This window comes from Schistocerca piceifrons, chromosome X (genome assembly GCF_021461385.2).
Source record: "Schistocerca piceifrons isolate TAMUIC-IGC-003096 chromosome X, iqSchPice1.1, whole genome shotgun sequence".
Lineage (NCBI taxonomy): Eukaryota > Metazoa > Arthropoda > Insecta > Orthoptera > Acrididae > Schistocerca > Schistocerca piceifrons.
The window spans coordinates 272,166,192-272,238,280 of NC_060149.1; positions in this window are offsets into that span (position 1 = coordinate 272,166,192).

Here is a 72,089-nt window from a genome sequence, read left to right on the forward strand (position 1 = left end):
GTTATATTTCTTATACCATCGAGACTACTTGAAGACGAAACTACAATGGATTGCGAGAGAAAAGTTACGTAGATCTTAACAGAATTAATAGTTGTTATCCCACTGATATTTAAACAATACTGTTTTCGCTTTTATGCTCCACTTGTTTACAATTCTGAAGAATTGCAGAACAAACGAATTCGTTGCTGAAACGAGGTTATTGATTTAATTTTTACAAAGCAATAATTTTAGTAGCATAGAAACTAGCCGAAGGGCAATATTCGAAGGTGGGTATTAAAATTTTTGACTACTCTTTGTTTACCTTGTTCTCGGATTATACTCGACAGACGCCACTATTAGGTGCAACACTGGTCCATACTGCACAAGGCATTCCCAGAATGACGATGAGTTAGAACGTTTCCTGGACAGCCAAAATGCTGAGTCTACAAAGAAAGTCTCCGCCCAGTCATCTATAGTTGGAAAAAATGTCTCACAGAGTTTCATGATCGGAGCTTCATTGTTTCGAGGTGCTGAAAAGATCTTTATGACTGTTCCTCGTAATAATAAACAACAGTGAATACTGGATGCAAAATGACAACTGCAGCTGTTGCAGCTACCAGTCTCATTTGTAGTGCTTGACAATTCTATGATTATCGCAACCACATTGCTCAGCTTGAGGACTGTAATTTAATTAATCTATAAAGTTTCCATTTGAGGACGCTGCTGTGGCGTATATGCAACGTAGTGTGACTCCGATGCTGGTATATAAGCACCGACTTGTTGGTAAGGGATTAGCGTGGCTTTCGTGTCTTTCAGACGTGCGTGCGGCATATGCGGAAACGTGGTCTATGGCGACGTTAGTACCAAATGCGTCCAAATAGGATCAACGTGCTGTTATTCTTTTCCTGGCTGCCGACGGACAAACAGCGATGGATATCCACCGGAAAATGAAGAATGTGTATGGAACAGCATGTATGTTGTAAACCACCGTTGTAGAACGGTGCGCCAAGTTCCGTGCTGGTCGCAGTTCGATAGAAGATGCGGGTCGATCTGGGAGACAAGCGTCATCCATTTCTCCATCACTGAGGAGCGATACTGCACAGGGCTGGAGAAATTACGGCGTGCAATTAAGGCGAATCGTCCGGGAAAATTGTGACAAGGGGTGATGCTGCTTCACGATAACGCACGTCACCATATCGAAAATTTTGTACACAGAAGTGCCAGACAATCGAGCATCCGCCCTATAGTCCGGATCTCTCGCCATACGTTTATGACGCCTTCGGTACCTTGGAAAAGGCGTTGAAGGGTTGTCGATACCTGTTGGACGAGGCAGACAGTTCATCACACCGAACGACACGTTTTACCAAAAGCGTGTCTTCAACCTAGTACCACTGTAGGATGATCGTCTCAATACTCGCGGCGATTTTGCCTGACTGGCATACCGGTTCCGGACCACACGGCCTTCGAAATTACTTTCGTCAGCAGAAATTTAGTTAATTGGACAGAATTTCTTGACGTATCGAAAAGGGAGTACTCTTGCCATCTGACTTCTTTTACAGTCCACTGACTTGTGAGAATTGAAAACTATTGCTATGCAGCCGTACGTCGTGTATGACGTCTTCACCTGAAATGTATCTAATTGAATTAGGCGATGTCGAGATGTCGAGATGTGAGATTAAGGCACTGAACACGTATTTGGGAGAAGTGAAATTTAAATCCAGGTCGAGCGAAAAGCCTATCGCTGATTCCTGTATCCGATCGAACTACTTCCCTATATCTAATGGCTCAATGAAAATTGTGCTCAAGGGATCTCCTCACACTAGGAAGAAGTTCTCACAGCAGACTCATGTTACGAGAGTAGTGATCTACTTGAATAATGACGTGTTTCTAGTGACTTATGTTGGGCATCTGCGCTTCAGTTTAAACAAGTTTCTCACGAAACACTCCTTGATTTATTCAAACTCTCGGCCTTGGTACGATCTTCACATATTTGAAGTTCAGTATGGGGTTCCGATTTTTGACAGAAGTGATTTTCATCCTGTAATTTTGACCGTCTACTTTCTCTCGATTTAATATTCGTGTTTTATGAACCAAGTGAATATGCATAGTAGTATAGCACCAGAGTCTTTCCATACAGAACTCAGATTTATACAGAATCATATCATCCTTATTCTGCTTTCCTGTAGTTTCCCTTAACTACTTCAGTGAGAAATTAAAATGGTAAATTCAGCGCTGACACATCCTGATTATACCGAGAGAGGGGGCGCATTCGGGAGGAGCGAATGCAAACACCTTTCCAGTCTCACAGATTAAGATTTTCCGGAGCTTCCGTAAATTCCGTCAGATAAATACTCTGATGGTTCCTTTCTTAAGGACACGGTGGCTTTCATTGCCCGTCGTTTATCTAATTCGAGCTCGTGCTTCATCGTTATTGCCTTGAATTAGAGAAAAACTACTGCATCGCTGTCCAAGACTTTCAGCTGCTGAAGTACATTTGCATCAAAAAAAGTATGGTGCCGCGCCTAATGCTACGGCTGGCAATGCTCTCCCTTTTTAGTTTTCACCTAATCACACTGACCTACACGGAAAGACTTCGTAGTTGTGGTCGAACGCAGACTTGATTTTGAGCTTTCCCATATTCTGAAAATAGCGGTCGGATCCTGTATGGCTAGAACATCCGACTGGACACCGTATTCAGGCTACAGCCTGTGCACCCTCAACTGAAAAAAAATTTCTTACGCCCTGACTCTTAGCCACACTTATCAATACTGTGTCAGTATTTTGCTTGTAGTGGTCTAATGGATTTTTTATTTAATTTATTTATCTAACCTGATCTGATTAGGGCTATCAGGCCCTCTCTTACCTCGAGCCAGGTTTTCACAAGTAGTACATCGTAGTTACCTAAGAAATAACAATTTTAATACGACATACACACAAACGGAAAAAAATTACTACGCCCTTTTAGAGGTTTATAATTCCTTCAAGATTTATTGTTGCAACAGTGCATATGGAGTACATGAAATGATTGCATTTACAGATCAATAACACAAACAGTCCCTAGGTACCAGGTATCGATCCACGATAAAAAGCCCGTATTAGTGCGTGGTGTAGCCTCCACAGAGGGGAATGCAGACGCTAACTCGGGCATCCAGTTGATCGTACAGATGGCAGTTACAGTTCTGGGATACGTTATGACATATCTTCTCGACCTATTTATGTAGTTGTGTAAGAGTAGTTGGTTGACAAGTCACACGAGTCACTTCTGGCCCCACTATATCCCACTCGTGCACGATTGGATACGAGCTGGGAGATCGTGCTGGCCAGGGAAGCTGCTGCACGTCTTGCAGAGCACGTTGCGTTTAACGGGCGGTGTGTGGGCGAGCATTATCCTGTTGGAACAACACATCATCTTCTTCTTGCAAGACTGGCAAAAAAACGAGTCTAACGATATTCTGCACATACAGAGCTCTGGATAGCGTTCCCCTCCGGAAACACAAAACGTGAACGAGAGCGATAGATATAGCACATAGCACCCCAGACCATAAGGCCTGGGTTGGGGCTAGTGTGTCTTGCACGAAATCACTCTACGAGACAGCGCTCACCAGATCGGCTAACGACCATCACGTGCGTGCAGACAGAGTCTACTTTCATCGCTAAAGATCGCGGCGCGCCATTCCATCTTCCAAGTGACCATCTGATGGTACCAGTCTAACCGTGCACACAGATGCTGCGGCTCGAGTGGAAGACGGACTAGAGAAGGAGGAGAGATAAGTGTTTAACGTCTCGTCAATAACTAGGTCATTAGATACGAAGCACAAGCGCGAATTAGGGAGGGATGGAGAAGGAAAGCGGCCGTGCCCTCTCGCAGGAACCATCCCGACATTTGCCTTAAGCGATGAAGGGAAATCACGGAAAACTTAAATCAGGATGGCTGGACGCGGGTTTGAACCGTCTTCCTCCCGAATGCGAGTCCTGTGTTCTAACCACTGCGGTAGCCGTCTCGGAGACGGGCAAGAAGTATGCGTGCTTTTAGTCCTACTGCTATACAGAGTTCGTGTTGACACGTCTGGGCGCACAAGCACTCTCATCTGTGCTGTGGTAGCTGTACGATCTGCCACTGCTGCCATTACAACACGGCGAACCTCGCGGGCGTCTGTTCTGTGTGGAAGTCCAGAACCTCGTCTAAGGGTGTCAATATGTTCACATGACCAGTGATACCAGCATCATTGCAAAACTGACGCAGCACGTTCAGCTAGCGTGGCAGTTTTACGAAAGGACGACCCCGCCTCTCGGAAGGCCACGATCTGGGACTTTGAAACCCTCACAGTTGGCTGTATTAAGAACGAGTGTTTTTCCGTGGCATGGTTCCCTGCTTGCTTCCCACGTTCGCATCATACTGAGCCTTCTGGCTGTGAGCATTCCCTATTAAAGGGTAGACACAGATGGCACTCTTCTAGCTATGCCACTACGCTATCTGTTGGTGGATCCAAATGGTTCAAATGGCTCTAAGCACTATGGCACTTAACATCTGAGGTCATCAGTCCCCTAGACTTAAACCTAACGAACCTAAGGACTTCACACACATCCATGCCCGAGGTAGGATTCGAACCTGCGACCGTAGCAGCAGCGCAGTTCCGGACTGAAGCGCCTAGAACCGCTCGGCCACAGCGGCCGGCTGTTGGTGGACAATGTTGAAACCATTATCAGTACATCTACTATCCCTCAGATGACATATGTCGTCATCACATCAAAATCGACATCGTCTTTCCACATGTACTAATTTTTTCCGGTGTTGTAGTATTAAAATGATTTGAGAGCCTATAGTAGCAATGTGAGTATACAGGGCGTAAATTTTATGTTGACAAACCAGAATAACTCGAAAAACAAGCTTCACACGAAAAAATGTGTAGAATACAAAGTTGATTATTTTCAAGGGGGACATCTGCTGGTGCTAAAATTAGCCCGCCACCCCAGCCCCCTGGGGGTGGGGCGGGAGGCAACTTTAAAATTTCAAATGGGAACCACGATTTTTTATTGCAGAATCAGACTGTACATAAAAAACTACGTACATTTTGTTTTAAAAATTTGTTTTGATTCTTGGTAGTTGGTGCTGTAATTCAAGAGAATCCATGTTCTCATTTTTGCGTGGAAAATGGTTACGGATAAATAAAAAATGCTTATTTACTTCGTAAATTTTGATTCGTTAAAACTAAAACTCTCCCTCTATCCCCATAGGGTGGGGTTTGAGAGAGAAGAATTAGAGTTTTACAAACGTTTACCACGAAACAATCAAAACTTATTTGAATCTACGGCAAAAATTAATATGTGGGACAACATCTGTAAAACTCTAACTTCTCTCTCGCAAACCCCATGTTATGGGGAGAGAGGGAGAGTTTTTGTTTTAGAGAATCAAAATTTACGTAGTAAATGAGTATATTTTATTTATCCGTAACCATTTTCCACGCAAAACTGAGAACATGGGTTCTATTGAATTACAGCGCCAAATACCAAGAATCAAGACAAATGTTTAAGACAAAGTGTATGTAGTTTTCTATGTAGAATCGGATTCTGCAATAAAAAAGGGGGATTCCCATTTGAAATTTTAAAGTTGCCTCCCACCTCACACCCAGGGGGCTGGGGTGGCGGGCTAATTTTAGCACTATCAGATGTCCCCTCGAAAATAATCAACTTCGATTGTATACATTTTTTCGTGTGAAGCTATGACGTCACTAATAATAATAATAATAATAATAATAATAATAATAATAATAAAATGAAAACAACAACACTAACGATAATGGCAGATATTAAATGATTTTATGGGTCTACAAAATGGATGTTTTCTGATATATCCAGTTTTTCGGAAAGGAAATTTAAGGACACCACCCCAGCTAAGTATATTGGGAAACGAGGAAGATCTGGTTGGAAACAGGGATTTATCAAGGGTAACGAGTGCTTACAGATATCAGATTAGATTAGATTCAGTTTTCATTCCACACACCCAAAAATGAAGTGGTTCTCGTGGGTGTGGAACAAGTCAGAAGGTATAATATAAAAAACATAGAACTGAATATAATACTCACTACCCTGGTCAACTGTCAGGATATAGTCAAAACATGTGAATACAACACAGTAAACTGGAACTGCTAATATTTACAGAATTAATACACTGTCAGAACGAAACATAGTTATGCCCTTTTAATAAATTCATCACAAATAAAATACCTAATTTTGACTGCTGTGACCAAGTGCTGTCAGAACTGAAATCTAAGAGTCAATTTTACTTAAGTTGGTCTAACAGTCCCATTTAAGATATTCATCTATAGAACAGAAGGAGTTGCAGATCAAAAAGTCTTTCAAACTCTGTTTAAACTGTGCTTTATCTGAAAACAAGTTTTTAATGGTTGCTGGTAATTTATGGAAAATATGTGTTCCTGAATATTATACTATGTATTGAGCTATTGGTTGGAAATAGAGATATATTACTTGCAACAAATTTCATTAAGGAATAAATATACTGAGAAGCAGTGGCTAGAATACAAAGTTCCTTGAACAGGTTTCTACATGATGTTCTTCAATTTACATCACAAATGAGTCTTATTACACGCTTTTGCACGCTGAAAACTGTTGCTCGGTTTGACAAGTTGCCCCAGAATATGATCCCTTATGACATAATAGAATGAAAGTAAGCAAAGTATGTAAGTTGTTTTATATTTATACCTCCTACGTCTGAAATCATTCTTACTGCAAATACAGACTTGTTTAAGTGCTTTGGCAGTTCTGTGTTATGCCCTTCCCAACTGATTTTATTATTGAGTTGTAATCCCAGACATTTAATGCTCTCAATCTCTTCGATCTGCATGTCTTCATACGTTATACACATGCTGGAAGGAAATCTCTTACAGGTTCTTTACTTCATACAGTGGGTCTTTTTAAAGGTAATGACAGTGAATTAACTTTAAACCATTTATTTATGTCAGTGAAATTCTGAGTAGCAGCAATTTCTAAATCTGTACGTGACTTGCTACTTATTGCAATGTTTGTATCATCTGTAAACAAAACAGATGTAGCATCTGGCAATGTAACAGACGAAAGGTCATTAATGTACACAAGAAGAAGCAATGGACCCAAGATGGAACGTTGAAGAACACCACATGTAATTAATTCCCAATCAGATGAAGATTGACTGCTTACTGCACAGGTATTTCGCAATAACGTCCTTTATTTCCTGTCAGTTCGATAAGACTCAAACCATTTAGCAGCACTGCCAGTGACACCACAATATTCTAATTTAGGTAATAGACTGCTGTGATTCACACAGCCAAAGGCTTTTGATAGGTCACAGAAAGTGCCAGTAGCCTCCGATTAATTATCTGATGAATTAAGTATATTCGCACTGTGCGTGTGAATAGCTTTTTCTACATCAGAACCCTTCAGAAACCCAAACTGTGACTTGGACAATATATGACTTGCATTCAGATGCTTAAGAAGACGTTTGAACACAAACTTTTCAAATATTTTTGAAAAATCTGGCAAAATTGAAATTGATCTATAATTTGATGGTATCTCCTTATCCCTCTTCCTATTAAGAGGCTTAACTTCAGCGTATTTTAGCCAGTCTGGAAACGTTCCGCTGATAAGAGAGTGGTTACACAAATAACTTAAGAGAGAATTCAACTTGCATGAGCACTCTTTCATTAACTTCGTTAATATGTTATCATAACCAGTAGAATACTTAGATTTTATGAATTTTATGATGGATGCAACTTCTTTGGGAGACGTAAGTGCCATTTCCATTTTACTGAAGTTATTTGTAAAGACTGGTCTCAGATACTCAATCGCACAATTTACCAAATCTGATAACCCCAAGCTGCCTGCAACAGAAACTTATTTACTATTGAAAGTTACTTATTTAGGAGGTTTACAACACTGCGCGCACTTGTTACCAACGTTTCATTTATTTTTAGAGCTATATGTTTCTCTACCTTTTTGGCCCCACCTGTTTCTGTCTTCTCTATATTCCGTACAGTTTTTATTCCAATATAATTATCGTTTTCTCTTAATGAAACTGCTTAGCTTTTTGAATTACTTGCGACTATATTTTGCAGAATTCTTTGTAATGCATGACAATGCTAACTTCAGTGCTGTTCCTAGATAGTAGATGCAGTCTCCTGCTTGTTGCACATGATATGTTTATTCCTCGTATAATCCATGGTTTATTTTTAGACTTCTGTTTGATTTGAGTTGCCTAAAGGCGAAAACAATTTTAGAAAGTGAAAGTAACTTTATTAAAGAATGCTTTGCATTTTCCATTTGAGTTAGAAGTATTGTCAACATCTATCTAGTTCATGTCTTTGAGCAATCTTCTAAAATTCTCAATTTTTAACTGGTTTATTGACATTCTGTGCTCAGATTTAATATATTTTTTATCCCGACAAGTTTCAACATTTAGAACAAGATGCTGTATGTCGTGATAAGATGTCAATTTGCTATTGGTTTTGTGCTATGACTTTTTTCCTAGATTTGTGTGCAAAGATATTATCAATAGTAGTCTCACAGCATTAACATGCCTTGGTTGCAAAGTTTACAGTAAGAACCAAATTGAATGACAGTGTTACTGACTTCAATAATTGTTCAGTGACAGAGCTTGTCAATAAATCCACATTAAAATCAGCAGCAACTACTATTTCCTCGATTTTTGCTGTGAGATGGGACAACAGAGCTTCCAGTTTTTTTTATGAAGAGACTAAAGTTTAATGCAGGTGCTCTGCATATACATACTATTACACTGGAGTGCCAGAGGAGGTAGTATAGGCATTCACAGAGTTATGTAAACAGGCAGAATACGGCGCTGCGGCCGGCAACGCCTTTATAACACAAGTGTGTGGTGCAGTTTTTAAATGGGTCACTGCTGCTACAATGGCAGGTTATCAAGATTCAGTGAGTTTGAACTTGGTGTCATAGTCGGCGCACGAGCGGTGGGACTCAGCATCTCCGAGGTTGCGATGAAGTGAGTATTTTCCCGTACGACCATTTCACGAGTGAACCGTGAATACAAGGCATCCAGTAAAACATTAAATCTCCGACATCGCTGCGGCCACAAAAAGATCCTGCAAGAACGGGACCAACGACGAATGAAGAGAATCGTGCAACGTGACAGAAGTGCAACCCTTCCACAAAATGTTGAAGATTTAAATGCTGAGCCACCAAAACGTGTCAGCGTGCGAACCATTCAACGAAACATTATCGAGACGGGCTTTCGGAGCCGAAGGCCCACTCATGTACACTTGCTAACTACACGACACAAAGCTACACTTCAACACCGACATTGGACTGTTGATGACTGTAAACATGTTGCCTTGTCGGACGAGTCTCATTTCAAATTGTATCGAGCGGATGGACGTATACGGGTATGGTGCCAACTTTATGAATCCATGGACCCGCATGTCAGCAGGGGACTGTTCAAGCTGGTGGAGGCTCTATAATGGTGTGGGGCGTGTGCAGTTCGAGTGACACGGGACCCTCGATACGTCTAGATATGACTCTGACAGGTGACACGTACATAAGCATCCTGTATGATCACCTGCATCCATTCATGTCCATTGTGCATTCCGACTGCCTTGGGCAATTCCAGCAGGACAATGCGACACCCCACACGTCCAGAATTGGTACAGAGTGGCTCCAGGAATACTCTTCTGAGTTTAAACATTTCCGCTGGCCCCAAAAGTCCCCTGACATGAACATTACTGAGCATATATGGGATGCCTTCCAACGTGCTCTCTTGTACTCTTACGGATATAAGGACAGCCCTGCGGGATTCACGGTGTCAGTTCCCTCCAGCACTACTTCATACATTATTCAACTCCATGCCACGTCGTGTTGCGTCACTTCTGCGTACTCGCAGGGGCCCTTCACGATATTAGGCAGATGTAGGGTTTCTTTGGCTCTTCAGTGTATAAAGGATTATTATGAAATACTACTTCTGTTGCAGAAGCTTCTAAGAGCTGCCCTGAGCAAAATTTATTAGAATCAATATCCTTCAAATCAAAACAATTTCTGATAAGTGTGACTCCTCCTTTTCCCATATTTTTTCTACAGAAGTAAGAAGCTATCTTGAATCCTGTAACATTTAACATATCTGCACCAGTGGTCGCATGATGTTCAGAGAGGTAGATTATATCAACTGGTTTGCTCAACTCTAATTCTTCAACACAAGAAGCAACTCATTAAGCTTATCCCCTTAGTCCTTGGATATTCTGATACAATAAGGATATTATTGCTTTAGTAGATATCACTATCTAACTTCCTAAGCTGGAGATGTTATTCACTTCTCTAATATAATACGGGAGGTCATTCCAGAGTCGGGTTCCTGCTACTGAGAAGGACTTCGAGAAAGTGGCTGTACGATGGCGTGCAGCAGGAAGGATTTTACACTGATGGGAACGGGTGTTTCTGGCATGTTGTTCAGACAAGAGCGTTAAGGCCGAGGAGAGATATCTACATCTGTATTCTACGAACCACTGTGAAGTGTATGACAGAGGGTACATCACACTTTACCTGTTATCAGGGCTTTTTTCCTTTCCATTCATGTATGGAAAAAATTATTCTTTAAATGCCTCAATGCGTGGCGTAGTTAGCCTACTTTTTTCCTCACGAGCTCTGTGGGAGCGATATGTAGGGGTTATATGATGGACTTCGTACGTTGACGAGACAACAGAGAAGACACAGGATATGGGAATTTCTGCACATGTCTGCACGCAGATGGGATAGCTGTGCACATGACGGAGAAATATGATCAAAGAGTCGAACACAGACATTTATAACTAGTTCCAAACGTCGTGAGGCTGCTTGAAAAAGATCTTGCAGTATAAAACCACTGTAATCAATGATTTGGATTGTATGTGATTGTACTAGTTTCTCTTTCAGGTCACGAGAGAAGAGCTTTTTAAATTTTTGTAGGGCATGGAGAGATACTGATGCCTTCTTGCGCATTGCAGTTACGCCCTCAGTCCTGTTTAGATTTTCCTCTATTATTACTCCCAGACTCTTTGCTGAAGGAGAAAGGATAAAGATGGTAGAGATTCCCGATATTTCGTGGTAATATGCCTAGACTGACCAAAGAATACCACTTGGGTTTTGAATGGGTTGAGCTCTAAAGTAAGTATGAATTTCGGAAAGGTTTGGAGATTACCCACAGCACGGCACGTTACCTAACAGATACAAAGGTGGAGCTGACTCTAGTGAAAAGCCTCGCTCAAAGAGTGCAAGCCTTCGGACATGGCGTAGCCGTTCTTGGGCGAATTGAGAGTAAGTTGCGGTGCATGCCACAGTAAGCAAGAGACTGAGTTTTCTCGCTGCTAGCTCCGAAGCCTTCCCCGGATAGAGTTGTAGCGTTGGAGGCCTTGTTTTCAAGGAGTAATGAATTCCCCTTATGCAAGAGTAACTAACTTGGCCGACAGAACGCTGCAGGAAATTACATTTTAAATTGTTAAGCACACCGCCGAAGAAAGTCTCAAGAGACAGTTAGTTCTGAGGTGTAAAAACAAATGGGAAATGCATCGCCGGTGACTTTGAGAAAATTACCCACTCGAGATTTACACGAAGCGACGTGTCACACAATCGACAAACATGTACGCAAGAGTCGTGCAAAACTGATCGCGGTACATGTCCTCGCTTCGCTCGCGCTGCAGTCCATACTTCAACTGTTTGTTCGTCATCGCGAACGAGAACATAGACTGTGCCCAGTTTTGCACGACTCGTGATAACATCTTTTTCGATTAGGTGCCCTGGATGTAATTTGAATGCCATATGACATTTACTAATAAACTGGTCCATTTGCAAGTGCTTATATAAACGTAATTGGTCAATGGTTGTTTAAACAAACACTGTTTTTTGCAAATATACCGTGTCAGAGGAAATAATATCAGTTTTCAAGATATTTCTAATGACTGCAGAAACAAATCTGAAAAAATAATAGATCTGATAATTTAGGTCATGACCTTTCCATCGAGAGTATTTAAAGATAGAGAATTTCGATTATGCGATAACTCACACAAATCTGAAGGCTGTAAATTCAACTAAATATTTAGGGATTACAGTTACAAATAATCTAAACTGAAACTATCACATAGATAATGTTGTGGGTAGAGCAAACCAAGACTGCGATTCACTGGCAGAACACTTACAAGGTGCAACAGGTCTACTAAAGACACTACTTACACCACTCTTGTCCACTCTATTCTGGAGTACTGCTGTGCAGTGTGGGATCCGCATCAGGTGGGGCTGACGGATGACATCGAAGAAGTACAAAGAAGGGCAGCTTATTTTGTATTATCGCGAAACAGGGAAAATAATGTCACAGACATAATACGTGAATTGGGAGTGGCAATCATTAAAACAAAGGCGTTTTTCATTGTGACGGGATCTTCTTATTAAATTTCAATCACCAGTTTTCACCTCCGATTGCGAAAACATTTTGTAGGCACCCACCTACATATGGGAGAAATAAGGGCTCGCACAGAAAAATTTAAATGTTCGTATATTGTAACCTCCCCACAAAAATTTAAAAGAATGACAATATTATTTAAGAATGCTAATGGACATTGCGCTAAGTGTAACCTTTCCACTGTAATTTTGAAAGAAATGAAATATAAAATGAATAGGAGCCAAACGTAACCTCCCTAGCAATTAAATTTAATGACAATAAAAGTGAGAATCGCAATCTGACTCAAATATAAGTTCTTCACAAAAAAAAATTAAGGTCTATTCAGTGATAAGAAAATTCAATTAAACCGAAATATCGGTCTTTGGCCCTGTGCAAAAATCAGAATTAAATTCTTACCTCATTGTAACACCTAGTCAAATTTCTGCTCTTATTCTTACGCACGGCTTGGAGGAACTGCATTGCAAATAATAATATTCCTTTTTTTTGTGATCTTACTGAAATTTTTCTTTAAGGGAAGTGGAACGAAATAGTTACTTCAATTAAATAAAAATTTTATGTAAAATTGCTTTTGAAATCAAAATTATTATTGGGGCACTTGTTGGAAATTAATTACAATAAATAAACTTTACATTATCTGATGATTACGTTAATTAACAATATACCTCATTCAGCCTCTTGACCAGAATGCCGACAGCCTACATCACACAACCGCACTGGGCTGCTACCACTGACCGACCGCTCTGCATGACGACTACTAGCGAACTCCACGCAACTGAACAGAGCTACAGACTCGCAACGACTACTGACAGAGTACTACTCGTAACACTCGCGCGGTCAAGCGCATACTCTCTGGTCAGAGACGCTGCAATGCCTCGCCATCGCTGCTACGTTACATACGTGTTTCAATATGTGATTAAAAAAATATGATACTGCCTTGATCAATCACAAATTATTCTTATTTAACACTCAGACATGTTTCGGTGAAGACTGTCAGCGGTTTCATTTATTTTCAGTAAAATAATATGTAAAAATTTTGCGTGATAATATACAATGTTCTGGAATTATGGTATTTACTGTCATGGAATTATCAACAAAATGTATGCCTCAGTATTGAATACTGATGTCATTTGCAATACAGCTGATATTTTGCTTCAGTTGGTCGTCTGCAGTTAATAGGGATTTCTCATAACTTTATTACAGCCATTTACGGAAGTGATAGGCCAAACGCCAGCTTAGTCGTATCTTAGTGTAAGTATATCATCTTAATTTTGCGCGACGATTTTGCGAGTCTGTGGCATCTTTGAACTTAAAGCACCAGTGAGCGATGGTCGAGGACTCGGAGGCCGGTAAACGAACCGTTCCCCGATTTAGGTGGCTTCCTGCATTCATTCCTTCTATCCTAACAATCCTGCACATAAAGGCTCCGAATAGTGAATACATCTGAAAAAATTGGTCAGATGCGAGTAGGACTCGCGCACTGTGGATTCCGTACAAACTTAATTATGTATACAGACAGTTCATCCATTTCGGGAATCGAGAATCTCGATCGTTTTTGCCTGTTATCGACATTGATACTTGGAAGATATCGGTCCCAGAGATTCTTAGATTTTCGAGGAAGTTTTAATTTCAAACGTGAAGTCATGCAGGAGGCAGTCCACCATTATTGTAACAACAATTAGTTCTCCATTGAGTTTCACTGGTTTACAATGGTAAAAGACAAACATTAGACGAGGAATAACTTTATTTTTCATACGACTCTCTTCGGAATTTATCCATTTTCAGCTGTCCTGGAGAGATTACTGCACCCAGACATGACGTTTCATGTTGTATGTGACACAAAACATTCGCAGACTATGTATGAAGCCTTCATGGGCTGTCAGCCGAGTAGCGTCGTCGTCTCGTAGCAACGTTTCGATGGAATGCGTCTTCATCTTCAGGCGAAGATAATGGAGACGCATTCCATCGAAACGTTGCTACGAGACGACGACGCTACTCGGCTGACAACCCGTGAAGACTTCATACATGAAATTCGCCGAGAAACCCTGCACACACATTCGCAGACTAGTCTACGTAGCTTTTGGTTGCACGAAAGGAGCAATACAACTCGACGTACCAATACACGCGTTATTGTACATTAGTCACCTCAAAGCAATAGTAAATAATTTCGAAACCACTGACTGATTAGTCTCCGGGAACTCTCCTAACATTGCACCGTGTCCTCAACTTTCAATCCTACGCCTCCAAATGTCGCGCCATTGTTATAAGAATACGCTTCAGAACGCAGCATCACAAAGCTCAGCAACATGCAAAGACTATAAAAGCACGGAATGATCGTTTTGTAGAAACAGGTTGTGTGGCACATTGAGAGAAAGGTCTAGGCCGCCCACGGTATGTGCTGACATGCTGGGACACTAGATCTTTTACTACCGTATGGCACTACCGAACGTATACATACATACTATATTTACAGGTTAATGATAAATCTGGAATCAGTTCGCAGAACTGGTGACACTTCCTGAACGTCTTTCCGACTTTTTTTAAAAAAAACATGGAGTGGTAAGCTCTTCATATATGCCTGCTTTGCTTCCAGTCAAGAAAAACGCAATTATTCAAAACGTGGTCACATCTCCGTTGTTCCTTTCGGATGTCGTTGAGCCTCGATCATTGGTGACGGGGGGAGATTAAGCAATGCAACATTCGACGTTGGATTTTTAATTGCGTGGGCGTTCTGGAGTGGACGTTCATTCTAGTGTCGTTTCCTCTACGCCGCCAGGAGACCATAGACCTAAGTATGTAACATAAATTTCAACTTGAAACGCTATATCTACGTGCAGTAATCGCTCCTGGATATCTCATGATGGATAAATTCCGAAATGAAACAAATACTAACAAAGAGATAGAGGGGCTGGCCAGTACTTACCTCAGCTCAGTACAGCCGATAGATACACATAAAACAGAACTGAAAATTTACATTCCTAGCTTTCGGAACTTTGTTCCTTCATCAGGGAGGAGAGAGGGGAAAAAAGGGAAGAAGGGAAAGTGGATTCAGTTACTCACAACCCAGGTTATGAAGCAACAGGGAAAGGTAAACAGGGAGGGTAGCAAGGATGGAGGCATGGTTGTCAGAGGGAAGCCAAAGATATTCTACTGTAAGTACTGTGCCAGCTTCAAACCAAAGAGGATGCATACAGAAGTAAAGAGGTATATAGTATAAAGATAAACACAACTATGTAGGATGAAAAGATGCGTGAATGGCTAAAGAGGAAAGGGAAAGAGGAGAAGACTGAAGAGTGAATGGGAGTGAGGTGGTTTAACGTAGGTTCAGTCCAGGGGGATGGCGGGATGAAAGGATGTGTTGGAGTGCAAGTTCCCATCTCCGCAGTTCAGAGGGACTGGTGTTGGGTGGGAGAAGCCAAATGGCACATACGGTGTAGCAGGTTCCTAGGTCCCTAGAATTATGCTGGAGGGCATGCTCCGCTACTGGGTATTGGGCATCTCCTAGGCGGACAGTTCGTCTGTGTCCGTTCATGCGCTCAGCCAGTTTGGTTGTTGTCATGCCGATGTAAAAGGCTATGCAGTGCAGGCATGTCAGTTGATAAATGACATGTGTGGTTTCACACGTAGCCCTGCCTTGAATTGTGTATGTTTTACCAGTAGTGGGGCTGGAGTAGGTGGTTGTGGGGGGATGCATGGGGCAGGTTTTGCAGCGGGGTCGGTTACAGGGGTAGGAACCGCTGGGTAGAGAAGGTAGTCTGGGAATATTGTAGGGTTTAACAAGGATGTTACGGAGGTTAGGGGGGCGACGAAAGGCAACTCTGGGTGGTGTGGGGAGAATTTTGTCAAGGGATGATCTCATTTCAGGGGTTGACTTGAGAAAGTCATATCCCTGGCGGAGTAATTTGTTGATGTTTTCGAGGCCAGGATAATATTGGGTGACAAGGGGGATGCTTCTGTGTGGTCTGGGGGTAGGAACATTGTTGTTGGACGGGGAGGAATGTATTGCTCGGGATATCTGTTTGTGGACAAGGTCTGCAGGATAGTTGCGGGAGAGGAAAGCACTGGTCAGGTTATTGGTGTAGTTGTTGAGGGATTCATCACTGGAGCAGATACGTTTGCCACGAATACCTAGGCTGTAGGGAAGGGAGCGTTTGATGTGGAAAGGGTGGCAGCTATCAAAGTGAAGGTACTGTTGTTTGTTTGTGGGTTTGATATGGACAGAGGTGTGGATGTGAGCTTCAACAAGATGAAGGTCAACATCCAGGAAGGTGGCTTGGGTTTTGGAGAAGGACCAGGTGAAATTCAGATTCGAAAAGGAGTTGAGGTTATGGAGGAAATTAAGGAGTGTTTCTTCACCATGAGTCCAGACCACAAAGATGTCATCTATAAACCTATACCAGGCCAGGGGAAGCAGCTGTTGTGTCTTCAGGAAAGCCTCCTCCATGCGGCCCATGAAGAGGTTGGCATAGGAGGGAGCCATCCTGGTTCCCATGGCCGTTCCCCTGATTTGTTTGTAGGTCTGGCCTTCAAAAGTGAAGTAATTATGGGTGAGGATGAAGTTGGTAAGTGTGATAAGGAACGAGGTTTTTGGAAGATCTTCGGGTGGGCGTTGGGAGAGGTAGTGCTCAAGGGCAGAGAGACCATGGGTATGTGGGATGTTTGTGTAAAGGGATGTAGCATCTATAGTGACAAGAAAGGTTTCAGGTGGGAGAGGAGTGGGAATGGATTTGAGGCGTTCTAGGAAGTGGTTTGTGTCTTTGACGTAGGGTGGGAGTCTGCGGGTGATAGGTTGTAGGTGCTGATCTACCAGAGCTGAGATACGTTCGGTTGGGGATCTGAAGCCTGCTACAATGGGACGGCCAGGATGGTTCTCTTTGTGGATTTTGGGTAATAGGTAGAAGGTAGGGGTACGTGGCTCAGGTGGAGTGAGTAAGTCTATGGAAGCCGTTGTGAGGCCTTGTGAGGGACCTTGGGTTTTTAGGATTTTTTGCAGCTCAGTCTGGATGGAGGGAATGGGATCCTGGGTGACAGCTTTGTAGGTTGAGGTGTCAGAGAGTTGACGCAGTCCTTCTGCCACATACTCCACACGGTCAAGTACGACAGTTGTGGAGCCTCTATCCGCCGGGAGGATGACAATAGAGCGGTCTATTTTCAGCTCCTTAATGGCACGGGATTCAGCTGGGGTGATGTTGGGGGTTGTCGGGATGTTCTTCAAGAAGGACTGGGAGGCAACACTGAATGTGAGGAATTCCTGAAATGTCTGCAAGGGATGGTTTTGGGGGAGGGGAGGAGGATCCCTTTGAGAAGGCAGTCGGAACTGTTCTAGACAGGGTTCAACACTGGGTCTAGTACTTGGGGGCTGTGTTTGGGTAGTGAAGTGATATTTCCAGTTGAGGTTCCGGGTGAATGAGAGGAGATCTTTAACCAGGGCAGTGTGGTTGAATTTAGGTGTGGGGCTAAAGGTTAAGCCTTTTGATAGAACAGATGTCTCTGGAGGAGAGAGGGATCTGGATGAGAGGTTTAGGACTGAATTGGGACTGGTGATATGTGGCATTTGACTGTGGTTATAGTTGAGATTTGGCCTGTGTGGGGTATGTGCTGGTATGGGGAGATTGAGTAGGGTGGCTAGGCTAGGTTTGTTGGCTATGAGGGGGGTTTGTTGAAGGTTCTGTTGTGGTTGGTGTTTGTGAGGGATAGGGAGAGGGACCCCACTTCTTAGGTGTTGCACTAGCACTGTGGATAGTTTTTTCAGGTGGTGTGTGGCATGGAACTCAAGTTTGCAGCTGGCTTCTAGGATGATGTTCCTCAGTGTGTTCTCCAAGCAAGGGTTTGAGAGGTGGAGGACTTTGAAGAGAGATAGGAGCTGTTGGGAGTGGTGGTTGCATGAAGTAGTGTAGAGATTCAGGACAAGTTGGGTAAGGGCTAAGCATTGAAGGTTCTGGAAGTCCAGGAGAGACTGGTGGAAGGAAGAATTGCACCCGGAGATGGGAACTTTTAAGGTAAGCCCTTTAGGGGTAATTCCAAAGGTTAAACAGGACTGGAGGAAAAGTATGTGGGATTGCAGTTTGGCTACGGTGAATGCATGTTTCCGGAATGAATGTAAATAATGTGGTATAGGATTAGGGTACATAGTGGGTAACTGGTGGGTAGGGAAATTAAATAACTAAAGTTGAAATAGTAATCATAAGAAGGAGTAAAACACGGAGGGAAGGACGAGAAGGAAAGAAATAGTGTTGGTAATGTTCAATACCAAAGGAAGACCACTAAATAAGAAAAATACGGAAAAAGTTGACCAGACCAAGCAAGTATGTCCAGATTAGGGGAAAAAGAACACACGTAGCTCAAAAACTGAGATAGCGAGTGGCGAAAAAAGATCGCGCGTGCCGCAAAAGCGATCGCGCGTGCCGCAAAAGCGATCGCGCGTGCCGCAAAAAAGATCGCGCGTGCCGCACAAAAGATCGCGGGTGGGGCAGAAATGTCCCAAAAAATTTTTCTTGTGGCAGAGAAAGATAGCCAATGGCACAAAAATATCGCCAGCAACAAGAAATCGACGTAAATGGATGATACTGGTAGGTGTGGAAGAGATTGTTGGCAGTGATTGTTGGCTGGGAAACAGCGAATAACGAACGTTAAAACTATGGAATGTTGAATAAATAAATCAATAAATAAAAAAGAGAAGAGGACTATAAACGGAACAAGATAATAGGAGGAAGATGAAACTAGCACAGTTGGTGACGAAAATATTTATTTATGTATATATAAAACACTGAAGAAGAGAAAGTGTTAAGATGACAGACGTAAGTGATAGCTAACAAAAGGGACAAAACAATGAAGGATGTGGACCATATAGGTGATCTAAATGATTAATGGAAAATCTCATATAAGATGTGAAACAAATACTAACAAAGAGATAGAGGGGCTGGCCAGTACTTACCTCAGCTCAGTACAGCCGATAGATACACATAAAACAGAACTGAAAATTTACATTCCTAGCTTTCGGAACTTTGTTCCTTCATCAGGGAGGAGAGAGGGGAAAAAAGGGAAGAAGGGAAAGTGGATTCAGTTACTCACAACCCAGGTTATGAAGCAACAGGGAAAGGTAAACAGGGAGGGTAGCAAGGATGGAGGCATGGTTGTCAGAGGGAAGCCAAAGATATTCTACTGTAAGTACTGTGCCAGCTTCAAACCAAAGAGGATGCATACAGAAGTAAAGAGGTATATAGTATAAAGATAAACACAACTATGTAGGATGAAAAGATGCGTGAATGGCTAAAGAGGAAAGGGAAAGAGGAGAAGACTGAAGAGTGAGTGGGAGTGAGGTGGTTTGACGTAGGTTAGCTATCACTTACGTCTGTCATCTTAACACTTTCTCTTCTTCAGTGTTTTATATATACATAAATAAATATTTTCGTCACCAACTGTGCTAGTTTCATCTTCCTCCTATTATCTTGTTCCGTTTATAGTCCTCTTCTCTTTTTTATTTATTGATTTATTTATTCAACATTCCATAGTTTTAACGTTCGTTATTCGCTGTTTCCCAGCCAACAATCACTGCCAACAATCTCTTCCACACCTACCAGTATCATCCATTTACGTCGATTTCTTGTTGCTGGCGATATTTTTGTGCCATTGGCTATCTTTCTCTGCCACAAGAAAAATTTTTTGGGACATTTCTGCCCCACCCGCGATCTTTTGTGCGGCACGCGCGATCTTTTTTGCGGCACGCGCGATCGCTTTTGCGGCACGCGCAATCGCTTTTGCGGCACGCGCGATCTTTTTTCGCCACTCGCTATCTCAGTTTTTGAGCTACGTGTGTTCTTTTTCCCCTAATCTGGACATACTTGCTTGGTCTGGTCAACTTTTTCCGTATTTTTCTTATTTAGTGGTCTTCCTTTGGTATTGAACATTACCAATACAATTTCTTTCCTTCTCGTCCTTCCCTCCGTGTTTTACTCCTTCTTATGATTACTATTTCAACTTTAGTTATTTAATTTCCCTACCCACCAGTTACCCACTATGTACCCTAATCCTATACCACATTATTTACATTCATTCCGGAAACATGCATTCACCGTAGCCAAACTGCAATCCCACATACTTTTCCTCCAGTCCTGTTTAACCTTTGGAATTACCCCTAAAGGGCTTACCTTAAAAGTTCCCATCTCCGGGTGCAATTCTTCCTTCCACCAGTCTCTCCTGGACTTCCAGAACCTTCAATCCTTAGCCCTTACCCAACTTGTCCTGAATCTCTACACTACTTCATGCAACCACCACTCCCAACAGCTCCTATCTCTCTTCAAAGTCCTCCACCTCTCAAACCCTTGCTTGGAGAACACACTGAGGAACATCATCCTAGAAGCCAGCTGCAAACTTGAGTTCCATGCCACACACCACCTGAAAAAACTATCCACAGTGCTAGTGCAACACCTAAGAAGTGGGGTCCCTCTCCCTATCCCTCACAAACACCAACCACAACAGAACCTTCAACAAACCCCCCTCATAGCCAACAAACCTAGCCTAGCCACCCTACTCAATCTCCCCATACCAGCACATACCCCACACAGGCCAAATCTCAACTATAACCACAGTCAAATGCCACATATCACCAGTCCCAATTCAGTCCTAAACCTCTCATCCAGATCCCTCTCTCCTCCAGAGACATCTGTTCTATCAAAAGGCTTAACCTTTAGCCCCACACCTAAATTCAACCACACTGCCCTGGTTAAAGTTCTCCTCTCATTCACCCGGAACCTCAACTGGAAATATCACTTCACTACCCAAACACAGCCCCCAAGTACTAGACCCAGTGTTGAACCCTGTCTAGAACAGTTCCGACTGCCTTCTCAAAGGGATCCTCCTCCCCTCCCCCAAAACCATCCCTTGCAGACATTTCAGGAATTCCTCACATTCAGTGTTGCCTCCCAGTCCTTCTTGAAGAACATCCCGACAACCCCCAACATCACCCCAGCTGAATCCCGTGCCATTAAGGAGCTGAAAATAGACCGCTCTATTGTCATCCTCCCGGCGGATAGAGGCTCCACAACTGTCGTACTTGACCGTGTGGAGTATGTGGCAGAAGGACTGCGTCAACTCTCTGACACCTCAACCTACAAAGCTGTCACCCAGGATCCCATTCCCTCCATCCAGACTGAGCTGCAAAAAATCCTAAAAACCCAAGGTCCCTCACAAGGCCTCACAACGGCTTCCATAGACTTACTCACTCCACCTGAGCCACGTACCCCTACCTTCTACCTATTACCCAAAATCCACAAAGAGAACCATCCTGGCCGTCCCATTGTAGCAGGCTTCAGATCCCCAACCGAACGTATCTCAGCTCTGGTAGATCAGCACCTACAACCTATCACCCGCAGACTCCCACCCTACGTCAAAGACACAAACCACTTCCTAGAACGCCTCAAATCCATTCCCACTCCTCTCCCACCTGAAACCTTTCTTGTCACTATAGATGCTACATCCCTTTACACAAACATCCCACATACCCATGGTCTCTCTGCCCTTGAGCACTACCTCTCCCAACGCCCACCCGAAGATCTTCCAAAAACCTCGTTCCTTATCACACTTACCAACTTCATCCTCACCCATAATTACTTCACTTTTGAAGGCCAGACCTACAAACAAATCAGGGGAACGGCCATGGGAACCAGGATGGCTCCCTCCTATGCCAACCTCTTCATGGGCCGCATGGAGGAGGCTTTCCTGAAGACACAACAGCTGCTTCCCCTGGCCTGGTATAGGTTTATAGATGACATCTTTGTGGTCTGGACTCATGGTGAAGAAACACTCCTTAATTTCCTCCATAACCTCAACTCCTTTTCGAATCTGAATTTCACCTGGTCCTTCTCCAAAACCCAAGCCACCTTCCTGGATGTTGACCTTCATCTTGTTGAAGCTCACATCCACACCTCTGTCCATATCAAACCCACAAACAAACAACAGTACCTTCACTTTGATAGCTGCCACCCTTTCCACATCAAACGCTCCCTTCCCTACAGCCTAGGTATTCGTGGCAAACGTATCTGCTCCAGTGATGAATCCCTCAACAACTACACCAATAACCTGACCAGTGCTTTCCTCTCCCGCAACTATCCTGCAGACCTTGTCCACAAACAGATATCCCGAGCAATACATTCCTCCCCGTCCAACAACAATGTTCCTACCCCCAGGCCACACAGAAGCATCCCCCTTGTCACCCAATATTATCCTGGCCTCGAAAACATCAACAAATTACTCCGCCAGGGATATGACTTTCTCAAGCCAACCCCTGAAATGAGATCATCCCTTGACAAAATTCTCCCCACACCACCCAGAGTTGCCTTTCGTCGCCCCCCTAACCTCCGTAACATCCTTGTTAAACCCTACAATATTCCCAGACTACCTTCTCTACCCAGCGGTTCCTACCCCTGTAACCGACTCCGCTGCAAAACCTGCCCCATGCATCCCCCCACAACCACCTAGTCCAGCCCCGCTACTGGTAAAACATACACAATTCAAGGCAGGGCTACGTGTGAAACCACACATGTCATTTATCAACTGACATGCCTGCACTGCACAGCCTTTTACATCGGCATGACAACAACCAAACTGGCTGAGCGCATGAACGGACACAGACGAACTGTCCGCCTAGGAGATGCCCAATACCCAGTAGCGGAGCATGCCCTCCAGCATAATTCTAGGGACCTAGGAACCTGCTACACCGTATGTGCCATTTGGCTTCTCCCACCCAACACCAGTCCCTCTGAACTGCGGAGATGGGAACTTGCACTCCAACACATCCTTTCATCCCGCCATCCCCCTGGACTGAACCTACGTTAAACCACCTCACTCCCATTCACTCTTCAGTCTTCTCCTCTTTCCTTTTCCTCTTTAGCCATTCACGCATCTTTTCATCCTACATAGTTGTGTTTATCTTTATACTATATACCTCTTTACTTCTGTATGCATCCTCTTTGGTTTGAAGCTGGCACAGTACTTACAGTAGAATATCTTTGGCTTCCCTCTGACAACCATGCCTCCATCCTTGCTACCCTCCCTGTTTACCTTTCCCTGTTGCTTCATAACCTGGGTTGTGAGTAACTGAATCCACTTTCCCTTCTTCCCTTTTTTCCCCTCTCTCCTCCCTGATGAAGGAACAAAGTTCCGGAAGCTAGGAATGTAAATTTTCAGTTCTGTTTTATGTGTATCTATCGGCTGTACTGAGCTGAGGTAAGTACTGGCCAGCCCCTCTATCTCTTTGTTAGTATTTGTTTCACATCTTATATGAGAATCATTTAACTTCAGAAATGAGTCATATGAGCAATAAAGTCATTCCTTACCTGACGTCTGTCTTTTACCATTGCAATTCAGTCAGCCTGAATGCAGAACTACTGGCTGTTTTAATTTCACGATTGACGTAGAACAACAACTGACAAAAGTATTTTTTCCTGCGATATAATTACAAATTTAAGTTTTCGAGTGTTTTACTTTGGTTGTACTGTAAAACCTTGCTTCTTGCCAAATTTCATGATTCTAGGCCAACGGTAAGTACCCTTTAGGTTCTGAGAGTGAGTTTGCGAGTATCAAAATCGGTAACATAAATGGCCGTAGCTTTTGGTTGCATTGACTTTGAAGCTTCAGTTTTTTTTACACCGACAGGGGCTCATAGACCTCAGTATATGGCATAAATTTCAACTCGATATCTCTATCCGTTTCGGATGGCAGGACACATTTGAAGCATCGAGGGATTACCGGTTTAGTACTGGAGGGAAACCTGGTGGGGGTGGGGGGGGGGGGATGGTAGAGGGAGACCAAGTACTCTGATTCAGAGGGATGTAGGTTGCAGTAGTTAATCGGGGATGAAGAGGCTTGGACAGGATAGAGTAGCATGGGGAGCTGCTTCAAACCAGTCTTTTGACTGAAGACCACAAAAACAATAACGTCTACCCGTTCCTGAGAATAAGGGTTTTTAACAGTCAGACAGACAGACGAACAGCAAAGAGATCCCATAACGGTTTCGTTTTTACTGATTGTGACACAGAACCATAATAATAACAGCAAATGCTTGTTCCGTTGCTACATAAGTATAGTTTAGCTGGCCTGACGGCCGTTCATGTGACCGAAATATTTAAACTCAGGACTTTGGAAGATCCTAATTGTAGACCCCACAGCTAACGAAAGTTATAAGTGCATATGAGATATGCAGGAACACTCCGGTGGCTTGGATATTATGATCAAACATTTGATTCCTACAGCAATATGGCTAAACTGCTTATGTTTTTTCACCCAAAGTTGATACGTTCTCTAGCCTATTTAAACTATGTTTGTTGCGTCCTGCCTAACCAATGTCAGTTTCTCTTCAAGTAACTGAACTTCCAGACAAAGACAAATGTGACTGACCATGGCAACTTTGTAAAGGGAACAAACAAAATACAAGGATGTGTAATTTTACCATTTTGAACGACACGACCATCGATCTAGTGTGACACGAAACGTAAATCATCCTAACAGGCAACACGTCTACATTGATCCACGGTCCAATCTTAATGATCTCATGCCCACTGCAATCGTAACTGACGATGTCGTTTTGTCACCATGGGAACACTTACACGTCGGTTGCTGCGGAGCCCCATTTTCCAAAAATGTGCACTGAACGGTGTGTTCAGAAACACTAGTTCCTGCACAAACATTATAATCTGTCGCTATCTCTGCCACAGAACGCCGCTTACCATAATTTACGAAGCGGGCAAACCACGACATCCCCGTCCCGTAATAAGGCATGGAAGTGCAACACCTTGGCGCCTACTCTTTGTTCCAGCACCCTTCAGCAATATTCCGTAGATGCTGACGACAGCAGCGCGCGAACAGACGACCACCTTTGATGTTTCCAGGATGCTCGTTCCCAGTCGCCGTCCCATAACAAGCTGCTTTATGTCGAAGTCTCTTATCGCAGTGGATTTTCCCGTTTCGACTCATATCGTCGCTGTAATTATTCGCGATTCATCACTGGTCCGTTTATACAGATGTCACAGAAATGTTGCGACAGACTTCGAGGGGTTGTAGAGAATGTCGTGAGAAAAAATCGAGAATACTAACCCATGTTCAGAAACGTTATCCAACGAAGCTATCTAGCGTCGATGTTATAGAAGCCGGCGCCTGTCAGTAGGCTACCCCTTCAGCAGCAAACGCTGACGGACCGTAGGCGGAACATCTCGCAATATTGTTTTCAATGATCGCGATTGACTGCCAAGACCGCCAGTGGAGAAAATGCAGCTAGCTGCTGCGTAAACAGGACTTGACTGTTATGAATGCGATGGTCTGTTGCCTCGGTGGACGACAGTTTCGGACACAGGTTTCCATTTACGTACCGAAAAGCACTGGAGATTTTAGAGCGTTCCAGGAGGAAAATAAACTGTCGATGGGCACCCGTGTATGGAACTGTCATCTACAGCCCGTCAGCATACAGTCACGTTTACTGCTGAAAGGGTGGCCTAGTGGTAGGCGCTGGTGCCTATAACTTTGCTGCTCTGTTGTGTCGTTGGATGACGTTTCTGGATGTGTCTTCCTATCCTCGTTTTTATTCCTCAAGACACCTTCTATAGCCCCTCCAAGATCATCGCAAAATTTCTGGGTCACCCCTGTATATTTTCCTTACCACGTCATGTGATGGTGACACCACAAGGCAGAATGGTATGCAGCGGTCTTAACGCTTTGGCTCATCAGTGTAGTTACATAGTGATCTCGATTAAAAGCGTTTTTTCTGTCTATGGGGAGGAGAGACTCAGAGCATTAGCTGTGAAGGCAAGGTTCCACGATCACTCAAACCTAAACACATTAATTCCAACAGAATTTGTTCACTTTACTCAAATACAGCCAGGTGGCTAGTAGCGAAGAAGATTTGATGGATCTGTTGAATGGAATAAACAGTTCAATAAGTATAGAATCTCGATTTAAAGTACACCGAAGAAAGACGAAAGTAATGTGAAGTAGCAAAAATGAGAGCAGCGAGAAACTTAACATCAGAATTGTGTATCGCTAAGTAGAAAAAGTTAAGGAATTCTTCTGCTTAGGCATCAAAATGAAGCATAGTGGGCACGGCAAAAGACATAAAAAGAAACTAGCACTAGCAGAAAGGATATTTCTGACCAAGAGAAGTCTACTAGTATCAAACATAGGCCTTAATTTGAGGAAGGAATTTATGATAATGTAAATATAGAGCACAGCACTGTGTAGTAGTGAAACATGGACAGTGGGAAAATCAGAACAGAAGTGAATCGAAGCACTTGAGATGTGGTTCTACAGGATAACATTGAAAATTAGGTGAACTGATTAGGTAGGTGCTAAGAAGGTTCTTCGTAGAATCGACGAGGAGAGGAATGCGGAGGAAACACTGACAAGAAGAAGGGATAGGATGATACTACATCTGTTAAGATATTAGGGAAAATTTCCATGGTACTAGCGGAAGCTGCAGATGATAAAAACCGTAGAGGAAGACAGCAATTGGAATACATCCAGCAAATAATTGAAGACTTCGGTTTCAATTGACTCTCTGAGATGAAAATATTGACATGGCAGAGGAATTCGTGGCGAGCCTCATCAAGCGAGTAAGAAGACTAATGTAATTAATAAAATAAATAGTAAGTTGCGCTTTGACCTAATACAATGCTGCCACCGTTATGTCAAGCTCTATTACGTCAGACCGTATCTACGTCCCTCCAGAGATCCCATCGACATCGGCCATAGTGTCGTAATCGCTGCTTCGGGCTCACTCTACGCAGTTGAATCATGTCAATTCTGACCCTCAGAGAGGGAGAACTGTCCCGTGCCCTTTACCACGCACCGAAACACACACATTCACTACGTGAAAGCCCACCTTTAGCCAGTCAGTACTGCTTTTGAGGACTGATAGACATTTTTCAGAAATTAACATACTGTTGGTGCTAGTCCCCTCTTCCGGAAATTAAATATCTCTGCTTTGTGCTGTCTCTTGGCTGGATTTCTACTGATTGTTATTTATTCCACAGTGTCATCATAAGCTTCGTGAGAAATGCTCTGATATTGAGTCCAGCATAGAAACTTCGCCAAAATCGTTCAGCTTGCTCAGAGAAATGTAAAATTGCAACCTTTACCTAAAACTAGAACGTCTAATCATTTATTCATTTACATTGCAACAGTTACAGTTCTGTATTGTTATAATGATAGTCTTTGGCATAATATCAATATAATATAATCTATGGTGTCAAAGATTATAAAAGTAATCAGATTTTAGTCATTGAAGTTATAAATATTAAAGAGGCAACAACTACATTCCCACCAAACCATCTGTTTTCCGACGCTTCTTACTCACTACGGTGTATCAGTAAAAGTTATCCTAGCACACTTTCGTTCACTGGAAGCACATTTTAAGTCATCAAAAAATTTCACACGTCCTCTTCGTTTATATGTCTGGTCCATATTATTCGTACTTATTTTAGTACCAATTTTCATCGAAATGGGTCTCTTTTCGTTGTATGTATTTTATTTTCATCCTAATCTGTACGCTTTAATTACCTGAAAAAGTCCTTGTATGACAAGGTATCCGCTGAGACTAATGGAAAACAAACATTTCAAGACAAATGGTGTGACTGATTTCTATTTTTCTCCAGAATTGTTCTTTATTTCGTTTAACTGATACTATATGGATGACTGCTGACAGACCAGTTTGCGCCGAGAATCGGTGTCTAGAGGAAATAAAGACGTGTCCAGAAACGTGAACAACTGCAGTTGCTTCTTTGTTCAATTCACTTGGGCCCTAGTCCACTGCCACGTAAAACCTGAACACATCATTGTAAAGTATTAATATAAATAAAGTTATCATTTTATATGTGATAATATGAATGTAGTATACAGTAACATAGAAACATATAGCCGTAATTCAAATATCGCTGATATATGGTGCAGTTGTGACACATCATCGATATTGCACAGTATATAGTATACAAAACTCACAAGTACACTACCCAAAGAAACTAATTTTATTCACAGTATATAGTATACAAAACTCACAAGTACACTACCCAAAGAAACTAGTTTTATTATACAAATAGGTATTTACAGGACTAATAATTAGGTTTTTTTAAGTGTGTTGTTTTTTCTACAGCCACGTAAGATCTATACATAGCTTAGATTAGATCATGGCTGGGTATTGTATCAAAACAACGTAAAATTTGCAACTAACCTAGTAGTAGTAGTAGTAGTAGTAGTAGTAGTAGAAGTTGTTGTTGTTGTTTTGTAGACTAACAAACATTAACACTCATAGCACGCTAACAATTAACACCAACGTAGATTAGATTATATCAGAGTAGATCTGCATGGACTGAACAAATCGAGTTTTCCCGAGGAGAAAGGTTCATGTGTATAATACTAATACGGGTAGCATGAGAAGGGGGCGCTGTACTTAAAGTTCAATAGCAATTTCTGTTCCCTGGGTTGTGTAGGTGTAGGGATATTTATATCTACTATTCTCTATCTTCAGTTTGTTCTTTTCTCAAAAAATGCGATAAATTTATAATTTCATCCTTCCAAACACATGTATTTTTCTTTTAAGGATATGTAAGTAAGTAAAAGATGATATCAAAGAGCAGACGAATGAACTACATGCAGCACCATCTCTACATGGTGCGCCGGCCGGGGTGGCCGAGCGGTTCTAGGCGCTACAATCTGGAACAGCGCGACCGCTACGGTCGCAGGTTCGAATCCTGCCTCGGGCATGGGTGTGTGTGATGTCCTTAGGTTAGTTAGGTTTAAGTAGTTCTAAGTTCTAGGGGACTGATGACCTCAGAAGCATAATGCTCAGAGCCATTTGAACCATTCTACATGGTGCTGCACGGGCAACAGTGTCCGCGACCTAAACTGCGTAACACAATTGTGCTCTGCGATGGGTGCTATCTAAGAGGTCTGTGCGGAGCACTGCAGCCTGCATAAAGCAATAAGATGGCAGACCCTACCAATCATAACGCAGTTTGTCTGCCTAAACTTACAACCCTCCAAGCCTTTACTCGCCATCGGTCTACAATAGCCGCCGCCAGTGAGATGCGAAGTATATCCATCTTAGTTAGCGTTCCTTTCGGGTTTCCCACAGTGGACACATTCAGCCATGAGCTCCCCATAACTGCTGAATGAATTCGTAATTTTGACTTTCGTGTCATAATACCACCTTCGTGAAGATGTTTGAAAACTGTGTCAGTCGGCTCATAGTAAGCACAACATCCGCGAGGAACATATTTTGTCCTGCCGTTTTTTCGAGCTCTCGCACGTTTATAGCGCTTTTATAACACCAGTCGGCCTCCGCTGTTAACTCTGCGAATCATTTTGCGCTAAATGGAAGTTTTCCCACAGCTCACAGGCTACCGAGGGACGAACGACGAACAAGATGTAGCTCCAAGTTTCATTTCCATTTATTCAAAGCTTGTAATTGTAAGTCACTGCAGGCAATAAGAAATATGATTTATGTTGTAAATTTTGAATGTTTTAATTCATCATCGCATTAAAAAAACAGTCGAACACGGCTGATTCGTTACCCTAAGTCGAGGACTTGCAAAGGCGTAATACCGCAGCACGTATTTTTGGCGGATATCTACTTTATAGATATGCCCTCAAAGCTTGTTCAGAGATGTTTGGTGAGTGGTTTGATGTGAATAATGCATGGTCTCTAGGGGTTTGACACATATTTGTTTTCTTAAAAACTTACCTGAGCAGCTATAGCACTCCCAAATTTTCAGAGGATTCCTATGTTGTAGCAAGTATACATGAGTTAGAGTTTACAGATTAGTTCTTATAGGAATTTGTCGAAAATAGACGTTTTCTTACTTTCATGTTTTGTACCTACTACCATCGAACCACGCAAACAATTGATGAATACCAAAACATGAAAAGTTTCAAATCCAGTGAAGAAGACTAAGAACAAGAAAGGATAAATTGCCACCGATATTCAGGCTATCTTTTGTACTTTAAGTGATTTCTGCTGTACCCTTTGTATTTTGCCCATTGATACACTACCTGAAGAAAAACTACCATAACTGGACACAAATACTGATTAAATAGCAGAAGTAATTAACACAGAGGCAGAAACCGCGTAATGTAACACTAAGAACAAGAAGGCACCTCTAAGAATAAAAAAATGCGGAAAATAGGGGGAAAATATATGTTACAAACTATAATAAAACTCATAAACGGATGCATTGATTCTGGGATTGTACCAAATGTTTGGAAAATTGCCGAAGTGGCAGTATTGTTCAAGAAGCTGAAAAGAGAGAAGCTTGAGATTATTGTCGTTCTGTAAGCCTTCCAGCACATTTTTACTGGCTTCTGATTAAAGTAATAAACAAACGATACCTGAAGTACTATACTTATGACATCCAGTCGAACAAGCAGACTTTAGTAAAAGTTTCTCAACTGTTAACCATATCCAGACCATTCACTTCTCCTTGAAAAGATAACAGAATACATCAACATACATTCAGTGCTAACTCACTATCGCAAAGCGTTTGATTCAGTGGCAATGAGGGTGGTCACGAAAGCCCTTAGGAATACCAATGTCAATCAGAAGAACGACAACGATAACGGCATGGACTGCCGGTGAATGACGTTGCTCTATGTTCAGCGATGATTCCCAGTTCTTTCCTACCCTGGATGACCATTTGAAACTGAGCACGAAAACATCTACCTTGGTCATAAAATTCCGTTTCGTGAAGCCAACAAAAATGCAGAAATTTCATGTATAATAGGTTTGAGTTGGGTAGCATTTGAACAAGTGCAGTTCATCCCGACAGACAAATATGTTCGGATGAACCAAAGAACGTGAAGACCTAGCAATCGACAAAATTCAAGTAGTCACAGTGGAGACATGACAGAAGTAACAACTATCATTCAAGAACCGAAAGTTGGCTTTGCAGCAGTTAGTTTGTAAATGAATATGTGATAGTTCTAAATCCACACATCCAACCATTTAAAACTGAGCACGAAAACGTCTACCCTGGTTATAAAATTCCGTTTCGTGAAGCCAACAAAAATGATGATATTTCGTGAAAAACAGGTTTGAGTTGGGTAGCATTTGAAAAAGTGCAGTTGATCCCGACAGACAAGTATGTTCGGATGAACCAAAGAACGGAAATGTCCTGTGTCTAACGGTAACGAAATTCGGTACAGAAATACTGACTCCGACACAGGCGAGTGCTCATAAATTACTGACTACACCAAGCGCAACGGGAAGACGGAAGTTGGGCATCAGCCTCAGAGACAAGTTCAAGAACAAGGTCATCAGGAGAGACAGAGAGACTGAAACGGTAACGGGCTGGCCGCACAGTGAACCAAGACCCCAACAGATGGAGTAGTGAGATGGCGCATTGGAGACCTTAGGGACACAAAAAAAGATAAAGCATTGGTATACCCCAGAAGAGATGGTTCGATGATACCATGAGGACTGGTGAAATATTATGGTAGCTCACGGCACTTAACCGAGTGAGATGGAAGACTATGAAAGAGACCTTCATTCAGCAATGGATGAATTATAGCTGTAGAATAAGAAGAAGATGGCACAGAAGAAACAATACCAACAAGAGATAGGACGTTCAGCAGTGGGCGAAAACCCACATGTGACACTTTGTCAAGTCTATCAACAAATACACTATACGATTTTGTTGTTACGCACCACAAACTTTATGATGGACAGAGTCATGACATCTCCAACATAACCATACATATATTCTCCTGCCATTCCAGGAAGATGTCGCCACAGACACTCGCAGTCGTAAGTGGCTTCAGACTAGCAGCTGCCGGACGAGAGAACTGCCGTCCCATGCGTAGGCTGCCGTTTACAGAGCAACACAAACGGCTGAGTTTGGAGCGGAGCCGTGACCGGGAAGCATGGACTGCCGGTGAATGACGTTGCTCTGTGTTCAACGAGATTCACGGTTTTTTATTACCCTGGATGAGCATAGTCGACGAGTGTGGCGGCTGCCTGAGGACTGATCCCATTCTTCCAATATTTTGGAGAGGCTCAGTGATGTTACTCCTGGCGTCACGGTGTGGGGAGCCATCGAATATGACTTCACGTCAGGACTGGTAGTGATTGAGGGAACTATGAGCTCACAACGTTACATCACGGACATTCTGCATCCTCATGACCGTTTTACCCCTCATACTAAAAGAATCGTGGTGTCATTTTTTTACATGACAATGCTCGTCCACACGTGGTGCACTGTCTATGAACCATCTGCACGCTGTTGACGGAAATTCACGGACATATGTTATTTCGATACTGGGAAGGCTGCTAACAAGGGAACCTCCCCATCGCACACCGCTCAGATTTAGTTATAAGTTGGCACAGTGGACAGGCCTTGATAAACTGAACACAGATCAATTGAGAAAACAGGAAGAAGTTGTGTGGAACTGTGAAAAAATAAGCAAAATATACAAACTGAGTAGTCCATGGGCCACATAAGCAACATCATGGACGAAGTGTGCTTGGAAGCGCCGTGGTCCCGTGGTAGCGTGAGCAGCTGCTAAGCGAAAGATCCTTGGTTCAAGTCTTCCCTCGACTGAAAATTTTACTTTCTTTATTTATGCATAGTTATTATCTGTCCGTTCGTTCATTGACATCTCTGTTCACTGTAATAAGTTTAGTGTCTGTGTTTTGCGACCGCACTGCAAAACCGTGCGATTAGTAGACGAAAGGACGTGCCTCTCCAATGGGAACAGAAAACATTTGATCGTAAGGTCATAGGTCAACCGATTCCTCCACAGGAAAACACATCTGATATATTCTATACGACACTGGTGACGGCATGTGCGTCACATGACAGGAATATGTTGTCGACCCACCTAACTTGTACACTTGGCGAATGGATAAAAAGATTCTTCTACCTTGCCCGATTTAGATTTTCATGTGGATGTGGTAATCACTCCCAAAAAGTGATGAAACCACGAGACCACGGCGCTCCTGCGTTCCTACTGTCCTTATTGTTGCTTATCTTCCCTTGAACTACTCACTTTGTATATTTTGCTTATTTTTTCACAGTTCTACACAACTTCTTCCTGTTTTCTCAATTGATCTGTGTTCAGTTTTTCAAGGCCTATCCACTGTGCCAACTTATAACTAAATCTGAGGGGGGTGCGATGGGGAGGTTCCCTTGTAAGAGTCGGGGCTTGGCACGAGCATCTCGGAAACGTCGAAGCTTGTCGCCTGTTCGCTCAATTCTGTCGTGATCTTCGATGGAATATGGTTGAAGGACGGTGAAAAAATGAGTAGGTGACAAGGTGTTAGACGTTCATGCCTCATCACAGAACGGCAAGGTCGGTGGTTTGTCTGCTCTGTAGAGCATGGTAGGCGGGTATCTGTGGCAGAACTGACAACATTGGTGTAGAATCAAGTGTTTCTAAACAGTCGGTTCAGGGCACATTGTTGAATATAGGGCTCCACAGCAACCGACCCTAAGAGTTCCCATGTTGATACAATGACGTCATCAATTACGATTGCAGTGGACATGGTATCATTGGACTGGACTGTGAATCAATGAAGACGTGTCACATATTCGGATAATTCACATCTCTTGTTACACGAGGTGTGCCCATGTCCATATCCGCCATCATACAGACGAACGGCTGCTGGGTCACGGACGCAGGCCGGTGGGGGCAGTATCACGTTGTTTGGGACATTCACCTGGGCTTCCATGGAACCTACGGTAGCAATCGAAGCCACCTTAACAGCTACGGAGTATGTTAATGTTATTGCTCATCACTTACATCTCTTCATGGTTGACGCCTTCCCCCAAAGGATCTGGCATCTTCCAGGAAGATAACTGTCTGTGTCACAAGGCTAGTGTCGTGTTACAGTAGTTTGAGGAGCTTGATAGTGAACTCACGTTGCTGTCTTAGCAACCAAATTCGCCTTACCTGAACCCAATTAAACACATCTGGGCGCTGTCGTCAACGCTATCACCATCTCTGCGCTCGCAAACCACTGGCTCATTCTTTACGTGAATTACGTGACCTGTGCGTAGACATCTACCTCCGGAAACCTACCAAGAACTTGTGGAATCCATGCCCGTCTATTAAACAGCTGGTCATAAAGTTTTGGATCATTATTTGAAGTAGAGTTAACAAGTGATGTGTATTTTTCGGTCCTGCGGTCGGATCCTGGGTTTTCTGTAAGCAGTTATACGGCACCATGAATCTAATTTGCGGTGCACGAGTAGGCACCTATTAACCCTGCCTCATATTTTGTGATGGAAGTTATACTAGTCGACCGTGAAAACTTTCAGATTATGTCGTGTAGGTGGACACATGAGTTTAGAGTAATAGACGTGCAGTTGCTTTGTGTGTGTTAGGGATATCATCTTTCTTTAAGGTCGTACTACCGTAACTATTATTAAATATAGGTATGACGGTTTGGATCGTTATATCAAGAGCAAAAGAGAAATCTTTATTCAACTGAATAACGCTCATCCATATCGAGCGAGTCTAGTGTCCCAGCGCTTCTGGAAAACGATATTCCGTAGGTGAAGTGGTCAGGTACTTCCTGGACTTCATTTCTATCAGTAAACATAATATGATAATATGACGACGTGCGGCTTACCTTGATCTCCAACAGTCATTACATTTAAAATACAATTGCAATAGGACGGCCATAAATGGTGATATAGAAGTCGAGGAGACGGAAGGAAGGGGTGGTTTTGAGTACAATGATCGCCTGGGTCTTGGAAGGATTGACAATGAGCAACCATCTACTGCCTCAATGTAGAACCAATTTATCCTAGAAAAATATTAGTTCCAATTTGGGGCACCAGGTGGAAATCTAGCACTGTACAGCATCTCGTCAACGTCTCCATTACTCTTATTGACGAAAATGGGTTAGTGGCACTTAACAATAAAATCATCATGATACCTGTTTGACCCTTTCTGCCCAAATATCGTTCATAATCCATTACATATGGAAACAATTCTGTATATCTTGCATTCCAACGCCAGATTTTCACCTGCTGGTCGATATTGGAACTAACTTTCATCTACATCTACATCTACATGGATACTCTGCAAATCACAGTTAAGTGCCTGGTAGAGGCTTCATCAAACAATCTTCACAATAATTCTCTATTATCACACTCTCGATCAGCTCGCGGAAAAAAAAGCTCTATCTTTCCGCACGAGCTCTGATTTCCCTTATTTTATTATGATAATCGTTTCTCTCTATATAGGTTAGTGTCAACAAAATATTTTCGCATTCGGAGGAGAAAGTTGGTGACTGAAATTTCGTGAGAAAGTTCCGCCGCAACGAAAAACGCCTTTCTTTTAATGATGTCCAGCCCAATCCTGCATCATTTCAGTGACACTCTCTCCCATATTTCGCGATAATACAAAACTTGCTGCTCTTCTTTGAATTTTTTCGATGTACTCCGTCAGTCCTATATGGTAAGCATCCCACACCGCGCAGCAATATTCTAAAAGAGGACGGACAAGCGTAGTGTAAGAAGTCTCCTTAGTAGATCTGTTGCATCTTCTAAGCGTTCTGCCAATAAAACGCAGTCTTTCGTTCGCCTTCTCACAACATTTTCTGTACGTTCTCTCCAATTTAAGTTGTTCGTAATTGTAATTTATAGGTATTTAATTGAACTTACGGCCTTTAGATTCGATTGATTCTTCGTGTAAAAGAAGTATTTACCACTCATGCGGATTAACCTCACACTTTTCACTAATGACAGTTAACTGCTAATTTGCGCACCATACAGATATCTTTTCTAAACCGTTTTGCAATTGATTTTGATCTTTTGATCACTTTACTAGACGATAAACGACAGCATCATCTGCAAACAACCTAAGACGGCTGCTGAGATTGTCTTTTAATCTTTCCCGTAGATAAGGAACAGCAGAGAGCCCGTAACACTACCTTAGAGAACGGCAGAAACCACATCTGTTTTACTGGATGACTTTCCGTCAGTTACTAGAAACTGTGACCTCTCTGTCAGGAAATCCCGAATCCAGTTACGTAACTGAGACTGTATTCCATAAGCATGCGATTTCATTAAAAGCCACTTGTGAGGTACGGTGTCAAATGCCTTCAGGAAATCTAGAAATATGGAATCAATTAGAAATTCCTTGTCGATAGGACTCAACACTTCGTGTGACTAAAGAGGTAAATGTGTTTCACTAGAACGATATTTTCTAAATCCGTGTTGACTGTGTGTCAATAGACCGTTCTCTTCGGGGTAATATTCGAACACAATATATGTTCCAAAATCCTGCTACATGTCGTCATTGATGATGTTATTGTTGTTGTGGTCTTCAGTCCGAAGATGCAGCTCTCCATGCTACCCTATCCTGTGTAAGCCTCTTCATCTCCGAGTAACAACTGGAACCTAAGGCCTTCTGAATCTGCCTACAGTATTCATATGTTGGTCTCCCTCTACAATTTTTATTTTCCACTCTTTTCTCCAATACTAAATTGATGATCCCTTTGTGTCCCAGAACGTGTCTTACCAACCGATCCTTCCTTCTAGTCAGCTTATGCCACAAATTTCTTTTCTCCCCAATTCCCTTCGGTCCCTCCTCATTAGTTACTGATCTAATCATCTAATATTCAGTATTCTTCTGTAGCACCACATTTACATTTCGAAAGCGTCTATTCTCTTCTTGTCTAAACTGTTTATCGTCCACGTTTCACTTCCGTACATGGCTACACTCCATGCAAATACTTTCAGAAAAGACTTCCTGACACTTAAATCTGTACTTAATGTTAACAATTTTCTCTTCTTCAGAAACGGTTTTCTTGCCATTGCCAGTCTATATTTTATATCCAGTCTACTTTGACCATCATCAGTTATTTTGCTGCCCAAATAGCAAAACTCATCTACTACTTTAAGTGTCTCATTTCCAAACTTAATTCTCTTAACATTACCTTATTTAATTCGACTGCATTAAATTACCCTCGCTTTGCTTTTCTTGATGTTCATCTTATATCCTCCTTTAAAAACACACTCTATTCTATTCAACTGCTCTTCCAAGTCCTTCTCTGTCTCTGGCAGAATTACAATGTCCTCTACAAATCTCAAAGTTTTTATTTCTTCTCCCTGGACTTTAATTCTTACTCCAAATTTTTCTTTTGTTTCCTCTACTGCTTGCTCAATATGTAGATTGAATAACATCGGGGATAAGCTACAAGCGTGTCAATGATGGTTCTCTTTTCTCCAAAGGTCTCTTTAATTTTCGTTTAGGTGGCATCTGTCTTTCTCCTAGTGATATATGCTTCTAAATCCTTACATTTGTCCTCTATCCATTCCTGTTTAGCCATTTTCCACTTTCTGTCAAGCTCATTGTCTAGACGTTTGCATTCCCATGGACAATGCCGTTGGTGGGGAGGAATGCGTGCCTCAGTGATACAGATAGCCGTAGCGTAGGTACAACCACAACGGAGGGATATCTGTTGAGAGGCCAGACAAACATGTAGTTCCTGAAGAGGGACAGCAGCCTTTTAAGTAGTGGCACGGGCAACAGTCTCGATGATTGACTAATCTGGCCTTGCAACATCAACTAAAACGCCTTTGCTGTGCTGGTACTGCGAATGGCTGAAAGCTAGGAGAAACTACAGCCATAATTTTTCCCGAGAACATGCAGCACTACTTGAAACATTCCAGAGGTAAAATAGTCCCCAATTCGGATCTCCGGGCGGGGACTACTCAGGAGGATGACATTATCATGAGAAATAAAACTGGCGTTCTACGGATCAGAGCGTGGAATGTTAGATCCCTTAATTGGGCAGGTACGTTAGAAAATTTAAAAAGGTAAATGGACAGATTAAAGTTAGATATAGTGGCAGTTAGTGAAGTTCGGTAGTAGTAGGAACAGGACGTCTGGTCAGGTGAGTACAGGTTTATACATACAAAGTCAAACAGGGGAAATTAGATTTAATAATGAATAAAAAAAATGGGATGGTGGATAAATTACTATGAACAGCATACTTAACGCATTATTGTAGCCAAGATAAACACGAAGCCCACACCCACCACAGTAGTGCAAGTTTATATCCCAATTAGTTCCACAGATGATGAAGAGACTGAAGAAATATATGATGAGATAAAAGAATTGTTCAGATAGTTAAGGAAGACGAAAATTTAATAGTCATGGGGGACTGGAATTCGGTAGTAGGGAAAGGTACAGAATGGAAAGGAGTAGCTGAATATGGACTGGGGGGAAAGGAATGAAAGAGGAAGCCACTAGGTAGAGTTTTGCACTGAGCATAATTTAATCATAGCTAACACCTGGTTTAAGAATCGTGGAAGAAGGTTGTGTATGTGGAAGAGAAGTGGAGACACCAGAAGGTTTCAGGTTGATTATATAATGGTAAGATAGAGTTTTCTGAACCAAATTTTAAACTGTAAGACTTTCCAGGGACAGATAGGGACTCTAATCACAATTTATTAGTTATGAACTGCACATTAAAACTAAAGAAACTGCTAAAAGGTAAGAAATTAAAGAGATGAGACCTGAATAAACTGAAAGAACCAGAGGTTGTAAAGAGTTTCAGAGGGAGCATTAGGGAACGATTGAGAAATACAGTGGAAAGGAATACAGTAGAAGAAGAATGGGTGGCTTTGAAAGATGAAATAATGAAGGCAGCAGAGGTTCAAGTAGGTAAGAAGACGAGAGCTTGTAGAAATCCTTAGATAACATAAGGGATACTGAATCTAGTTGATGAAACGAGAAAATATAAAAATGCAGTAACTGAAGCAGGCAAAAGGTGATACGAACATTAATGATATTGGCCTACAATTTTGTGGATTACTCCTATTGCCTTTCTTGAACATTGGTGTGACCTGTGTAACTTTCCAATCGTTGGGTACTGATCTTTTGTCGAGCGAGCGGTTGTGTATGATTGTTGAGTATGGAGATATCCAATCAGCATACTCCTAAAGGAACCTAACAGGTATACAGTCTGGACCGAAAAACTTGATTTAAGTTGCTTCACTACTCCGAGGATATCTACTTCTAAGTTACTCATGTTGGCAGCTGTTCTTGATTAGAATTTTGGAATATTCACTTCGTTTTCTTTGGTGAAGGAATTTCGGAAGGCTGTGTTTACTAACTCTGCTTTAGCAACACTTCGATAGTATTTCCATTGCTATCGCGCAGAGAAGGTATTGATTGTGTCTTGCCGCTAGAATACTTTACATATGACCAGAATTTCTTCGGATTTTCTGCCAGGTTTCGAGACGAAATATCGCTGTGGAAACTATTATAAGTAGCTCGAATTGAAGTCAGGACTAAATTTCGTGCTTCTGTAAAAGATCAGCAATCTTGAGGATTTTGTGCTCGTTTAAATTTGTGATTTTTTCGTTGTTTCTTCAACAGTGTTCTGACCTGTTTTGTGTGCCACGGGGGATCAGCTACGTCGTTTGTTAATTTATTTGGTATAAATCTGTCAATTGCTGTCGATATTATTTCTTTTAATTCAAGCCACATCTGCTCTATACTTACTTTGTTAATTAGGAAGGAGTGGAGACTGTCTCCCAGGAAGACGTCAAGTGTACTTTTGTAGGCTTTTTTGATTAGATACATTTTTCGTTTATCTTTGGAGGATTTGGGAGTTACAGTATTCGGTCTCACTACGACAACCCTGTGATCACTAATCCCTGTATCCGTTTTGATGCTCTTATTAGCTTGTGATTATTTGTTGGTAAGAGATTAAGTGTGTTTCACAACAGTAAACTATTCGAGGGGGCTCATGAACTAACTGCTCGAAATAATTTTCAGAGAATGCGTTTAGCACCAAAGAAAAAAACTCAAATGCGTGTGAAATCTTATGGGACTTAACTGCTAAGGTCATCAGTCCCGAAGCTTACACACTACTTAACCTAAATTATCCTAAGGACAAACACACACACCCATGCCCGAGGGAGGACTCGAACCTCCGCTGGGACCAGCCGCACAGTCCCATGACTGCAGCGCCTTAGACGGCTCGGCTAATCCCTCGCGGCGTTTAGCACAATTTCGGATGATGTTGTATTCGTGCCTCCGTATTTAAACATGTATTTTCGCCAGCATATCGAGGGTAAATTGAAGTCATCACCAACTATAATTGTATGTGTCGGCTATGTGTCTGAAATTAGACTCAAGTTTTCTTTGAACCTTTCAGTAATTGTATCATCTGAGTTAAGAGGTCGATAAAAGGTTCCAACTATTATTTTATTCCGGGTTGCCAAGACTGACCTCTACCCATACTAACTCACAGGAACTATCTACTTCAATTTCGTTTGAAGATAAACTGCTTCTAACAGCAACAAACACGCCACCGTCAATTGTATTTAGTTTATCCTTTCTGAACACTGTTAGGTACTTTGCAAAAATTTGAGCGGAACTTATCTCCGGCTTTAGCCAGCTTTCAGTGCCTATAACTATTTGAGCATCAGTGCTTTCTATCAGCGCTTAGAGCTCTGGTACTTTCCCAACACAGCTACGACATTTTACTACTGTTATATATCAATGGCTCCTGGCTCTACCTTCTTCCTGTGTTCGACCTGCACCCTATGAGACTGAAGCCCTTTCTGTGTTTCCTCGAGACCCTCTAACCTAAAAAACCACCCAGTCCACGCCACACAGCATAAATTGGTTCTGCATTAACATATTACAATATCTATTTAAGTTTCGGTGCCATACGATAATTACCACCCGCATTGGACCTCTGTGAGTAGCCGAACATTAGTTCTAAACAACCAGCACAATAAAATTTAAGTACAATAAGTACAATTGACAAAAAAATTAGTTATCCACAGGAGGCAGCACGCTAACGACGTGTAGCACCACCTCTAGCCTTCGTAATGTCCTCAGATCGACGAAGAAGAGTCTACAATTTCCTTTAGGTTCGCCGTATCCAGCTGAAGCCACTCATTCATGATTAGATCGCTAAGAGCTACCAGACTGCAGGGATATTTATTTATACGTTTCATCCACTGATCCAGATAGTTCCAAATTTACCCATGGAATTAAGATCAGATGATTTAGCGAGTCAGTCGAAGTGCGATAGGGTGACAAAGATTTCATCAAACTAGGAACTCGTGAACTTGGCTGTTGTCATCATGGAATGTGGCAGTGTCCACAATATACTCATCACGAAGATTTTAAATTGCGAACATTTTAGGTTAGACTTCACTCTCACTGTAATTGACATCGAATGAAACAAGTTTACTGTTATCAGTCACTGTTTACTTATCTCCTCGACGCGTTTCTAAGGTTTAAACCTCCATCATCACGTGGATTTACATTTTTTGGTAAACATATGTGTGTGTTGTGTTACAATTTTTGGAGGTACTTGTAGCACTATCTCCAGTGGTTACAGGTCTCTTTCACTGCCGTAAACAAAAAAAATATGACACTTTACATGTAACGTGTGACGGCATTGAAAGGAGACAGTGATACAAGTTCCTCCAAAAATCCCAACACAACACACACATATGTCATACTAATAAATGGCCGGCCGCGGTGGTCTAGCGGTTCTAGGCGCTCAGTCCGGAACCGCGCGACTGCTACGGTCGCAGATTCGAATCCTGCCTCGGGCATGGATGTGTGTGATGTCCTTAGGTTAGTTAGGTTTAAGTAGTTCTAAATTCTAGTGGACTGATGACCACAGATGTTAAGTCCCATAGTGCTCAGAGCCATTTGAACCATTTGAACTAATAAATGTAATCCTAGCTGATGGTGGAGGTTTAAATCTTCGAAACGCGTCGTGGAGATAAATGAGTAGTGACTGGTAACAGTAAACCTGTTTCTTTCGACATCATGAAGAGGAACAAGAAAGGGCAACAGTTCGTCACAGAGACTTGAAACAGGTATCCTGGTACACATCCACGGTACCCTGAAAGGGTTAATGGTTTCACTGGGCCGTCACTGCACTCGACACCTTGCACCATTTTTTTTTTTTAAAGGGAAAATGGCGAGTCTTTGGTCAACATTATACGCCTCCAGTCACTGATGGTCAGTTTGTGTGTTGTTTGATCCACAGAATATGTTCAGCATTATGTGCCACTGTGAGCAATCGACTTTTATGAGGTACTCGACTCAGAGTGTTCATTGTTTGAAGTTCTAGGCGCAAATTCGCTCTGAAACTTGTTGAGAAGGACCAGTATTCACTGACAGCAGCAATTCCCGTCGAATTTGAAACCGACTGTCATTGACAATACGTGAAACTCCTCTTCTGACCCCGACATTTGTTTTTACGTCGTGTCACATGGCCACGACTGTTACACCATTACTGGTACTCGAGTTGAACAAAATGGTTCAAATGGCTCTGAGCACTATGGGACTTAACATCTATGGTCATCAGTCCCCTAGAACTTAGAACTACTTAAACCTAACTAACCCAAGGAGATCACACAACACCCAGTCATCACGAGGCAGAGAAAATCCCTGACCCCGTCGGGAATCGAACCCGGGAACCCGGGCGCGGGAAGTGAGAACGCTACCGCACGACCACGAGCTGCGGACTCGAGTTGAACACTCCGCGTATCTACACTATACGACAACTGCCGTTCTAAGAAGTGAAGCTGTTGCTGCAATTCGTGTACAACTGCTTAACTGCTTCACTTTTGAATCCTTATTCTATACTGTAAGAACGGTCTGTTGATGTTCATGACGCTGTAGAAGTCATTTTTACTTCTTATTTGCGCAAAGGTTTTAGTTTTGCGTGATCTAACCTGACTGAAAAATGATTGAAAAAGGAAATGCCAGTGAAAGGATCTGTGAGATGCAATAACTATTCTTGAGCACCGAATCCCTTAGTCTCTACGTCAAAGTCTACCTTTATCTGCCTTGTACTCTTTAATTGGTGTTTACCGGAGAGTGCCGGTAATATACTCTGTTTTATCTGCATGATGGCGGCGAGCTTTGGTTTAGTATGTCACTCCTTTTATGGTGACGTCACTGTAAATTTTCGTTGCAGTAAGCTTTGTTGGAATATGCTTAAATTAGAGAAGGATCCAAAAATTAGTTGTTTTTTCAGATGAATATTATTATTGCTCTCTTTCCTTCTCAGCACTGTACAGTTACATTAATGTGAGCGTTATCAAAAGCCTGAATAAACATCTTTTGCAGCACGGACCGCGGCGACGCGTACGGGGAGAGTCAGAGAGGTCTGGAAGGTACCAACAGGGAGGTGCAGCTATGCCGACTCCAACGCCGTGGCCAGCTGCGCCAGGTTTCTCGGTTGAGCATCCATTACTCGAACAGCACGATCGTGGTGGTTCCACATATTGTCGGTTGGGTTCAAATCCGGGGGCTCTGGGGACCAGGGGAGTACAGTAAAGTTATCCTGGTGCTCTTCAGGCCAGCACATACAGTACGAGCTCTGTGACACCTTGCATTGTCCTGCTGGTAAATGCCACTGCGCCGAGGACAACCAAGCTACATTTAAGTAGTATTGTGTTTTCCTCAACTGGTACGTGGATCCTCGCCTCATTTGCCTCCTCCTTCTCCTCCCCCACCTACCCTACTGGTGGGAATTTCGAATTTTGGCGTGCATTTCGAATGTTGGTGGGAATTTCTTTGTCAAAGGGCTGTGCTGATGTCCCACCTCACCCTCCCTCGCCCCCCCCCCCCCCCACCCGGATATTGGTGGTAAATTAAAAATGGCCCTTTCCGAGACTCGAACCCTGGCCCTTCCGAACGGAAAGCCCAAGTGCAAACCCCAGCACATGGAATCGTCCAGATGCAGGAGTGGGTGGTTATGTTAGTGTACTTTATTTATTTTGGTTGGGAAACTGATGGCTCTCGATCTTCCACCATAATCGAGTCCATCAACATGAGGTGGCAAATATGAGGTAGCCAAGGAGGTGGAAACGCGGGTTCTACTATGCCTAGACTGCTTGGTAGCTACAACAGGAAAACACAATTACCAGGAGTACAAAATAAGAAATCATTTATTACTTAACTTTGCTGTAGTCCATGATCAGTTGGTTGACAATTATAGAAGACGCGACTAGACTAAGTACTCCGTCTTCAGGCCACGAGTGACCTACCGGTACCATCCGACCGCCGTGTCGTCCACAGTGGAGGATGCGGATAGGAGGGGTGTGGGGTCAGCACACCGTTCTCCCGGTCGTAAGATGGTATTCTTGACCGAAGCCGCTACTATTCGGTCGAGTAGCTCCTAAATTGGCATCACGAGGCTGAGTGCACCCCGAAAAACGGCAACAGCGCATGGCGGCCTGGATGGTCACCCATCCAAGTGCCGACCACGCCCGATAGCGCTTAACTTCGGTGATCTCACGGGAAGAGGTGTAGCCATTGCGGCAAGGCTGTTGGCCCCGGACTAGACTAAGCGTTTGTAGAATGACGTAATTTACAAGTCACAAATCTTGCAGCGACGAATTAATCTCTCGTAATCTTGAATGTGGAGTACGGTGAATTTTGAAGACTAACTTGGAACGGAGCTACGAAGACTCGATGGCAGCAGCGACTGAGCTGCAAACGGTGACTAACATCGGCGCTGGCTGACCACTAAGCGCGGCTACGAACTGTAGACTGGCACGACTGCACTACTCTCCTGCTGCACATGAAGTGGCCTAGCGGCGCCTCGCGGCGAGCATAAGTACTGCGACTGGCTGTGTACTCTTTGGCTAACACAGCCGTTCTTCTGTTCTGTTTATCAATATAATCGCATCCGGCGGATCAATCTCTCAGGCGGCGGTGTGATCGTATGACTGACGACATCACAGAAACTCAAGTAAACATCGGTTCTAATTACGTAATTAATCATAAAGATAGGTCCTAATTATACAACTACATGCACAGCGCTACATAATAAGCACCTAAAAGCACAATACAGCTCCGAAATTGACGATGTCATAAAACTGGTGTCATCCTGCTGGGAAAAAATTTCACAATACCGCTCGAAACTAATGGCAGACGTACTCAGACTCTGCCCTTCACCTACAAGCTGGCGGGAAAAATGAAGGAATCGAAGGTATTAACTTTTTTTGTGAGAAATATGTTCCATTGGCGAGATTCTGGTGTTGGACAGAGAGAAATTTAATGAGTGTATTGCTTGTCAGCACACAGCTGAGGACTGTATCTATCGCTGTTTGACGTCAGAGTTCCCTACAGACGCTTCGTGTTGCATTATTCGACAATCACCACGCAACCCAGGCGCTGGAAGTTCAGGAAGGTCAATGCACGCTACCATAACTGTTGGCAAATACTTCACTGTTCTAATGACACATCGACATTGTCGTGAAAAAACCTGCACTCGTAAACAAAGATTTATAATGCGACACACGTACTGCGAGTTGGGATGAATCATCGTAATAACACAACTACCCCAAAAACTGACCCCAGAGATTGCATCAGGAGACAAGGGCGGAAGTTGCAGCTGTGTCCTACTCGATGGGCGGTCAGAAACTAACCATCTTAAAGGCAGTCTTACATTCATTCTCCCCCCCCTCACCACCACAACTCATCCCACCCTCTCGTCACCGTAGGTAGGAATAGAGGCCTGCTTTACCTTGTCGCTGATGGTCCACAAAGACATCCTTCCGGTGGCATTCATGTACTGCCTCTAGTCTGCGGAAATCAGTCAGAGACAGAAAAAAGACAAGAACAGGTCGCTTCATATAGATTAAAAAAAGGGGGTCGCTACGTTTTCAAATACCTAGGTTTAAAGATTAAGGACAGTCTTGATCGCAACTTTTTATTTTTATTGGAGTGACCGGTTTAGATTCTATTTAAGAACTAAAGTGAGCGTCATTTATGTTGGCGGCCGAGTTTAGGTTCGTTCTGCGCATCTGACGTCACAAAACACAGTCAGCCAATGAACAGAGAATGACGTTGCCAGATCTCGACTGCAGAGCAGAGCATGGACGAGTGTCTTCACTTTTAGAAACGTTCAGTCATAAATAAAGTAATAGAACAAAAGCAATGTCTTGATAGCAGTCATTCTTTTATAGAAAATTTGGAAAAAGCATTCTTTATACCAGTTGCTTCATATTCTATTAATTAATTAAACCAAACAAGCAATAAGACTCCTAATTCAGACGATAGCAAGGAAAGGTGTTTGTATCACTGTCACGAACAGCTTTTTTGCAATAAAGAACAGCGGTAAGTGTTTATTTCCTATTGTACTTTGACGAAGCGTGAGTAATTCATAGTCACACCAACAGTGTTTGTCAGTATTTTGCGTGACGTGCTATAGTCCTCATGGCGTTATGTAGTTAGACGAGGTGCGTTAGGGGAACGGTTAAGGTGTTGGGCTACTACTCAAAAGGTTTTAAGTTTAAACCTTGTGCGGTGCTTAATATTTTCATTATTTAAAAACAATATCGAAGTGCCTTATTTCACGAATTATATTCGTTTTAATGCAATTTTTTGAAATTTCTATTGCTTTGTCTCTTCCTTAACCTTTTCGCTGTTGCAGACACGTGCTCGCCGCATTCCGCACTGTGCGCGATTTTGTCATCACTGCACTGCTCGCCTGTGCAGACACATGGTGTTCCCACTGCTTTGACACACTTATCATTCGGTTTCACAAAAATTATTTGGCCCAAAAATTTTATTTTTACACGTCTTCTTGACTGATACCTTCCCCCCATAAATGACTTAATTTTGTTTCGATGTTCAACGCAGTTATTATGCAGCATTAAATGTAGTAAACCATTGCACGAAATTTTGAAGAGTTTGCAGAGGTAGAAGTCCATAGAGTATACTTTCCGTATGGTCGATTTTAGTTGCCACAATGTTGAGAATGAAATGTGGACAAGATATCTAAATTTCATATAAAATTTACCATATAACAATATCTCATTTAATTTAAGTACGACGTAGGTGTCGTATGTAATATTGAGAAATAATCCGTCTTTCGCGACTGTAATAAAAGTATTATTTACACTGGACGCGTTTGGCTTTATTTTAAAGCACTTCTATCAAGGAAAGGTATGGCACATACACAATGGTACTCATGTTCTCTTTCTTGTTTTTGTTCCACAGTCGCAGTTTTACCAATGGTACTGAAATATATTCCTCTTCTGCAACTGTAATAAGAGGCTTATTTAGACCAGACGCGTTTCTCTCTTTTGAAGCATCTTCAGTGGACAGTATTTTGTCTCCTCCATTGTCAAGTCACCTTTCGTAGTTTTGTGCTGCGGTAACACAATATTCAACGTTTGTGTTGGCAGATCAGTGTTTTAGCAAATAAATGATGTTTGTGTGTGCCACACACAAAAATTATATTTGACATAGCTCAGAGCACTTCACTGATAGACGGTATATTTAAGTCCTAATGTTTTTCTAAGTCCACAGTTTTGTTTAATGTATTTTGTCTACTTCCTTTTGATTGAAGTGCTTTAAAATAAAGCCAAACGTGCTCAGTGTAAATAAAACTTTCGTTACAGTCGTGAAAGACGGAATATTTCTCAATATTACATACGACACCTATGTGGTCCTTAAATGAGTTATTGTTATACAGTAAATTTTATATGAAATTTAGGTATCTTGTCCACATTTCATTCTCAACATTGTGGCAACTAAAATCGACCATGCGGAAAGTATACTCTATGGACTTCTACCTCTGCAAACTCTTCAAAATTTCGTGCAATGGTTTACTATATTTAATGCTGCATAATAACTGCGTTGAACATCGAAACAAAATTAAGTCATTTATGAGGGGAAGGTATCAGTCAAGAAGATGTGCAAAAATCTAATTTTTGGGCCAAATAGTTTTTGTGGAATAGATTGATAAGAGTGTCAAAGCAGTCGGAACACGATGTGTCTGCACAGGCGAGCAGTGCAGTGACAAAATCGCGCACAGCGCGGAACGCAGGGAGCACGTCTTTGTAGCAGCGAAAGGGTTAATGCGGCCGTGGTGGCTTTACTTCATGAACTGCGCGCTCCCCCCTAAACGTAAGCTTGCGAACTATGCTATACTATGGCTCTGCTTCCATTGGCGCGTGCGTCGTGTGCAACTGGCAACGCAACAATCTCCCACGTCTGGGCGGGCATGAGCGAGCCGCCAAGATACAAGAATTGAACTATAGAACGGTGGGTGGACTCCGAGGTGCAAGTAGCGCCGACATTCGAAGTTATTCCAGCGTCGAGGGTCGGCGCAACTTGCACCACGGAGTCCACCCACCGTTCTGGAATCTGAAGATGGTTCTTAAATAGAATCCATACCGGTCACTCCAATAAAAATAGAAAGTTGCGATCAAGACTGTTTTTAATCATTAAATTTTAATTTTAAAGATCGCTGATAATGTTTCCAAAAATTTTACTTTTCAAGGTCATCCAACCACCCCATATCCGATATACATGCACATAGATCATTGTATATAGGAAATGTCGTAGGCTTTTTGGTAGGTTAGCGAATAAGACAGGTATACACTCCTGGAAATTGAAATAAGAACACCATGAATTCATTGTCCCAGGAAGGGGAAACTTTATTGACACATTCCTGGGGTCAGATACATCACATGATCACACTGACAGAACCACAGGCACATAGACACAGGTAACAGAGCATGCACAATGTCGGCACCAGTACAGTGTATATCCACCTTTCGCAGCAATGCAGGCTGCTATTCTCCCATGGAGACGATCGTAGAGATGCTGGATGTAGTCCTGTGGAACGGCTTGCCATGCCATTTCCACCTGGCGCCTCAGTTGGACCAGCGTTCGTGCTGGACGTGCAGACCGCGTGAGACGACGCTTAATCCAGTCCCAAACATGCTCAATGGGGGACAGATCCGGAGATCTTGCTGGCCAGGGTAGTTGACTTACACCTTCTAGAGCACGTTGGGTGGCACGGGATACATGCGGACGTGCATTGTCCTGTTGGAACAGCAAGTTCCCTTGCCGGTCTAGGAATGGTAGAACGATGGGTTCGATGACGGTTTGGATGTACCGTGCACTATTCAGTGTCCCCTCGACGATCACCAGTGGTGTACGGCCAGTGTAGGAGATCGCTCCCCACACCATGATGCCGGGTGTTGGCCCTGTGTGCCTCGGTCGTATGCAGTCCTGATTGTGGCGCTCACCTGCACGGCGCCAAACACGCATACGACCATCATTGGCACCAAGGCAGAAGCGACTCTCATCGCTGAAGACGACACGTCTCCATTCGTCCCTCCATTCACGCCTGTCGCGACACCACTGGAGGCGGGCTGCACGATGTTGGGGCGTGAGCGGAAGACGGCCTAACGGTGTGCGGGACCGTAGCCCAGCTTCATGGATACGGTTGCTAATGGTCCTCGCCGATACCCCAGGAGCAACAGTGTCCCTAATTTGCTGGGAAGTGGCGGTGCGGTCCCCTACGGCACTGCGTAGGATCCTACGGTCTTGGCGTGCATCCATGCGTCGCTGCGGTCCGGTCCCAGGTCGACGGGCACGTGCACCTTCCGCCGACCACTGGCGACAACATCGATGTACTGTGGAGACCTCACGCCCCACGTGTTGAGCAATGCGGCGGTACGTCCACCCGGCCTCCCGCATGCCCACTATACGCCCTCGCTCAAAGTCCGTCAACTGCACATAAGGTTCACGTCCACGTTGTCGCGGCATGCTACCAGTGTTAAAGACTGCGATGGAGCTCCGTATGCCACGGCAAACTGGCTGACACTGACGGCGGCGGTGCACAAATGCTGCGCAGCTAGCGCCATTCGACGGCCAACACCGCGGTTCCTGGTGTGTCCGCTGTGCCGTGCGTGTGATCATTGCTTGTACAGCCCTCTCGCAGTGTCCGGAGCAAGTATGGTGGGTCTGACACACCAGTGTCAATGTGTTCTTTTTTCCATTTCCAGGAGTGTATATTCTCGTACAAAATCTTTATCAACTTTTGAATATACATTTACACACAGAAAATAACTACTTCCTTATTTTTGTTAGGTGTAGTTTTAATAATTTTCAATTTAATTTTTAACTTATAACTGAAATCCACATCTAAATCATCTATTTCTTTCTCCACCCAGTAATTTCACAAATACAGAGAAAGTATAGTCTCGAATTCTCATACATATCTATTTTTTTCCTGTAAAATACTTGTTTCACGGCTTTAACTATTAGCTCAGTTCCTTCCTTCAGTTCTTCTAGACGACAGCATTCGGAGATTTTAAGTTTTCCTTGTATCTCCTCCATAACACAATTGTTAAAGCGTTACACATCTTCCTGTGTGTATGTCGGCAACTCTTCTGCTCCTCATTCTTGCGGGATTTCTGTATAGAACTTTAAGTTTACAACTTTTGCAAACAACTGGTCATTAAATGTAGCTATTCCTTCAGTTTTAAACTTGGCGAATGGCTGTTCTGTTGCTTGGTGGACAACATCCAGCTCGCCATACTTAAATAGAAAATAATCATTCTCTTTAAGGCGATCCAAACGAGAATAGAGCTTGATAAACACACTTTTCGTGTATCCATTAATATAGTCAACATTCTCGATTCCATTGATTTCGGCCAGTGTTCAACGCCTGACCAGTTTCCATTGCTGTTTACATAAATGTCAATATTTTATATTCCCCCTTCGTAGCCAGATCTCTCCATCCAGTGTGTTCAAATCCATATGTAAACCTGGCCTGCACATCCGCAACAGCTTCTTCCTTTCCCAATTGCAGCTTACAAGGAGACATTCGAAGTCAGCATATGCAACAAGCGGACATCGTTCCTGCTGGTGAGCATTCTTGAAGTTGTTTTCTTCTGCAGGCATAAAAACACGTACGGTTCGTTGGATTCACAGTTTGCCGGATGCTTTTTTAAATATTTTTCTTCTGGAAAGGTATTTAGATACTTGAAGCAAATTTAATTTTCTGTTCATGTTTCGACAATTGGCTGTAAAGGAGGCAGGACGAGTCTTTCATCCATACGTAACGCTGATTATCACCTTCAGAGAAGAGCAGCACGTTTACAGGAAGATCACGCTCACCTGCACATTTCGAAAACTGGGGTTGTCCAACTACAATAGGCTTGTCCTGCTCATCTGGCTTGCTTTTCTGCTTCTTCTTCAGGCCATAAACGTGAACCGATGTTCCGGAGTTTTCTGCCTCAAATTGTCGTGTATCCTGAATCTACACAGGCGACTCGATACCGTCAAAGTTGTAGCCCCCCGTAGAACGTATTTTTGCGCACTTGGTATTGACATGCACGATCTGGATGTACGTTGTAATTTCTCTCGTAAGCCAAGACTGGCCACGCAAAACAAACATTATCCTTTTCGTTTGGACATTAATACATTCCTACTTGTTCTTAATAGTCTGTGGGAGATTGATATAACTGGATCCTCCATTTAACGAATCATAGACGTGAATATGGACCGAGCGAGATGGCGCAGTGGTTAGCACACTGGACTCGCATTCGGGAGGACGACGGTTCAATCAAGCGTCCGACCATCCTGATTTAGGTTTTCCGTGATTTCCCTAAATCGCTTCAGGCAAATGTCAGGGTAGTTCCTTTGAAAGGGCACGGCCGACTTCCTTCCCCTTCCTTCCCTAATCCAATGAGACCAATGACCTCGCTGTTTGGTCTCGAGCACCAAATCAACCCCAACATGAGCATGGATGTGGAGGTTTGGTACTTAGCTGAGTGCTTTAGCTGACCCTCTTACATCCATCTCGAAACACCAGGCAGGAATAGCACCTCAGGTGGATTCACAATACTACTCGTAGGTCGATGTACTCCGAGATATAACGCCATTATCACCCAAGATGTACTGCAGACTTTTCTCCTCAGTGGCTCATTGCTGTTTCAGAGGGTGAGTCAACTCGTTGCGGAGTACTGCTTTACATTTAATTGCATTATATCTCAGATCATCTAGGGCTTTGAGCAGCTCTGCCTGCAGAACCGGGAGGCATGCTTCTAGAAACCTGACTTGGTCGCAGTACCCCTTCGCCGGATTCTCATCACAGTCTGGAACCGCGCGACCGATACGGTCGTAGGTTCGAATCCTGCCTCGGGAATGGATGTGAGTGATGTCCTTAGGTTGGTTAGGTTTAAGTAGTTTAAGTTGTATGAGACTGATGACCTCAGAAATTAAGTCCCATAGTGCTCAGAGCCATTTGAACCATCTAATTGTGCCAGCATTTCAGGGATGAATGCTATGGTAGCAAGAAAAAGAACCTTTATAACCACTTGTTACTAAAATGTATTACAGTCTAGAAACATTTGAATACTTTGATATGAAATTATATAACTGTCGCGATTTGAACTCATAATTTTTTTATAAACAGTTACATGAAAATCGCCCCAAGTTTTGACGTTTCCTGTCACCACTGCTGCTGGCATTGCTATTGGTTGACCGTTTCATATAGTGAGAATCACACACACACAACTAGGCACAGGGCAGATTGTGGTAGGAGTTGGGCTTTATGTACTTTCACACTCCACCCTCTACTTTCAGAGGAGCAATTCAGAATGCCATAACAGCAAGTTATAATTTGCCTTCTGTTTCTTCAAGTAGGCTGAAGAAGGCTTGGTGCAGGTGTTTGAAAAAAGAACGCTGCTGTGAGAGAGAAAAAAAATTCTGAGACAGATAGAGGAATCTTCCGAAAACCTCCTTTGTTTTCCGGCAAGTGGCTGCATGTGGCTGGATAATTGGATGCAGCTGCTAGCTTTAGAAAAACATGCTTTGTTCATTCTGAGACAAACAGGTAGACTGACACTTCTGAGATCAGCTGCAGCCCTCGAAATACTTGGTGTTGTTCATTAGGGTACAGCTGTGGGAGGAGGACATAAACCTTGCCTTATTTTTCTTCAAGCAGGCTGGAGCAGGCTTGGTGCAGGTGGTTGTGGGGGAGAAGAAATTCTGAGGCAAACAGGTAGATAGGCCTTCCAAAAACATCCTTTATTTGCTGGCAAGTGACTGCCTGTGGCTGGAAAATTGGACGCATCTGCTATCTTTAGAAAAACACCCTTTGTGCACTCCTAATGCCAGCAGCGTCCTTCGAAATACATGTTGTTGTTGATTAGGGCGTACCTGTGGGTGGGAAGACGTTGACCTTCGGAAACAAATCTATTGTTCGTAGTAGATACCCATCCCCACGCGCTTTGGAAACAGCGGCTTACATTACAGTCATCTTCCCAGTTTCCATTTGACTGCTGCCTGCCGCTCCAGGCACCACCTGTGGCGCTGCATGAAAGCAGAGGGCAGGAAGGCTGCTGGTGTGGGTGGGGAGGTGGCCACGTGTGTCTAGTCACATTAGGCATCTGTGGTCCAACCTGGTGGGTGTCTCCCGTGGGTTCGCTGTGGACACTGTGCCAAGTGGTGCGTGTGGCGTGGGGCATGTCACTGGTCATTCATCGTCAGGTTGCCGTGCAACCGACACTCCTTGCTGAAGAGTTATGAGCGATCAGTGTGCCACGTGCAGCAGTTGACAAAGCGAGAGGGGGTGGGGAAGGGATGGAGCCAAGCACACCACTAGTGGGAGGGGGAGAAGAGTGGGAGGGGACCTGCTGACACACAGCTAGTGGTGTCTTCACCGTGACAAGGCCTGTTCACTCATGAACACCAGTGCTAGGCAGACACAGTCATCATGCTGCTTTCTCAATGCACTCGCGCCCGGCAGCGCACTGTGGAGCGTCTTTATGACTTTGCAGTTGGAGTATACGATGGAATCGGAAATTAAACAGGCGTATCCCTGTCCTGCTGTTGTTGTTGTTATTGTGGTCTTCAGTCATGAGACTGGTTTGATGCAGCTCTCCATGCTACCCTATCCTGTGCAAGCTTCTTCATCTCCCAGTACCTACTGCAACCTATATCCTTCTGAATCCGTTTAGTGTATTTATCTCTTGGTCTCCCTCTACGATCTTTACCCTCCACGCTGCCCTCCAATACTAAATTTGTGATCCCTTAATGCCTCAGAACATGTCCTACCAACCGATTCCTTCTTCTAGTCAAGTTGTACCACAAACTTCTCTTCTCCCCAATCCTATTCAATACCTCCTCATTAGTTATGTGATCTACCCTGATCTACTCTAATCTTCAGCATTCTTCTGTAGCACCACATTTCGAAAGCTTCTATTCTCTTGTTGTCCAAACTATTTATCGTCCATGTTTCACTTCCATACATGGCTACACTCCGTACAAATACTTTCAGAAACGACTTCCTGACACTTAAATCTATACTCGATGTTAACCAATTTCTCTTCTTCAAAAACGCTTTCCTTGCCATTGCCAGTCTACATTTTATATCCTCTCTACTTCGACCATCATCAGTTATTTTGCTCCCCAAATAGCAAAACTCATCTTCTACTTTAAGTGTCTCATTTCCCAATCTAATACCCTCAGCATCACCCGACTTAATTCGACTACATTCCATTATCCTCGTTTTGTTCTTGTTGATGTTCATCTTATACCCTCCTTTCAAGACACTATCCATTCCGTTCAACTACTCTTCCAAGTCCTTTGCTGTCTCTGACAGAATTACAATGTCATCGGCGAACCTCAAAGTTTTTATTTCTTCTCCACGGATTGTAATACCTACTCCGAATTTTTCTTTTGTTTCCTTCACTGCTTGCTCAATATAGAGATTGAATAACATCGGGGAGAGGCTACAATCCTGTCTCACTCCCTTCCCAACCACTGCTTCCCTTTCATGTCCCTCGACTCTTATAACTGCCATCTGGTTACATCCGTGTCCTATGAAATGCAAATTATGTCCTCTGCAGTGATATAATTCACTGATTTCACGTCGTCTGAATTTTCCCTGCCCTACGAAATGCCAATTATTTCCTCTGTAGCATATAATTCCCTGATTTCAAGTCCTCTAATTTTTTCGATTTCTACCACCCGTCCGCGTTTTATAAACAATTTCCATCAAAAATTCCCGTCTTCTGAATTGACAATTAAATTTTACAGCGAAAATTCGAAATTCACGCCAATACGGTAGGTGGTGGAGGGGGAAGAGGTGGGGAGGGGGAGGGAACCACGTACCGGCTGAGGAAAACACGTGATGTCACTTGGGGTTGGGGTTGTGGGTGTGGGAGGCAATTAATTCATCAATATAATTAATTCGTTTATCAATTTGGTATCAAAATTGTCCTCATGCCGCCATTTCCCTACATCTACATCTACATCTACATCTATACTCCGCGAGCCACCTTACGGTGTGTGGCGGAGGGTACTTATTGTACCACTATCTGATCCCCCCTTCCCTGTTCCATTCACGAATTGTGCGTGGGAAGAACGACTGCTTGTAAGTCTCCGTATTTGCTCTAATTTCTCGGATCTTTTCGTTGTGATCATTACGCGAGATATATGTGGGCGGTAGTAATATGTTGCCCATCTCTTCCCGGAATGTGCTCTCTCGTAATTTCGATAATAAACCTCTCCGTATTGCGTAACGCCTTTCTTGAAGTGTCCGCCACTGGAGCTTGTTCAGCATCTCCGTAACGCTCTCGCGCTGACTAAATGTCCCCATGATGAATCGCGCTGCTTTTCGCTGGATCATGTCTATCTCTTCTATTAATCCAACCTGGTAAGGGTCCCATACTGATGAGCAATACTAAAGAATCGGACGAACAAGCGTTTTGTAAGCTACTTCTTTCGTCGATGAGTCACATTTTCTTAGAATTCTTCCTATGAATCTCAACCTGGCGCCTGCTTTTCCCACTATTTGTTTTATGTGATCATTCCACTTCAGATCGCTCCGGATAGTAACTCCTAAGTATTTTACGGTCGTTACTGCTTCCAATGATTTACCACCTATGGCATAATCGTACTGGAATGGATTTCTGCCCCTATGTATGCGCATTATATTACATTTATCTACGTTTAGGGAAAGCTGCCAGCTGTCGCACCATGCATTAATCCTCTGCAGGTCTTCCTGGAGTACGTAAGAGTCTTCTGATGTTGCTACTTTCTTGTAGACAACCGTGTCATCTGCAAATAGCCTCACGGAGCTACCGATGTTGTCAACTAAGTCATTTATGTATATTGTAAACAGTAAAGGTCCTATCACGCTTCCTTGCGGTACTCCCGAAATTACCTCTACATCTGCAGATTTTGAACCGTTAAGAATGACATGTTGTGTTCTTTCTTCTAGGAAATCCTGAATCCAATCACAAACCTGGTCCGATATACTGTAAGCTCGTATTTTTTTCACTAAACGTAAGTGCGGAACCGTATCAAATGCCTTCCTGAAGTCCAGGAATACGGCATCAATCTGCTCGCCAGTGTCTACGGCACTGTGAATTTCTTGGGCAAATAGGGCGAGCTGAGTTTCACATGATCTCTGTTTGCGGAATCCATGTTGGTTATGATGAAGGAGATTTGTATTATCTAAGAACGTCATAATACGAGAACACAAAACATGTTCCATTATTCTACAACAGATTGACGTAAGCGAAATAGGCCTATAATTATTCGCATCTGATTTATGACCCTTCTTGAAAATGGGAACGACCTGCGCTTTCTTCCAGTCGCTAGGTACTTTACGTTCTTCCAGCGATCTACGATAAATTGCTGATAGAAAGGGGGCAAGTTCTTTAGCATAATCACTGTAGAATCTTAAGGGTATCTCGTCTGGTCCGGATGCTTTTCCGCTACTAAGTGATAGCAGTTGTTTTTCAATTCCGATATCGTTTATTTCAATATTTTCCATTTTGGCGTCCGTGCGACGGCTGAAGTCAGGGACCGTGTTACGATTTTCCGCAGTGAAACAGTTTCGGAACACTGAATTCAGTATTTCTGCCTTTCTTCGGTCGTCCTCTGTTTCGGTGCCATCGTGGTCAACGAGTGACTGAAAAGGGGATTTAGATCCGCTTACCGATTTTACATATGACCAAAACTTTTTAGGGTTCTTGTTTAGATTGTTTGCCAATGTTTTATGTTCGAATTCGTTGAATGCTTCTCTCATTGCTCTCTTTACGCTCTTTTTCGCTTCGTTCAGCTTTTCGTTATCAGCTATGATTCGACTACTCTTAAACCTATGATGAAGCTTTCTTTGTTTCCGTAGTACCTTTCGTACATGATTGTTATACCACGGTGGATCTTTCCCCTCGCTTTGGACCTTAGTCGGTACGAACTTATCTAAGGCGTACTGGACGATGTTTCTGAATTTTTTCCATTTTTGTTCCACATCCTCTTCCTCAGAAATGAACGTTTGATGGTGGTCACTCAGATATTCTGCGATTTGTGCCCTATCACTCTTGTTAAGCAAATATATTTTCCTTCCTTTCTTGGCATTTCTTATTACACTTGTAGTCATTGATGCAACCACTGACTTATGATCACTGATACCCTCTTCTACATTCACGGAGTCGAAAAGTTCCGGTCTATTTGTTGCTATGAGGTCTAAAACGTTAGCTTCACGAGTTGGTTCTCTAACTATCTGCTCGAAGTAATTCTCGGACAAGGCAGTCAGGATAATGTCACAAGAGTCTCTGTCCCTGGCTCCAGTTCTGATTGTGTGACTACCCCATTCTATACCTGGTAGATTGAAGTCTCCCCCTATTACAATAGTATGATCACGAAACTTCTTCACGACGTTCTGCAGGTTCTCTCTGAGGCGCTCAACTACTACGGTTGCTGATGCAGGTGGTCTATAGACGCATCCGACTATCATATCTGACCTACCTTTGATACTTAGCTTAACCCAGATTATTTCACATTCGCATTCGCTAATAACTTCACTGGATATTATTGAATTCTTTACTGCTATAAATACTCCTCCACCATTGGCGTTTATCCTATCCTTGCGGTATATATTCCATTCTGTGTCTAGGATTTCGTTACTGTTCACTTCCGGTTTTAACCAACTTTCCGTTCCTAATACTATATGCGCACTATTTCCTTCAATAAGAGATACTAATTCAGGAACCTTGCCCTGGATACTCCTGCAGTTTACCAATATTACGTTAACTTTTCCTGTTTTTGGTCTCTGAGGACGGACGTTCTTTGTCAACGATGATAATGTCCTCTCTGGTAAGCCGTCAGGTATTTTATCGTTTCGCCCAAGGGGGGGTCCCTCTAACCTAAAAAACCCCCGTGTGCACGCCACACGTACTCTGCTACCCTAGTAGCTGCTTCCGGTGTGTAGTGCACGCCTGACCTGTCTAGGGGGGCCCTACAGTTCTCCACCCAATAACGGAGGTCGATGAATTTGCAACCATTATAGTCGCAGAGTCGTCTGAGCCTCTGGTTTAGACCCTCCACACGGCTCCAAACCAGAGGACCGCGATCGACTCTGGGCACTATGCTGCAGATATTAAGCTCAGCTTGCACTCCGCGTGCGATGCTGGTTGTCTTCACCAAATCAGCCAGCCGCCGGAAGGAACCAAGGATGGCCTCAGAACCCAAGCGGCAGGCGTCATTCGTTCCGACATGTGCTACTATCTGCAGCCGGTCACACCCAGTGCGTTCAATAGCTGCCGGAAGGGCCTCCTCCACATTACGGACGAGACCCCCTGGCAAGCACACCGAGTGCACACTGGCATTCTTCCCCGACCTACCCGCTGTTTTCCTGAGGGGCTCCATAACCCGCCTAACGTTGGAGCTCCCTATAACTAATAGGCCCGCCCTCTGTGACTGTCGGGACCTTGCCGGAGAATCGGCCACTGGCCCAACAGGCGAGGCATCCTGTAGTGGCTCGGAAACGATGTCATCACCACTAGGAAGCACCCCGTACCTGTTGGAAAGGGGTAAGGCAGCTGCCACGCGGCCAGATCCCACCTTCGCCTTTCGGCCAGGCACGCGCGAGCCCACCACTGTCCGCCATTCACCCTGGAGTGATGGCTGACCGGTAAGATGCTCACTGCCGGAAGACGCAGCGACATCAGGGGTTCCATGTGATTCCAAGGCCACCGAAGTAGGCATAGGTCTCACCACAGTTGCCCCAACGCCACTACGAGCCGACGCCTGCGCCTCGAGCTCGATGAGCCTAACAGACAAAGCCTCCACCTGCCCCCGAAGAGTGGCCAATTCTCCTTGCGTCCGCTCACAACAACCACAGTCCCTACACATGACAATGTTTACCCTACTCTATACGGTGACAAATTCCCAAGATAATCTTCTGATGAGCTACTCTGATAATCAAGAAACACTCACTGACATACGAGACGCGAAAACTACGCTAGGTTTTCCCAGAAAAACTATTTAAAAGCTAAGCGCAGCAAATAAGTACAAAAACGCTTTATACAAACAGTACTCGCTGCTGCTGGTGCTCTCGCTCTGGCTACTCATGTAGGAGTGGACATGGTCCCCAAGGATAGATGCATACCTGTGTTGATCCATTGCGCCTTCCAGAATGGCGATATGACCCAGGCAATGCCACGAAAACATTCCCCAGACCATAACGCATGCAGGGTGTTTCCTTTCAGAGGTTTAACACAGTACATGCCATCAGGCTATCTGTCTTATGGAGCATAAAACTTGATTAATCTGAAAGTGCCACCTTGGGCGATTCGGTGGACGTCCACTTACAGTACAGCCTTCATAACCAATGAACAACAGTCAGCATGGGTGCATGAGCCACACCACAGCATGGGTGCCTGCTGCAGAGGGCCATATGCAGCTACACTCGCTGAACAGTTGTTGAGGAGACACTGCTGGTAGCCCCATGGTTCATCTGAGTTCATCTCATCAGCTGCACGTCTATTCTCCCATACCCATCCATCAACCGTCGTTCACCTCTGTCATCTACGGCCTGTGGAGCACCCAGTTGCCTCGGCACCTGTTTTGGATAACACCATTTTGTCATGCACCATATACTTTAACCACAGCAGCACACAAACAGTTTATGGATTTAGCAGTTTCGGAAATGTTTCCACCCTAGGCCCGAAAGCCGATGTTCATGCCCTTTTGGATGCCAGATAATTCGCTTTGTTTTCACAATACAACAATGACTGCACTGTTTTCCACTTCTCGTCTCGCCTCGTCTCGCTAAAATCACGGACATCCTCTGTCCGGATATGGGGGAGGCTAAGCAGCAGTGCTGCTATTCCTCCTTTATCAGCTCTGTTGTCATATATGGCCTCTCGCTGGGATGGACCTCTGGCTACCCCGCTGTGTTTAAACTAGCGAAGTAGTTGACGGCTGCTAGATCTTCTGGGGCAGGCTGACGCCTGCCGGAGCGCCATTCTTCCTTCACCCACTTCTCTATGGCCTGGAAGATGTGGTCCCAGTGCGAAGGGGTGAAGATGGGGCGGCTGTTCAGCAATATCAGCTCCTTCCTCGCCACCACCTCACGCAACATGCAACGCATGTGCCTAAGGTCGCATGGTTCGTGAGGGAGTGGTGGTTTCGCATGCGCCGGCGTGAAGGGGTACGGGTTGTCCCCGTGAGGGTACGTCCCGTCCTTCAGCGACGCCGCGATCTTCTTCAGGAAGGGCTGCACACTCCGCTCGTCTGGGAGCGGGAGGGGGAGCCCTTCGTCGGTTTCCGCTTCTTCAGCTTGCGAAGAAGCGGTCGGCATCTCTTCCTCGGATGATTCTTCCACGTCTGTCTCCAGGGGAGAAGACAGCGCAGGCGTCCCGACGTCGACTTCCATGCGCGACGCCGCCTGCATTGCTGCAGGGGGCGAGTCGGTGGACGTGTGGGTGGCGGCGTCTACCCCCACTGGCCGCCTCACAGGGGCGGCTTTCCTCCCCGACATGCTTTATATACGCTCCACTGCCAGTTCTGCCACCGGCCGTCCGTGAGTATTGCATTTTGACGTCGAGCATAGGCGGTGGTCACATAAATGTGACTGAACCATGTAGTACCGCTGGCACAATCATGATCTATCAAGTCAGACACTTTGTCAAATATTGAAATAACTTATTTTACTCATAATACTTGCGTTTTTCTTGAAACCTCGACATCCTATCCCAAATGTTATTTTCATCAGTTCTGCACATTCAGTTCCACCACATCCATGTCCAATTATGTCCCTTCACTACTGCTGCCTGACTCACACTGACGCAGCATCCCTTCCGCTGTGTGGTTCTTCTCCACGCTGTGATAATATGAACAGTACGCAGGAGTTGACAGCAACAAAACATGTGCCTTTCATGTGATAGCCAGAGGAGTGCAATGCTCTTCTGGACAATTCCTTTTTCTCTGGGATACTTTTACAATCATATGAGGCACTGAGTTCAGGAGCAAATACAAATATTCATTTACATATTAAGAATTTTAATCATCTGTGCATCCATAAGGATGTGGGGTACTTATACCAGAGGATATTCACCTTACAACACAAACAAGTCAGATATCTTCATCCATGGTATGGTAATGGGCACATCCAAACACGATAACTCATTTCTCGCATTTTGATACGTCTCCATATCCATCCACCTGACTGAAGTGATTCCATTTAGCCGACTGGCACATACATACCGCGTCATTACCATGACTTACGTTAGTAGTGGAGAGTGCCAGTTTCACACCACGTATAGCGATCTGAAGGTATCAGTGTGCTTCTGTAAGAAGATGACTAGTATTTACGCCACTGGAAGTATACGGACACGAGAGCGAGTGACCTATACGAGGTATGTTAAAAAAAAGGGATTTTTTTTTGAAAATAGGCCCCATTAAACACACATTAATGTGACTAACGACTGTGTTCGATATCAACGTGCAATACCGACTAATACACGGCAGGGGGGCAGCACTAGCAGTGGAGGGTATATCAAGTGTGTCGGGGGAACACAAAAAACAGCGCAGCCGTTGTTGTAAAGCGGAGATGAAGCAATTTATTGGACGTCCAAAAGGGCATCATTGACATTCGTGCCAAGCGTAGACGCATTTCCGAAACAGCTAAGTGTGTTAACTTTTCGCGTGCCGCCGTGGTTAAAGTAAATCGTGCATGGCAAAATGGCGCTTTCCAAATCCAGCATGCAGGCAACTGTCATTCACCATGGGCCATAGATGACAGTGGTGAACGACTGGTGCAGAGGTGTGTACGGGCGATCAGACGTGTAGCTGTTGAGTAACTGACCGTCGACATCACTGGTAGTCAAACTTCTTTGCTCAACGTCCAGTACTGAAATTATGAAGAGGCACCCCGCGGCGCACATGTATCGATCTCATTGTTAATAATTGGTAACCTACATATATCAGTATGTTAAGAGCCCCCTAGTTGACTAGCTATAGTAAGACTGCAATTCATTGGCCGCCGGCCCACAAGTACTGATCCTTTGAAGTTGGCACCATTCGAAACACGTCGTCTCAATTGTTCTCTGCTCCAGAGTGCAGCCACACTCAGCGACACAATGTTGCGACACTGTAACTGCCTGACGAAGTGTTGTTGTGTTGTCTGTGTGAGCATATGACGAACTGATTAATAAAAGTAACTGTACTTATACACTACTGGCCATTAAAATTGCTACACCTCACAGATGACGTGCTACAGGCGCGAAATTTAACCGACAGGAAGAAGATGCTGTGATATGCAAATGATTAGCTTTTCAGAGCATTCACACAAGGCTGGCGCCGGTGGCGACACCTACAACGTGCTCACATGAGGAAAGTTTCCAACCGATTTCTCATACACAAACAGTAGTTGACCGGCGTTTCCTCGTGAAACGTTGTTGTGGTGCCTAGTGCAGGGAGGAGAAATGCGTACCATGACCTTTCCGACTTTGATAAAGGTCGGATTGTAGCCTACCGCGATTGCAGTTTATCGGTACGCGACATTGCTGCTCGCGTTGGTCGAGATCCAATGACTGTTAGCAGAACATGGAATCGGTGGATCAGGAGGGTAATACGGAACGCCGTGCTGGATCCCAACGGCCTCGTATCACTAGCAGTCGAGATGACAGGCACCTTATCCCCATGGGTGTAACGGATCGTGCAGCCGCGTCTCGATCCCTGAGTCAACAGATGGCGACGTTTCCAAGACAACAACCATCTGCACCACCAGTTCGACGACGTTTGCAGCAGCATGGACTATCAGCTCGGAGACCATGGCTGCGGTTGCCCTTGGCGCTGCATCACAGACAGGAGCACCTGCGATGGTGTAATCAACGACGAACCTGGGTGCACGAATGGCAAAACGATATTTTTTTGGATAAATCCAGGTAATGTTTACAGCATCATGATGGTCGCATCCGTGTTTGGGGACATCGCGGTGAACGCACATTGGAAGCGTGTATTCGTCATCGCCGTACTGGCGTATCACCCGGCGTGATGGAATGGGGTGCCATTGGTTACACGTCTCGGTCACCTCCTGTTCGCATTGACGGCACTTGGAACAGTGGACGATACATTTCAGATGTGTTACGACCCGTGGATCTACCCTTCACTCGATCCCTGCGAAACCCTATATTTCAGCAGGATAATGCACGACCGCATGTTGCGAGACATGTACGGGCCTTTCTGGATACAGAAAATGTTCGACTGCTGCCCTGGTCAGCACATTCTCAAGATCTCTCACCAATTGAAAACGTCTGGTCAATGGTGGCCGAGCAACTAGCTCGTCACTATACACCAGTCACTACTCTTGATGAACTGTGGTATCGCGCTGAAGCTGCATGGGCAGCTGTACCTGTACACGCCATCCAAGCTCTGTTTGACTCAATGCCCAGGCGTATCAAGGCCGTTGTCATGGCCAGAGGTGGTTGTTCTGGGTAATGATTTCTCAGGATCTATGCACCCAAATTGCGTGAAAATGTAATCACATGTCATTTGTAGTATAATATATTTGTCCAATGAATACCCGTTTATCATCTGCATTTCTTCTTGGTGTAGCAATTTTAATGGCCAGTAGTGTATTTAACATCTTCACAGAGTCGTCGATAAACATTTTTCTCGTCGTGGGCTGGCGCGCGATTCATACTTTACTTCGTCTGGCGGCGCTGTTTTTCGTTTTTGTCGTGTGGTGCGGCGGTCGTATTCAAACGCCCGAGGCTACTATTTTAATACATTGACCCTTAGTAAAAAAAGCACGAAGTATGCGATATCTCATTTGCTCTGAAAGCTCTCTCGTTAAAAGCTCTCTCGTTGAAGGGTCACAGAAAATAACTGTATTCACTGTTCTTTGCGCCTTCCTGATAGATGATACATTATACGTTATTGCTTTGCTGGTAACATAATTGGGAGGTAATTATTGCTGAGCGACCTGCAGCTGAATCTCATTCACCGGCGGCACAATTACAGACTACAAATGAACTTAAAGCACTTTAAAGTAAAGGTTCAATATGAGGCTATACTTAATTGCGTGAGCGTATTGGTGTTTAAAACCATTAATGCGACGCGTTCCGAACTTAATGAACGGAAATTTCGACGGAACGTAAGAAGCAAGGGTATTTACTCTGTGTGTAGTTATCTGTTGAATTATATTCATAACGGTTCATACGGAATCACCAAATTGCTTTCTTTTACCTTTACCACGCTCCTCTTCAATAATGTATTCGCTGTTACAACTTTCTGTTGGAAGTTATACAAATCTCGTGACGTTTGTTCACCATGACGATCAGTTGCGTCAAATAATAAAATCTATCAAGTCGTCAACATCGTAGTATGTAGAATGCCTCCGTAACGTTAATGCTGATTACTTATATAATTTGAATAATTGCACTGTTTGGCACATTTTTGACTGACAATGTAATTTATATTACGATTTGATAACTGTGATAAATTTATGGAGTTTACTATCTGGTTCCATTGGTTTTATATCGCTTAGCGTTATGTAAATGTTTTATGAACCTGATGATGGCTTTTGGACCGAAAATGGTTGCTCAATAAAGAATATTTATCAGCAGCTCTTGGCGCTAAAAACGTCATGTTTTTCAAACTATGGCGAGTGCTGGGTTCGTTTCTAATTTGTCTATGATAATACTTTCACTATATTGTTCATAGTAGCTAACGGCAATCCTACTTCATTATCCATTATTCATTATTGTTGCTGCTCATATTAATCTGTTCCTACTAGATATGAGGTGCTTGCGCGTATTACTGATATGTTTCCCCACATGTAATACATGGTGTGTGTGTGCGTGAAATCTTATGGGACTTAACTGCTACGGTCATCAGTCCCTAAGCTTACACACTACTTAACGTAAATTATCCTAAGGACAAACACACACACCCATGCCAGAGGGAGGACTCTTAACCTCTGCCGGGACCAGCCGCACAGTCCAGGACTGCAGCGCCATTGACCGCTCGGCTAATCCCGCGCGGCTAAGACATGGTACTCATGGAAGTTGGTACACTTTTTTTGAGGTTATCCGAACACATTTTTCTTAAAAAAAAAAAAAAAAAAAAGGCTGCAAGACGACGTCAGCCAATAGCGCGCTGACCAGGACGTCACCACGACAGGAGCGGCCTCTACAAGAAGAGAATAAAAGCGCCGCTGCTGCGAGCCTCGGCGCACAGTACTAGACCGGCACTAGGACTGGATTGGATTGTTTGGGGGAAGAGACCAAATAGCGAGGTCATTGGTCTCATCGGATTAGGGAAGGACGGGGAAGGAAGTCGTCCGTGCCCTTTCAAAGAAACCATCCCGGCATTTGCCTGGAGCGATTTAGGGAAATCATGGTAAACCATCTGGTGAGAAAGATGTATTAAACAGGCGAAATACCCTCAGACTTCAAGAAGAATATAATAATTCCAATCCCAAAGAAAGCAGGTGTTGACAGATGTGAAAAATTCCGAACGATCAGTTTAATAAGCCACAGCTGCAAAATACTAACACGAATTCTTTACAGACGAATGGAAAAACTAGTAGAAGCCGACCTCGGGGAAGATCAGTTTGGATTCCGTAGAAACACTGGAACACGTGAGGCAATACTCACCTTACGACTTATCTTAGAAGAAAGATTAAGGAAAGGCAAACCTACGCTTCTAGCATTTGTAGACTTAGAGAAAGATTTGACAATGTTGACTGGAATACTCTCTTTCAAATTCTAAAGGTGGCAGGGGTAAAATACAGGGAGCGAAAGGCTATTTACAATTTGTACAGAAACCAGATGGCAGTTATAAGAGTCGAGGGACATGAAAGGGAAGCAGTGGTTGGGAAGGGAGTAAGACAGGGTTCTAGCCTCTCCCCAATGTTATTCAATCTGTATATTGAGCAAGCAGTAAAGGAAAGAAAAGAAAAATTCGAAGTAGGTATTAAAATCCATGGAGAAGAAATAAAAACTTTGAGGTTCGCCGATGACATTGTAATTATGTCAGAGACAGCAAAGGACTTGGAAGGGCAGTTGAATGAAATGGACAGTGTCTTGAAAGGAGGATATAAGATGAACATCAACAAAATCAAAACGAGGATAATGGAATGTAGTCGAATTAAGTCGGGTGATGTTGAGGGTATTAGATTAGGAAATGAGACACTTAAAGTAGTAAAGAAGTTTTGCTATTTGGGGAGCAAAATAACTGATGATGGTCGAAGTAGAGAGGATATAAAATGTAGACTGGCAATGGCAAGGAAAGCGTTTCTGAAGAAGAGAAATTTGTTAACATCGAGTATTTAAGTGTCAGGAAGTCATTTCTGAAAGTATTTGTATGGAGTGTAGCCATGTATGGAAGTGAAACGTGGACGATAACTAGTTTAGACAAGAAGAGAATACAAGCTTTCGAAACGTGGTGCTACAGAAAAATACTGAAGATTAGATGGGTAGATCACATAACTAATGAGGAGGTATTGAATAGGAATGGGGAGAAGAGAAGTTTGTGGCACAACTTGACCAGAAGAAAGGATCGGTTTGTAGGACATGTTCTGAGGCATCAAGGGATCACCAATTTAGTATTGGAGGGCAGCGTGGAGGGTAAAAATCGTAGAGGGAGACCAATAGATGAATACACTAAGCAGATTCAGAAGGATGTACGTTGCAGTAGGTACTGGGAGATGAAGAAGCTTGCACAGGATAGAGTAGCATGGAGAGCTGCATCAAACCAGTCTCATGACTGAAGACCACAGCAACAACAACAACAACGGTAAACCTAAATCAGGATGGCCGGATGCGGTATTGAACCGTCGTCCTCCCGAATGCGAGTCCAGTGTGCCGGCACTAGGGGAGCCCTACGTTAGTAGTGATCTAATCCTCTGCTTGTATTGATGTAGTATATAGAGAGAGATACTGAATGTTTGCCTGTCGTGCATCGCTTGTGACACGTTCTTGTAATACGAGGGTATTTCGGAAAGTAAAGATACACCGTACGCCAGAGGAACAAAAGAGTTTTGGCGAGCAAGCTGGCAACACTGGTGTTAACCTTGAACCGTTACCTTTCTCCTCGCGGTCGTTCGGCAGTTGAACGTTGCTTCTGGTTGGAGTAGGTCGTGTTTGAAATTGCTGCGCCGATTCAGAATCCCGCCAAATGCGAAGTGCGCTCCGTCGTACGTTTTCTTCATGCAAAAGGTCAGCGACCAGCGGATATTCACAAAGAAATTGTTTCTGTTGATGGGAACATTATGAATCGACAAAATGTAACGAAATGGTGTCGTCATTTCTCTGAAGGTAAGACCGATGTTCATGACGAACAAAGAGTAGGTCGACCATCTGTGATCTTTGATGCCCTTCTTCGGAGAACGGAGGAAGCAATTCGTGCGAATAGACGTCTCTCACTGAAAGAATTGCATCAGATCATATTGGACGTGTCAATCAGATCTCTTTATGACGTTGTGACTGTCAAGTTAGGGTACAGGAAATTGTGTGCGCGCTGGGCTCCAAAACTGTTAACGGAAGAACACTATGCTGAAGCAGGTGATGAGTTCCTTGATCACATTGTGACAGGTGACGAGACGTGGGTTTATCACCATACACCTGAATCCAAGCAACAATCAATGCAATGGCGCCATCCGAATTGACCAAAAGCCAAGAAATGCAAAATGTCGATTTCAGCGAAGAAAATCATGGTTTCTGTTTTTTGGGACAGACAGGGTATTCTTCTGTTGCAATTTATGCCTCCTACCTGAAGTCACATCTTGATGGAAAATCATTCCACGATGATGAAGAGATCTAAGATGAAGTTGAAATGTGGTTCCGACAACAGGCGACAACCTTCTATGACTGTGGGCTACAAAAGCTTGTGCACCAATTTAACAAATGTTTGGATACGGGGGTGATTATGTCGAAAAATAATAAATAATCCAGTTAATAAGATGTAACTGACGTTTTCTAAATAAATGTTCTATTTAAGGACTGCGAGCCATTGTATCTTTACTTTTCGAAATGCCCTCGTACTAAGGTAATTACTGTCTATCTTCTTTATTATAATAAAAACTATTAATGTGATTTACTTCAGTTGTTGTATAGCATTCCGAGAATGCAACATCCTTTAGGCACCCTATACGAGACGAGTGAGCAGGACCCCACAAAATGTAATTTGTATACAGGTATACAATCGTTATTTATTGATCCTTGAAGTTCTGGGAATGCAGCCAAATCATTTCTTCTCCTCTTGTGATATGAGACTGTGTGCCGGGACTGGACTGAGATGAGGATGTATCAGTCTTTTATATTTGGTAAACAAGCACAGGACTCCACTGCCCATCGCCAGATTCGAACGTGGCTTCTCTGCTGAGAGTGTGGAAGAGAATGGTGGGGTGTGTCCACGGTTGCTCCTGCTCACACAGTAACAACATTTATTGATCAAATGCAGTGCATTAGTTGTTGGCCCCCTGGGTGAGGTTTGCTTATGCTCGTAATATTCTCTGCAGCGACAAAGGTGTCCGGCGGATGCTCACACTTGCACCTGCTGCTGCAACTCTAGCTGCGCTGGTGTAACTGGAATCCGCTGTCTCGGCAACGGCGCTACAGGCTTGCTGGGTCGCACCACGGCGCTGGAACCATCCACTGCGGTCATCTGTTGATAGTCGGGGGGGGGGGGGGGGGGGAGGGGCAGCAGCACTGGGACGGGTCAGTGCCCTGTCTCACCGACCATCCCCGGCAACGGCTATCTGGCGTCAGAGGGACAGCGACGCCGGCTCCGGCCCGTTCGCGGTGTTTGTGGAGATAGCATCCCAGGACGGCCGCGACGATGCATTACCACAGTGCACCTCAGGCGATCACTCCCAGTACAGGTGGGTGCCTGCTTACGTCCTCCGACAGTGACGTTGATGACTACACCATCGGTGATGACTCCATCAGCGACAACCTACACTACGACGGTGAATATTACAATAACTTCGATGATAGTGACGACTCCAAACTGGTGGCAGTGCTGAGTGAAATAGGCTCTGCGCCACTCCAACATCTCGTGGCGGTCGATGATGACGAGATGGCTAACGGTCCTTAAATACGGCTTTCTGCCGCTGATGTTAGCCTTTCTTGGCTCTGAGCACTATGGGACTTAACATCTGTGGTCATCAGTCCCCTAGATCTTAGAACTAATTAAACCTAACTAACCTAAGGACATCACACATATCCATGCCCGAGGCAGGATTCGAACCTGCGACCGTAGCAGTCGCGCGGCTCCGAACTGAGCGCCTAGAACCACGAGACCACCGCGGCCGGCTGTTAGCGTTTCTTCCTCCCCAGTAGGTCGGTGGAGTATTCTGGCGTTGTTTGGCTGGCGTAACTGACACGATTACCACCCTCGTTGATGACACCCTGGCATGCAGTGAGCTGCTTCTTGTCACACGCTCCGCTGGTCGGTGATACAGTGTTCTCCTTCGTGTAGCTTAACTCGATGCTCCGCCAACCCACTTGCCTCACAGTACCACACCACTGAGCTGCACAACATATGTGGCACACATATGACTTCTGGGTCTCAGTATTCCTTCACATTTTACACTACTGGCCATTAAAATTGCTACACCTCGAAGATGACGTGGTACAGACGCGAAATTTAACCGATAGGAAGAAGATGCTGTGATATGCAAATGATTAGCTTTTCAGAGCATTCACACAAGTTTGGCGCCGGTGGCTACACCTACAACGTGCTCACATGAGGAAAGTTTCCAACCGATTTCTCGTACACAAAAAGCAGTTGATCGGTGTTGCCTGGTGAAACGTTGTTGTGATGCCTCGTGTAAGGAGGAGAAATGCGTACCATCACCTTTCCGCCTTTGATAAAGGTCGGATTGTAGCTTATCGCAATTGCGGTTTATCGTATCGCGACATTGCTGCTCGCGCTGGTCGACAACCAATGACTGTTAGCAGAGTATGGAAGCGGTGGGTTCTGGAGGGTAATACGGAATGCTGTGCTGGATCCCAACGGCCTCGTATGACTAGCAGCCGAGATGACAGGCATCTTATCCGCATGTCTGTAACGGATCATGCAGCCGTGTCACGATGCCTGAATCAACAGATGGGGACGTTTGCAAGGCAACAACCATCTGCACCACCAGTTCGACGACGTTTGCAGCAGCATGGACTATCAGCTCGGAGACCATGGCTGCGGTTGCCCCTGGCGCTGCATCACAGACAGGAGCGCCTGCGATGGTGTACTCAACGACGAACCTGGGTGCACGAATAGCAAAACGTCATTTTTTCGGATGAATCAAGGTTCTGTTTACAGCATCATGATGGTCGCATCCGTGTTTGGCGATATCGCGGTGAACGCACATTGGAAGCGTGTATTCGTCATCGCCATACTGGCGTATCACCCGGCGTGATGGTAAGGGGTGCCATTGGTTACACGTCTCGGTCATCTATTGTTCGCATTGACGGCAATTTGAACAGTGGACGTTACATTTCAGATGTGTTACGACCCGTAGCTCTACCCTTCATTCGATTCCTTCGAAACTCTGCATTTCTGCAGGATAATGCACGACCGCATGTTGCAGGTCCTGTACGGGCCTTTCTGGATACAGAAAATGTTCGACTGCTGCCCTGGCCAGCACATTCTCCAGATCTCTCACCAATTGAAAACGTCTGATCAATGGTGGCCGAGCAACTAGCTCGTCGCAATACGCCAGTCACTACTCTTGATGAACTGTGGTATCGTGTTGAAGCCTCATGGGCAGCTGTACCTGTACACGCCATCCAAGCTCTGTTTGACTCAATGCCCAGGAGTATCAAGGCCGTTATTACGTCCAGAGGTGGCTGTTCTGGGTACTGATTTCTCAGGGTGTATGCACTCTAATTGCGTGAAAAGGTAATCACATGTCAGTTCTAGTATAATATATTTGTCCAATGAATACCCGTTTATCATCTGCATTTCTTCTTGGTGTAGCAATTTTAATGGCCAGTAGTGTAACTGACTTCATCTCTGTAGATCTTCGACCTTTAACTAACTTAACCGCTCTAATCATTCGGCCCTCTACATTCTCCCATTCTGTGAAACAACGTATCCCCGCATTCTGCCTCTATATCTATTTACGCTTGACTCTATTTACATGGTTTTCAACCCTCTACCAACACTGCCAACACTGGACTTGTACCACATTTATACGGTTCACTGCCTTTGAAACTATATACTACGGCTTGTCACTAATAATCACACCACAGTTCTCCCTCTTATACAGCAGTGTTCATTACGGTCCTTGAGCGCGCTTTGTCTTTGCCTTCATGATCGTTCACTCATTACATTGCCTTGTCAGGGGAGTGCCAATCTGATCAGTTCGAACCCATAGGCTGACGGATGGAAGGGATGGAATTTGGGAAACTCTTCCCTTGAGCAAGAAATTTATAACTAATCACCATAATTAATACATAAGCAGCTGATGTTGATGAACCAGTGACTACCAATTGCTGCTGCTGCTTACTTCTGTAGCTTTTCACGTGTTCTAAGAGATTTTCCATGGTAACATGACCATGTTAGGTGGCTACCATCTGATCCAGAGGGGTGAGTAGGGCTTTGTCAATGGCATCGTTAAGAAATG